Consider the following 72,089-nt stretch of genomic DNA (forward strand, 5'->3'; position numbering starts at 1 on the left):
AGCTTTGGGCTAATAGCTCCCAAGTCAGTTGACTTTAGGGTATTAGGTGTTAAAACACCCCTTCGGGCTTAATTGCTTAGGTTAGGGAGGCTACGAAATCAAACTTATCTACGTTTTTATTATCATCATTTTCTTCTTTTTTTTGTTTTGTTTTTCTTCTTTTTTTTTGTTTTGTTTTTTTTGTTTTTTGTTTTTTTTGCAAATTATAGACTATCCCTATCCCTTAGTTGTTTCCTTTAACAAAAGAACATAAATAATGTAATAATCCAATATGCAACCCACAATCATATGTTAAAGTGTGTGTGTGAAAATGAGGTTTAAGAATATTTGTTAAATGAGTATATAAGCAGAACCAAGTGATAACAATGCGAGAGTTTGTAAACCTGAATATTTCAAAAAGTATTCTAATAGGCCTTGTTATGAATATTGCAAATAACCATTAGAAAATGTTTACTAAGATGCGTCTTAAGAGTCATTCCCCCTTACTCTGCCATCCTAGTAATAACAGTTTTGCCAAATGGTTTTTAAAAACAAAAACAGTTAGTTGGTTAGTTTTTTTTTTTTTAATTACTACTACCCTCTCCCCCCAACCAAAACGAGACATTGTCCTCAATGTCCTAAGGTAGAAAGATAGAGTATAGAAGACATCACCTGAAACAACGAACACTGACAAACCTGAAACACACTTAAACAAATATAAGAAATAACATAACAAAATATTATGCTAGAAATAAAACCAAAAGACACAAGGATTCACAAACAAAGTCTCAAATCCAATCTAAGCTTTTTACGGCTTTCTGTAGTTGACCAATTTATGCGACTTATGGAAGGATCAATTACAGGGGTGAAAGATTGTAGTTTGTCGATCAACTGTTTAGCAGTAGCAGCAGAGATTATGATTTGTCATGTCGAAGATGTTAGAAATTCCTATTCCACAGCTTGATCAAGAAAAGACAACAAATTATCATAAAAACCATTAACATTGAGCAAACCGATAGGTTTATGGTGAATGTGAAGTTGGGCCCAAGAGGAAATATGAAAGATCTCTCCAATGTGCCCAGACCACCTGGTAAGGCAATGAAGGCATCAGCATGGTTAAACATTGTATTCATTCGATCAAACATTGTGGAGACCTGTAGTTCCTCTCTAATTGTTCTTCCAATGATGTCCCCTTTTGTTAAAGCTTCGGGGACGACCCCCAAAACTTGACTACCTCCTAAAAATGGAGCTATTGCCACACCCCCCATTAACCCAAGACTGCCTTCCCCATACACTAAATGAATCTTTTTCTCAGCTAGTACCTGACCAAGATGATTTGCTGCTTCTAAAAAAGCTATTTCCTTCCCAGGATTGGATCCACTGAAAACACAAATATTTTTTATGTGATAACTTGAGGAACCTGCCATTTCTACACGCTTCTATATCTGTCTAATGTAAGGGTTGAGTAGAAATGAGGGGAAGGAAGAGAAGATTTTATAGATGCGGAATTGAAAATGCAATCATATCACCTATATGTAGGCCAGCTGGAGTCACACACACTCTCTCTCTCTTTATTTATTTATTTATTTATTTGAAAAAGCATGTGTATGTACAGGTAGTTGTGATTGTGGCTCACATCTTCCCTTGGTTTTATGTCCAAGAACGGCTTAAACGCCCTCTATGGGTCGGGGATAGGTTTCCCATCCAGTTTTCTTAAAAACTGGCAAACAGGGTCTTTTTTAGTCAGATTCTCAAGACTAAGTCTATCATGTTCTTTATGAAATTGGGGCCATAAATCATGAATTGCACGATGCACATCTCCACTAGGATGCGTCTCAAGGGTCAACAAAAGATTATCTAAAGACCCCTTACTCACGCCATCCTTAATGAATTGTATTTTATCTTCACGGTTTATAGATACCATTCCTAAAGAACGACACGTGGCATTACAAGTCCATCTGGCACATCGATGACAGACTTTCAGTAGTTTTGCACGACGTTTCTTTGCAAAAGTGCTTTTACCTGTTCCAGGCATGTGTGAAATGAAAGAATTGGAGGACTCAACTGATAATCGGACCTTTGCTTCAATCAGCCAGCGAATATCTTCAGGAATTCCATGATTCATTAACAACTTCAATCTTGCACACCTAGCACGGTAAATTTGTGTAATCGTATTCTGAGGCAGAGCGGGAAAGTACTTTTTCAAATTTTCAAGAATGGTGTCCATTTTGAAATGAGAATTGGAGAAGAGATTCAAATAAGAGAGAAAGAGCAAAGAATTGCATAAATATATACAGATATCAGTTATTATGGGAAACTGAAAGAACCGACTTAAGTCACGGAGTACCGTTATCCGCCTTTTGACTGGGGTGAGAGAAACTAGCAAAACGAAACACAAAACAATGTGAGAAAACGAATCAATCTTTATATACAGGATCACTCAGTTTAATAGAGTCATTTTCAACTGAAAAATTATCAAAGTAGACTTTCAAACGATGTCCATTTACCTTGAAAACATTGCCATTCTTTGGATTCTCGATATCACAGGCCCCATATGGATACACATGTTTCACAATGAAAGGACCACTCCATCTTGATCTTAGTTTTCCAGGAAATAAATGGAGTCGAGAATTATAAAGCAAGACTTTTTGACAAACATTGAATGTTTTTCTCAATATTTTCTTGTCATGAAACTCTTTGATTCTTGCTTTATGAATTCTTGAATTTTCATATGCATCATTTCTTATTTCCTCAAGCTCATTTATTTGTAACTTACGCAGTTGACTAGCATCATCAAGGTTTGAATTGAAAGCTTTAATAGCCCAATAAGCTTTATGTTCAAGTTCCACAGGCAAGTGACAAGGTTTTCTATAGACTAGTCTATAAAGTGACATACCTAATGATGTTTTATAAGCAGTTCGATAAGCCCAAAGTGCATCATTAAGTCTTAAAGACCAGTCTTTCCTATTAGGGTTCACTGTTTTCTCCAAGATTTGTTTGATCTCCCTATTAGCAAGCTCTACCTGTCCACTAGTCTGAGGGTGATAAGGGGTGGCAACTTTGTGAGTGATTCCATATTTCTTCATTAAAGACTCAAATGGCTTGTTGCAGAAATGTGTTCCACCATCACTTATCATGGCTCGAGGGATTCCAAATCGACTCAAAATATTTTCTTTCAAGAATTTTATCATTGTTTTGTGATCATTGTTTCGACTTGGAATTGCCTCTATCCATTTTGAAACATAATCTACTACGACTAATATGTACACGAAACCAAATGATGAAGGAAATGGACCCATGAAATCTATACCCCAACAGTCAAAGATCTCAATGACAAGAATAGGATTTAAAGGCATCATGTGACGTTTTGAAATAGATCCCAACTTTTGACAATTTTCACAAATCTTACAGAATGCATGTGAGTCCTTGAACATGGTGGGCCAGTAAAATCCGCATTGTAAGATTTTTGCAGTTGTCTTTCTTGATGAGAAATGGCCCCCACATGCCTCAGAATGACAAAATTTAATGACACTACTTACCTCATTGTCAAGAATGCATCTTCGAAATATTTGATCAGGACAATATTTGAATAAATAAGGGTCATCCCAATAAAAGTTCTTTACTTCGTTCAAGAACTTTCTTTTGTCTTGGGTACTCCAATGAGCGGGCAATTGTCCTGAAACAATAAAATTAACAATATTAGCAAATCAAGGAATCATAGAGACCGAAAATAAAGATTCATCAGGAAAGTAGTCATCGATTGGTGTGATGTCAGATTTTGAATCTGTTGTCAATCTTGACAAATGATCGGCGACAACATTTTCGGTGCCTTTCTTGTCTTTGATTGTGATATCAAATTCTTGAAGTAACAAAATCCACCGAACCAATCTAGCCTTATAATCTTTCTTAGAAAGAAGATATTTCAATGCTGCATGATCACTAAAAACAACAACAGGTGAGCCAACAAGATAAGACCTGAATTTTTCACATGCAAATACTACTGCAAGTAATTCTTTTTCAGTGGTGGTGTAATTCATTTGAGCACTATTCAAAGTTTTACTTGCATAGTAAATCACATAGGGTTTCTTATCTTTTCTTTGTCCCAAGACAGCACCCACGGCATAATCACTAGCGTCACACATTATTTCAAAAGGTAAAGACCAATCAGGAGGTTGAATGACTGGAGTAGAAGTAAGCAGGTTTTTAAGTTTAACAAAGGCTTCTTCACAATGTTCAGTCCATTCAAAGATATTATCCTTTGTTAGAAGGTTACTCAAGGGCTTAGATATTACGCTAAAATCTTTGATGAACCTTCTATAAAAACCAACATGTCCTAAGAATGATCTAACATCTTTAATAGATTTTGGTGTTGGCAAGTTAGCAATTAACTCGATTTTAGATTTGTCAACCTCAATTCCTTTTGATGAAACAATGTGACCAAGTACAATGCCGTCTGTTACCATAAAGTGACATTTTCCCCAATTCAATACAAGATTCTTCTCTTCACACCTGCTCAAAACCTTTTCTAAGTTAGTCAAACAATCATCAAATGAATCACCAAAAACAGAAAAGTCATCCATAAAAATCTCAAGAAAACGTTCAACCATATCACTGAATATACTAAGCATGCATCTTTGAAACGTGGCTGGTGCATTACATAATCCGAAAGGCATCCTTCGATATGCAAAAGTACCAAATGGACATGTGAAAGTAGTTTTCTCTTGATCTTCCAATGCAATTTCAATTTGGTTGTAGCCTGAATAGCCATCTAGGAAACAATAAAATTCATGACCTGCAACTCTTTCTAGAATTTGATCCATGAAAGGTAAAGGAAAATGATCTTTTCTAGTCATTGAATTAAGTTTCCTATAATCAATGCACATGCGCCAACCAGTAATAGTCCTAGTTGGAATTAACTCATTTTTTTCATTTGTTATCACAGTGACTCCAGACTTCTTAGGTACCACTTGAGTAGGACTTACCCATTTGCTGTCAGAAATAGGATAAATGATTCCATTATCTAGAAGCTTAATGACTTAATTTTTCACTACTTCTTTCATATTAGGATTAAGCCTTCGTTGCATTTCTCTAGAGGGTTTAGCATTTTCCTCCAAATAAATCCTGTGAGTGTAAATCAAAGGACTAATTCCTTTTATGTCAGCTATGGTCCATCCTAATGCATTTTTGTGCATTTTCAGAGTTTGTAATAACTTACCTTCTTGCTGTGCATTAAGTTTGGAAGAGATTATTACCGGAAAAGTTTCATTTTCTCCCAAAAATGAGTATTTGAGATTGAGGGGTAACGGCTTCAAATCAGGTTTTGGTGGTTGAACACTTGAAGGTATTGGCTCAATTGATCATGGCGGCAATTCCTCAATTTGTGGTCTCCAATTACTTGCCTTTGATTCTTCATGAAAATAGACCATTTGCAAATCATCAGATTCATCAATCTCAATTTCATTGGAAGTGGTTTGAAATTGATCATGAACTAATTTTTCAGTAAAGTCCACTTCCTGTAAATCATTATCATCTCCAGGTTGCTTGTAAATGTTGAAAATATTCATCTCTAATGTCATGTTTCCAAAAGATAGCTTCATCAGTCCATTCCTATAATTAATCAATGCATTAGAAGTTGCAAGAAATGGACGCCCTAAAATAACAGGAAATGAATTGCATGCTTCAACAGGTTGTGTGTCCAAGACAATAAAATCCACAGGATAAATGAACTTATCGACTTGTACTAACACATCTTCAACTATTCCTCTAGGCACTTTTACAGATCTATCGGCAAGTAAAAGAGTTACAGAAGTTGGTTTTAACTCACCTAGATTGAGACTTTGAAAAACTGAATATGGAAGTAAATTCACACTAGCTCCAAGATCAAGTAAGGCTCTTTCAATTTTATGTTCTCCAATAAAGCAAGAAATTGTAGGACAACCAGGGTCTTTATATTTCAAAGCATTATTGTTCTGAAGAATGGCACTTACTTGTTCGGCTAAAAAGGCTTTCTTTTTCACATTCAGTTTTCTCTTCACAGTGCACAAATCTTTCAAAAATTTAGCATAAGAAGGAACCTGTTTAATAGCATCCAGCAAAGGTATATTGATCCTTACCTGTTTAAAAGTTTCAAAGATTTCAGAGTTGTGATTGACTTTCCTTTGTTTGGTCATGGCATGAGGAAATGGAAGTGCTGGCGGAGAATCAGTCTTTTCTTTGTAATGATCAGATTCAACCTCTTCCTTACCCTCAGAGATTGACTCATCATCATTCTCACAAGGTTCAAGAATGGGTTTTTCAATAACCTTACCACTACGAAGAGTGATGACTGATTTGACCTAATCCATGTGTTGGCTTCCAGAACTACTTGCATTTACATTGTATTGCCCCTTTGGATTTTGTTGTGGTTGAGATGGAAACTTACCTTTCTCTTGGAAACTGAGAGCAGATGTGAACTTTGCAAGAGTATCTTTAAAATCTGTCATGCTTTGAGCAAGTTGAGTGTTAATTGCCTCTTGCTTTTCAATAAATGCATGCAATGTTTCCTCAAGATTTCTTTTAGGAGGGGGAGCATAAGGAGGTGCATATCCATGAGAATTTTGGAAATTATGGTGTGCTTGAAACGGTGGCTGTGAAGTTTGAGCATTATTGTTCTCACTCTTCCAACTGAAATTTGGATGATTTCTCCAACCAGGGTTATATGTTTGCGAATATGGGTTATGATTGGGCCTTTAAAAACTGTTTAATGCATGGGCTTGTTCATGGAGACATTCTTTAAAAGAAGGCAAGGTTGGACAGTCGTTGGTTGAATATTTGTTGGTTTCACATATTTGACATGCAATGTCTTGAACATATTTTAATTGACCACTCTTTTTCAATTCTAGTGCTTCGACTTTTTTAGCTAAAGATGCAAACTTGGCTTGGAGGTCATGATCTTCCCTAAGGTTGTACATACCCCTACTAGATGTATGAGGTTGGGTTTTACTTGGTGCCTCATAAGTACCTGTGGTGTCCCAATTTTGTGCATTTTCAGCTAGCAAATCTAAGTACTCCATTGCTTCATTAGGGTCTTTATCCTCAAAAGTTCTATTGCACATCAATTCAACCATTTGCCTATCTCTAGGAGTTAACCCTTCATAAAAATGTGAAACTAATCTCCATGTTTCAAAACCATGATGGGGGCAAGTATTAAGTAAGTCTCGATACCTATCCCAACATTGATAAAATGTTTCTCCTGGTTTTTGAGAGAAAGTAATGATTTGTCTTTTGAAAGAGTTTGTTCTGTGGGATGGAAAAAACTTCTTTAAAAATTGTTGTTGCATTTCATCCCAAGCACGAATGGATCCAGGTCTCAAATTTTGTAGCCATGTTTTAGCTTTATCTTTTAATGAAAGAGGAAAAAGCTTCAATCTAATGGTGTTCATGCTACAATTTGAGTTATTATACATGTTGCAAACCTCCTCAAATTCCCTTAAATGCAAGTATGGATTTTCTAAATCTAGGCCATTAAAAGATGGTAAAAGTTGAATAATGCCTGTCTTAAAATTAAAATGAGATGCATCAGGAGGAAAAACTATGCATGAGGGTGCACTTGTTCTTGTGGGATTCATGTGGGATCTAAGAGTTCTAACCCGAATATTCTCATTATTCTCATTATGAAGCGATTGGTTATCTTCTTCAGCTATATTTTCTGAAAATGATGAGGATACCCTACAAAGTCTACCACTTAATGTACGTGACCACACTCTCATGCACGTGTAAGAAGAGAATAAAAGGAAGAAGAAAATAAAAGAAAGAGAAACAAAACAAAAGAAACAAAGTTAGATACAAGAAAAGAGAAAAGAGAAAAGAGAAAATAAAATAAATACTATTATTGTACAAGAATTTACCTCCTCGGCAGCGGCGCCAAAAACTTGACACGACCAAAAGATTGATGTTTTTTCCCAAGTGCAGGAGTGTCGAAGTAATAAATAACCCGGCAAGACCGGGGTCGAACCACAGGGAGGTTACTTGTATAAATTATAAGCAACAATAATACTACAACAATAGTACTAATAATAATAATAATAATAATAATAGTGATAATAATAATAGTGAAGAAGAAGAGGAAGAAGTTGATGAGAACTTTGAGATGAAAGATTAACGTAAGGATTAAACAATGATAACAACAAATGTCAAGGTTAAAGGATCCACTAATGGTACTTCAAACAAGTATAGTATAAACTCTTATTATTCAATTGGAAACCACACACAAAGGAGGTTCCAATCAGATTATAAATTGTTAACATGATTACATTAGTTATCTTATTCGAATAATGCTAATACTTGTAAATGTTGTCAGGCATTCATGATTATAACTTATGCTAACAACAAATCAAGTTCCTTTCATAGCTCAGGTGTCGGTTATACCATACAGTATGGGCTATGAAAGTGCCAAGTATTTGTTGTACCAAATGTTATACAACATAAATCTAGATTAACCATTTAACAAGCAAAGTATTATAAGTGAACAAGATAGCAAATATAAAGCATGTTAGTATCCAACATTAAGGTCCATGTTAAGTTTATATTATACTTATTCTTACACCATTAGTGTACCCTTTTCACCTTGACATAATAAACTTAGTTAAACATAATGAAAGAAAGAAACATAAATAAACAAGGAAAGGAAATGAAAAGCATAAGCAAGAGATTAATTATAAGCAAAACTTAAGCATTACAAAATATAAAGAGAGAGCAAGAGCATGATCTTGATCTGAAAACCAAGATGCCTAAATACATGGCAAATGCCTCCTTTTATAGGCCAAAATTCAGAACTATTGATTTGTTGACTAATTGATGATATTGATTTGTTGACTAATTGATGAGTGGGTGGCCACATCTTGACTTGGTGACAATTCTTATCTTCTTGTTTGCCAAAAACGTCATTGATGACATCATAATTTGAACAAACTTAAATCATGAAAGTTCTAGGAAATTGTCTCATCTTTCCAGGGTAAAAATTTGAGATCATTTAAACTTCCAGAACTCGAGATATGGGTTGAACACTGAACAATGTCTGGGCTGCAGGACAGATTCGGACTTATTCATTGTTGCTATAATTTGGACTTGAAAATGGCCTTTTTAAATCTTGGGCTCCACATAAAAGTTGTAGGCCTTTGTCTTATCTTTCCATCCATATAAACTGGACCTAAATCCAAGATCTACAGCTCCAGATATGACCCAATTACCAAACAGTGTTCCAGTTTGGACTGCACCAGCATCTCTTTTCTAAGTTTGGCCATCTTTTTGTCCTTTCAATTTCAGTACTTCAACTCATCAATCAATTCTTTCATTTATGTGATAGGCCTGCATTTAAGATGAACATTAACCATAAATTAAAGGTATCTTATATAATTAGATATGTTATTATAAAACATGCTTTAGTTAAGGAGTTATTGATACTCTAAGTGCAAAATGATGACATAAAATCTTGATAAAAATGCACTTTTAAGTACTAATCACTGACGGATTGAATCGACAACGAAAATTAATTCACGATTCACAAATGAAATCAATAGATAAAATAGAGCCATCGTTGACGTATGGAATCGTTAGTGAAAACTGCGTCACTACTGACCAGAAATCGTCAGCGAAAACATAATCACTGGAGAGCTTGAAATCACAACTAAAATCTGAGTGACAGCTCACCTGAGGAATCGACAGCACGACCTACACATCAAATCGATAGCAAATATAGATTCATAGCTAACGCATGGAGTTGTCAAAAACACTAAGTCAATGCTGATCTAGAAATCGTCAGCGATAACTTAGTCACCGTAGAACGAGAAATAAACTTTTAAAATTGAGTCACGACTGACGGATTGAATCAACAAGAAATACTAATCCACGATTCACAGTTGAAATCAATAAGGAAAACAGAGGCATCGTTGACGCATGGAATCGTCAGTGAAAACTGCGTCCCTACTGACCAGAAATCGTCAGCGAAAACATAATCGCTGGAGAGCTTGAAATCACAACTGAAATATGAGTGATAGCTCACTTGTGGAATCGACAGCAGGACTTACGCATCAAATTGATAGCAAAAATAGATTCATGGCTAACGCATGTAATTGTCAAAAACACAAAGCCAATGCTTATCCAGAAATCGCCAACGAAAATTGAGTCACTATAGAACCAGAAATGATCTTTGAAAATTGAGTCACGGCTGACGGATTGAATCGACAACGAAAATTAATTCACAATTCACAAATGAAATCAATAGATAAAAAAGAGCCATCGTTGACGTATGGAATCGTCAATGAAAACTGCATCACTACTGACCAGAAATCATCAGCGAAAACATAATCACTGCAGAGCTTGAAATCACAACTAAAATCTGAGTGACTGCTCACCTGAGGAATCGACAGCACGACCTACACATCAAATCGATAGCAAATATAGATTCATAGCTAACACATAGAGTTGTCAAAAACATTAAGCCAATGCTGATCTAGAAATCGTCAGCGAAAACTTAGTCACTGTAGAACGAGAAATAAACTTTTAAAATTGAGTCACGGCTGACAAATTGAATAGACAAGAAATACTAATCCACGATTCACATTTGAAATCAATAAGGAAAACAGAGGCATCGTTGACGCATGGAATCGTCAGTGAAAACTGTGTCCCTATTGACCATCAATCGTTAGTGAAAACATAATCGCTGGAGAGCTTGAAATCACAACTGAAATATGAGTGACACCTGACGTGTGGAATCGACAGTAGAACCTACGCATGAAATCGATAGGAAAAATAGATTCATGGCTAATGCATGGAATTATCAAAAACACTATGTAAGTGCTTATCCAAAAATCATCAGCGAAAACTGAGTCACCGTAGAACTAGAAATCAACTTTGAAAATTGAGTCACGGCTGACGGATGGAATCGACAACGAATACTAATCCACGATTCACTAATGAAATCAATAGGGAAAACAGAGTCATCGTTGACGCATGGAATTGTTAGTGAAAACTGCATCACTACGGATCCAGAAATCGTCAGCGAAAACTGAGTCACCGTAGAACGAGAAATCAACTTTGAAAATTGAGTCACGGCTGACGGATGGAATCGACAACGAATACTATTTCACGTTTCACAAATGAAATCAATAGATAAAACAGAGGCATCAGTGACGCATGGAATCGTTAGTGAAAACTGCGTCACTACTGAACAGAAATCGTCAGCGAAAACATAATCGCTGGAGAGCTTGAAATCATAACTCTAATATGAGTGACACCTCACGTGTGGAATCAACAGCATGACCTACGAATTAAATTGATAGCAAAAATAGATTCATGGCTAATGCATGGAATTGTCAAAAACAGTAAGCCAATGCTGATCCAGAAATCGTCAGCGAAAATTGAGTAACCGTAGAACGAGAAATAAACTTTTAAAATTGAGTCATGGCTGACAAATTGAATAGACAAGAAATACTAATCCATGATTCACATTTGAAATCAATAAGGAAAACAGAGGCATTGTTGACGCATGGAATCGTCAGTGAAAATTGCGTCCCTATTGACCATCAATCGTCAGTGAAAACATAATCGCTGGAGAGCTTGAAATCACAACTGAAATATGAGTGACACCTGACGTGTGGAATCGACAGCAAGACCTACGCATGAAATCGATAGAAAAAATAGATTCATGGCTAATGCATGGAATTATCAAAAACACTATGTAAGTGCTGATCCAAAAATCATCAGTGAAAATTGAGTCACTGTAGAACGAGAAATCAACTTTGAAAATTGAGTCACGGCTGACAGATGGAATCGATAACGAATACTAATCCATGATTCACTAATGAAATCAATAGGGAAAACAGAGTCATCGTTGACGCATGGAATTGTTAGTGAAAACTGTGTCACTACGGATCCAGAAATCGTCAGCGAAAACTGAGTCACCGTAGAACGAGAAATCAACTTTGAAAATTGAGTCACGGCTAACGGATGGAATCGACAACGAATACTATTTCACGTTTCACAAATGAAATCAATAGATAAAACAGAGGCATCAGTGACGCATGGAATCGTCAATGAAAACTACGTCACTACTGAACAGAAATCGTCAGCGAAAACATAATCGCTGGAGAGCTTGAAATCATAACTCTAATATGAGTGACACCTCACGTGTGGAATCGACAGCACGACCTAAGAATCAAATTGATAGCAAAAATAGATTCATAGCTAATGCATGGAATTGTCAAAAACAGTAAGCCAATGCTGATCCAGAAATCGTCAGCGAAAATTGAGTCACCGTAGAACGAGAAATCAACTTTGAAAATTGAGTCATGGCTGACAAATTGAATAGACAAGAAATACTAATCCACGATTCACATTTGAAATCAATAAGGAAAACAGAGGCATTGTTGACGCATGGAATCGTCAGTGAAAACATAATCGCTGGAGAGCTTGAAATCACAACTGAAATATGAGTGACACCTGATGTGTGGAATCGACAGCAGGACCTACACATGAAATCGATAGGAAAAATAGATTCATGGCAAATGCATGGAATTATCAAAAACACTATGTAAGTGCTGATCCAAAAATCATCAGTGAAAATTGAGTCACTGTAGAACGAGAAATCAACTTTGAAAATTGAGTAACAGCTGACAGATGGAATCGACAACGAATACTAATTCACGATTCACAATTGAAATCAATAGGGAAAACAGAGGCATCGTTGACGCATGGAATGGTCAGTGAAAACTGCGTCACTACTGACCAGAAATCGTCAGCGAAAACATAATCACTAGAGAGCTTGAAATCACAACTAAAATCTGAGTGACTGCTCACTTGTGGAATCGACAGCACGACCTACGCATGAAATCGATAGGAAAAATAGATTCATGGCTAACACATGGAATTGTCAAAAACACTAAGCCAATGCTGATCCCGAAATCGTCAGCGAAAACTCAGTCGCTGTAGAACAAGAAATCATCTTTGAAAATTGAGTCACGGTTGAAAGATGGAATCGACAACGAATACTAATCCACGATTCACAAATGAAATCAATAAAGAAAAAAGAGTCATCGTTGACGTATGGAATCGTCAGTGAAAACTGTGTCACTACTGAGCAGAAATCGTCAGCGAAAACATAATCGCTGGAGAGCTTCAAATCACAACTGAATTATGAGTGACACCTCACGTGTGGAATCGACAACACGACCTATGCATCAAATCGATAGAAAAAATAGATTCATGGCTAACACATGGAATTGTCAAAAACACAGCCAATGCTGATCCAGAAATCGTCAGCAAAAACTGAGTCACTGTAGAACGAGAAATCAACTTTGAAAATTGAGTCACGGCTGACGGATTGAATCGACAACGAATACTAATCTACGATTCACAATTGAAATCAATAGGGAAAACAGAGGCATCGTTGACGCATAGAATCGTCAGTGAAAACTGCGTCACTACTAACCAGAAATCATCAACAAAAACATAATTGCTGGAGAGCTTGAAATCACAACTGAAATATGAGTGACACCTGACGTGTGGAATCGACAGCAGGACCTACGCATGAAATCGATAGCAAAAATAGATTCATGGCTAACGCATGGAATTGTTAAAAACACAAAGCCAATGCTGGTCCAGAAATCGTCAGCTAAAACTGAGTCACTGTAGAACGAGAAATCAACTTTGAAAATTGAGTCACGGCTGACGGATGGAATCGACAACGAATACTAATCCACGATTCACAAATGAAATCAATAGAGAAAAAAGAGTCATCGTTGATGCATGGAATCGTCAGTGAAAACTGCGTCACTACTGTAACACCCTGTAATTTCGTACATTCATAAAAGAACTTTGAGCCTTAACTTTTAAAAAAATGGGTATTTTTTTTTCATCCACCGAACTTATCCGAGAGTTGCCGAAATTTCCACTGAAATTTCGGCAGAGTTTCCTTTATACCTGGAGGTCCCAAGTTATCGACAATCATCCTGTATAGTTATACTCATTTCTCAATCATATCATAATCATGTACAACCTTAACAACACATCATTCATGGTACATGCCTCACATTTCGCATGCTCATTTCTTTCCCATTAACACACATAATTCATAACAATTGCAAGTAAACAAACTAAGATTACAAATACAGAATAATACATTTTTATGTCCGACACTTAATGTAAAAGGAGTACTATTACATATTAAGTCATTTAGTTCCTTAAAGACAAAATACATTAATGTTCATCTTCTTATTCAATCATACAAAAGGAGACTAGAGGACCTAAAACGCTACTCCTGGCGTGAATCTGAAGGACCTGCAATTTCATAATGTATATAATAAATATAGCATAAAAGGAAAATCACACAATACATGCACAAGTAATTAAACATATATTCAACGATATACAATCATAGCTCCTTGAAATTCTCATTTATCCTTCCATTATTACGTCTCTATTCATCCTTCCTAGAATCATTCAACATTTTCATTTTGTGTCTTGTTTCACCTCACGAGCGCATTTAATCCATTATAATATCTACCATGTGATTTCTCTCCCTCTTACTCTATCTCTTTATATCAATTTCAATCCCAACATCTATTATACCCATTATGGCTTTTCCATATAAGTTGTCAAACTTGTCATGATTTCGGTCCAATTTTAGTTTATAAATATATTCAACTTACAAATTTCTTGTGCCTATTTCGACACATTCCAATGTTTCTTTAGATTTTCAGTAAAATCTCTCATTATCATGGAACCTGCCATCATTTTCACAATATTCACATCCGATCCATCTTCAAATAATATGAATACCATACATACATCATTCTATTTAATTCATCAACCTAATCTCATTTGACCACTATAATTAAGGCCAAATTTCATTATCTATCACTATTATTGACATTTTATTACACTAGTATAATTATCACCAAATTCTTATAATGCCAGCAACAACACGAAACCTTACTACAACATATTTACATTATTAGTCATAATTTCTTTGACATCCTCCATGTGCGCAGGACATGATTCTCAAATTATATCAATTAGAATTCATTAATTAATTCAAAATACATCATATATATATATATATATATATATATATATATATATATATGCATTCCTTAAGTGTATAACACCTACCATGGTTAATGAACTTCTATTCTCACGTCCCAAGCGATACGATATTTGCCTGCATCCTTCACAAGAATTAGATCTTCATCAGTTTCTCTCTCTTTTTTTTTCTTCAATAATCCATAACATAAACATAAATTACCATTTTTGTTTAACAATTAGGTATCGTCCAACATTCCATTTATAATCCGACAAGTCAGTCATCCTGACAATATTAACACCACATAAGTAAGTTTAACTCAAGTTGTATATTCCGGTCATTAGAAAACAAAACTAATGCCACTAGCCCATCACCGGGTAACTAGTTCCTCCGCCCATCTTATTCCATAATTTCCAATCAATATCCACCTCTTCAAGGCCGAATGAATAATCCTATCAAGATGTCAATCCCCATTTCATTAATATTTTTAATTATTCCCTATCGGAAATATCATTATAATACCTCTCCCCTAAAACTTGGAAGGGAATGCTGACACTAATAAATTTTCATTAATGTTATTAGTCTCCCATATCAGGATCGGCTAATCAAGTTCATTGTAAACATCAAAATTAATACCACTGATTGATGTTGTCGACTATTTCTAACATGAAATAGCCAATCAGATTTTTCTTTCCATAATATCTAGGAATATTTCCGGAAATATTGATGTCAAGATTCTTGACACCATTAGCTTTCACTTTAGGAATAGCTAGTCAGGTTTCATGTGATTGCCGATATCGACAACACCGGTCGATATCATTAACTATTCTCACCCAAATAGTTAATCAAATTCAGTATCCCTCATTTTTAGGGATGATTATGCTGATGGATGATTATGCCGATGTTAGTAAACCTTACTAACATCATTAGCCTCAGCATTCGGGACCGGCTAATCAAGTTTCGTGTGATTGCCGATATTGACAGCACCGGTCAATATCATTAACTATTCTCATTTGAATAGTTAATCAAGTTCAGTATCCCTCGTTTTCAGGGATGATTATGCCGATGTTAGTAAACCTTACTAACATCATTAGCCTCCGCATTCGGGACCGGCTAATCAAGTTTCGTGTGATTGCCGATATTGACAGTACCGGTCAATATCATTAACTATTCTCACCTGAATAGTTAATCAAGTTCAGTATCCCTCATTTTCAGGGATGATTATGCCGATGTTAGTAAACCTTACTAACATTATTAGCCTCCGCATTCGGGACCGGCTAATCAAGTTTCGTGTGATTGCCGATATTGATAGCACCGGTCAATATCATTAACTATTCTCACCTGAATAGTTAATCAAGTTCAGTATCCCTCGTTTTCAGGGATGATTATGCCGATGTTAGCAAACCTTACTAACATCATTAGCCTCTACATTCGGGACCGGCTAATCAAGTTCGAGGAATGATCATCAACGAAGTCTATTAGTGTAATCCATATTCTTAACCCAGTCAAGTACTCAAATCCATTTTTAATTTGTCGTTTATTTCACTTTATCCTCTCTCTTTGTGGTTTCACCCATAGACGCAAAGACCAAGAATTTAATAAGTTAGTAAATTAACGCTACGTAAAAAGTGTAGGTATAGAACACCTACCAGCTGCAGAAGCTCAACTCGCTCTTCCTTGTTGTTGTTGTGCCCCTCTTGCAGTCCCTCCTTAAGCTCCTACTATACGAGCTCCTGAGAAGTCGAGTGAATGCTTCTCCTACATTTTTAATATAACATCCTGAATCATTATTGAATCTTCCCGATTTATTCATAATATTCATAAATTCACAAAATCGAATACTTCCGTAAACAATTTCCATGAATGTATTTTATTTTCTTATTTGTCATTTAAATTCATTTACATTAGAATTTATTTACACTAACATTAAACGCCCATTTAATTCAATTTTTCATCGATGATCTTCAATGTCCAAAGGGCATGACTTTTCGTCACCGATTTTCTTTTGTCCCAAGACATTTAATCTATCACCAAACAATGTAATTTAACTTAAATTTCATCAATGACTACACATGCCAAATTTTTCCAAAAGCACACTCAAAATGATTCCTTATATCATAATTCAACTTACAACATGATTTCCCATTCTAACACAACCAAAGTATTAGTCAATCACTATTCTTTATAGAATTTAACTATATCATCACTTATCAACACATCAAACATGACTCAAACATAACACAAACACAACCATCATCATTAAACCCATTGCCATTATCCTTAGTCCCAAAACATACTTTTTATGCTAAACCTCATATTCTCATTCAATTTTTCTCAAACCAAACTTAAAACATCATTCTGTAAATTTAGAATTCAATAAATCCAAATGGTGGAATTATACATCATCATCATTAGAATAACATATCCAAAATTAACATACATCCAACAGTTAAACCTCCCGATATCAGAACAATAGTGGACTGACCTGAAATTTGGAGACCTGCTATTCGGGAAGTTTAATTTCTGTTAGGAGTGTTCTTTTCCGATTCAAACCGTTCAGAATTTATATAACATCTGGATGAATAACATATCCAAAATCCAGACCAATCCAACGGTGAAACGATGATATAACGGCCGACGAACAAAGCTGTCTTGAAGGGTGATTTTCCAGAAATGTTCCTCCGGTGACAGCCCTCAAACGAAGTCTGATATTTGCAATCCCTCCGGTCCGAATGTAGGTGACATTGAGTATAATAACATATCCACAAATCAATCTAATCCAACGGTGCAAAGTAAAAATATGGCTGCCGAAGTTCCTGCCCTGTTGCAATCCCAAAACCCATAGTTTCAAATCAATTTATTCCTTCTATTTTTCAGCAAATCAAGCCATTATCATGCAATTAGATTCTTTTGTTTAAATTTGTAATGGCTATTAGTAGGATAGGAATGCAAACTCATGTCTATGTATGTATATTTTTAATATGAACTTCTAATCATGCAACCATAATATTATGTGTTTATGTAAGATTCACTTTTAAATGAAATGTTGATTGTATGGATTGTATTTTGATGATGTGAGGGATTAGGTTCGCTGATTACCGGCACCATGTGTGTCAAGTATATATATATAAAAGAGTTACTGTTGTTTTGGGCTTGAAAAGCCGGGTTGTTACAGTTGGTATCAGAGCACCTGGTCTGGATCCTGAGGATCATTGATAATTGTGTTGCTGTGGTGAATTTCAGGATGGTACCCACCTGACAAGGGACACGAACTGAGCCGCCCTCCTTAGAAAGGAGGGGCAGGAACCAAGGTGCCCAAGGTTGGCAAGATGAAGATCCCTTGGATGATACGGCATCTCATGCTCCGATAATACCACCCGAAATCTTACAGAGGGAAGCTGCGGTAGTGGGGGAAGGGCGGAGGCCTAACCAGACAGAGGGAGTAGCCCTAGTTGCAACAGAGCAGCAAGAAAGATCAGAAGCACAACCATCAACTATTCCAACTGGTATGCCCCCACAATATATAGACACGGGACTCCTTGTACAAATAGTTAAAGCAATGATGGAGGGCATGGCTGGTTTGGCGACACAAACAACTCCCACCACGCAGATTCCACAGGCAGCCCCTATGACTAGCATGACCATGGATAACGTGGTGCCACTGGTGTGACTAGTCAAGAGTATGAGGGAAATGGGCTATGAATCGTATATGGGGGAACAAGATGCAGAGATAGCTGGAAGATGGATTAGGAAGGTAGAAAAGACCATGATTCAAATAAGCATACCCGAGGGTTTGAGGGTAAATTGTGCAACCCAGTTACTGTCTGGTAGGGCCATGACATGGTAGGAAACAGTTCAGCTGAGGCGTGTAACCGAGACACTAACTTGGAGTGATTTCAAGACAGAGTTTGAGAATCAGTTTTATTCCAGGTACCATCGCAAGGTGAAAGAACAAGAGTTCTTGGCATTAAGACAGGGTGATATGTCGGTATTGGAGTATGAAAGGAGGTTCCATGATCTCTCATTGTTCGCCCCACACTATATGCTGACAGAGGAACATATGATTGAGAAGTTGAGAGATGGTTTGCGACAGGATTTGAGCCAAGGATTGATCGCCTTACGGTTTAAATCTGTGAGAGAGTTGATTGAGGCTACCCAAGCTCTATAGGCTTGTATTGGAGAAAGCCAAGGGGGACATCAGGGTATAGGCAAAAAGAGAGATGGGGACTATTTCAGCGGCAGACCACCGCTCCCGAAGAAAGGAAAAAGTGGAGTGTTTGAGCAGTACAGGAAAAAAGGGAGTTTGATGTTACCGCCCCACTAACAGTTAAGTGGGAGAGTGATGGTTGGACATTCGCACTCGAGGGAAAACTCTTCAATTGGGACCGGTGACCACAAGGGTGTTGACTATCCTTTTTGTATAAAATGTGGACAAAAAACACCCTGGGGACTACTCAGTTTCCCCCGGGCGATGCTTTGTGTGCAGAGGAGAAGGTCATAGGTGGAGGAACTGCTAGTATTTGAGTCAAGGGTGTCATTACTGTGGTGGAAGAGGTCATTTCAAGAGGGACTACCCTAAAAGGAACACTGGACAGGTACAAAGCTATTGGCAGCCCAGTTAGAGCCACCAACAGTCAGTCACCGTGAATAGGCCAGTGAGATCTTCTCAATCAGGAGCAAACTCTAGTCGAGGGAGACCAAGGGCACAAAATGATCGGACCCCGGGGAGGGTCTTCCACCTGACATAGGAGGAGGTCAGGGTTGCATCAGATGTGGTGGCAGGTACACTACTATTGAATGATTTTAATGTGCATGTGTTGTTTGATCCGGGTGCCACCCACTCATTCATTGCTAAAAGAATTGTCACTAAAATGTAGAAATAGTAGAGAAGGGATTTGTAATTGGAACTCTAATGGGAAACATGGTTGAAACAAATATTGTGTATGTGGATGTGGGGGTTAGTTTATCTGGTTATGAAACAGAAGTATACTTGATTCCCTTAAAGCTGTATGATTTTGACATAATCCTATGCATGAATTGGTTGAGTAAATACAAGGCTCTAATAGATTGTTATGCTAAAACTGTTACTTTCCAAACCCCTAAGGGCGAGAGAATGATTTTTTAAGGAGAGAGAATTCTCAAACCGATTGCCTTAATATCGGTGGTAATAGCCCAAAAACTTTTAAGAAAGGAATGTATGGGATAACTTGCATACATCTTAAACTCTGATGATGAAGGTCCACGACTGAAGGATATTCCTGTGGTGAAGGAATTCCTAGATGTGTTTCCCAAAGAACTACCAGGACTACCCCCAGAGCGAGAGGTAGAGGTGTCCATAGACACTTTTTCTAGAGCCCCACCCATAGCCCAACAACCGTACCGGATGGCTCCGGCAGAACTAAACGAGTTAAAGACTCAACTACAGGAATTGTTAGACAAAGGGTTCATACGACCCAGTAATTCTCCTTGGGGAGCACCGGTCCTATTTGTAAGAAAGAAAGATGGAACCCATAAACTTTATATTGACTATCGACAGTTGAACAAAATAACAATGAAAAACAAGTATCTATTACCTCGGATAGATGATTTGTTTGATCAATTAAAGGGAGTGAGGGCATTTTCAAAGATAGATCTGACATCAGGGTACTATCAGATGAAGATTAAAGTAGCGGATGTAGCAAAGACCGCATTTAAAACTCGTTACGGACATTATGAATTTTTAGTGCTACCATTCGGGTTGACGAACGCCCCAGCCCTCTTTATGGACTTGATGAATCGGGTTTTACAACCATACCCTGATAAGTTTATGGTGGTATTCATTGATGATATATACTGGTGTACTCGAATTCTTTCGAGGAGCACGAAGAACACTTGAGGCAAACCTTACAAACCTTGAGAGATCACCAGTTATATGCAAAACTGAGTAAATGTGAATTTTGGCTGAAGAGAGTGACGTTTCTGGGACATGTCATTTCAGCCGAAGGTGTTTTTGTAGACCTCTAAAAAGTCGAAGCAGTCTTGAAATGGGAAAGACCGACTTCAGTCACCGAAATACATAGCTTCTTGGGACTTATAGGATACTATCGGAGGTTTATTGAACGTTTTTCCCTGATTGCAACCCCTTTGACCCAGCTAACTAGGAAGAATAAGAAATGGGTGTGGTCGGAAGAATGTGAGAAAAGCTTCCAAGAATTGAAGAGGAGGCTCACCACTACTCTAGTGTTAACCCTTCCCTCAGGGATCGAGGGTTTTGTGGTATATAGTGATGCCTAGGGGAAGGGATTGGGGTGTGTTTTGATGCAACATGGGAAGGTGATCGCCTATGCATCGAGACAGTTAAAGACTTATGAGGTGAACTACTCGGTGCACGACCTGGAGTTGGCTGCTGTAGTATTTGCCTTGAGGATATGGAGACACTATTTGTATGGGTCTCGAACCCAAATTTTTATTGATCATAAGAGCCTGAAGTATCTGATGTCGTAAAAGGAGTTGAACATGCGACAAAGAAGGTGGATAAAGCACCATAGAATACCACCCGGGGAAAGCAAACGTGGTGGCCGATGCCCTCAGTCGACAACAAAAAGCCACCCTGGGAAGGTTAACAGTGGGAAGGGAGCAGCAATTGGCGGAATTGAAAGAGATGGGTGCAGATTTGGACATTAATGCCAAAGGTGGGTTAGTAGCCCAACTATTGGTGTGACCAACGTATCGGGAACAAATACTACATGCCCAATTCCATGACAAGAAGGGGTCCAAGATTAGGAAGAATATGGAGGCCGGGGTAGAAATGAAATTCCGGGTAGCGGATGATGGCTCCTTGATGATGGGACAATGGTTGTACGTGCCTAATGATGAAACAGTCAAACGAATGGTTCTACAAGAAGCACATGAGTCCAAGTTCTCCATATATCCTGGCAGCACTAAGATGTATAGAGACCTGAGACACCTCAATTGGTGGCCTAATATGAAAAAGGAAATAGCTGAGTATGTGTCTAAGTGTGGCATATATCAATAAGTCAAGGTTGAACACCAAAGGCCTGTGGGACCATTACAACCATTAGAAATTCCAGAATGGAAGTGGGAGATGATCACCATGGATTTCGTGTCAGGATTTCCCAAAGGGAGGAAAGGAAATGACGCGATATGGGTCATTGTAGATCGGTTGATGAAATCCGCACTATTCTTGCCTATAAAAATGACCGACTCGGTGGACAAGCTTGCCAAGATCTACATAAATGAGGTGGTACGGCTTCATGGGATTCTGGTGTCCATTGTATCGGATCAAGATCCCAGGTTCACCTCTTGACTTTGGCCAAGCATACAACATGCCTTGGGGTCAAGATTGGACATGAGCACTACGTTTCACCCTCAAACAGATGGCCAATCAGAAAGAGTCATCCAAGTCTTGGAAGACCTATTACAGGCATGTGTGCTAGAATTTGGAGGAAACTAAGAGGAACACATGGCATTGGTGGAGTTCACGTATAACAATAGTCACCAAGCCACAATAAGGATGGCCCCATATGAAGCCTTGTATGGTAGGAGGTGCAAAACTCCTTTATGTTGGGAGGAAATTGGGGACCGGAAGTTATATGGCGTGGAGTTGGTCCAAGTCACCACGAAGAAAGTGAGAACTATCAGGGATCGCATCAAAGCCGTACAGGATAGACAGAAGAAGTATGTTGATGTGAGGAGAAGACCTCTCGAGTTCAGTACGGGGGACTAGGTGTTCCTGAAGGTAGCCCCATGGAAGAACATGTTACAGTTTGGATTGAAAGGGAAGTTAACTCCCCGTTTCATCGGACCCTTCAAAATCTTACAGCGAGTAGGACCAGTAGCCTACAAAGTGGACTTGCCCCCACAGTTAGCCAAGGTCCATGATGTGTTCCATGTTTCCTTGTTAAGGAAGGCTGATGTGGACCCCGCCCGAGTTCTACCCCAGGTTCTAGTAGAAGTCAAGGAAGACGTAACACTAGAATTGAGGCCCATAAGGATACTAGATCAAGAAGTGAAGGAGCTACGGAGCAAAAAGATCCCCATCATCAGAATCTTATGGCAAAATGCTCAAATAGAAGAGGAAACTTGGGAGAGGGAGGCTGAGATGAGGAAAAAGTACCCCAATTTATTTGAACTACCAGGTATGGAGTATGAAACCTCTTAAATTTCAAGGATGAAATTCATATTAAGGGGGGGGGGAATGTAAACACCTAAAAGAAAAATATACATACATACATATATATATAGAGAGAGAGAATTGATGACTCAGCTTTCGCTGCCGATTTCTTGATCGACAGTGACACAGTTTTTATTTTTAAAATAATAATAATAATAATAATAATTAACTTAAGGAGCTGGGAGGGAGGGGTAAAACCGGTTTTAGATAGACCAAAACAAGGATAAGAACACATCTAAACCAACCCCTAAACAACCCATCTCATTTAATGGGGAGTATAAATACAAGGAGGAGAGAGAGGATGATCATCCTCTTCCCAAAGTTGTCTCCAGCAGCTGCATGTAACTCTTCCCTTCCTCTTTCCCAACAGAAACCTAAATCAAACCAGTAGAGAGTGCTTTGTGAACGTGTAAGGGAAAGATGAGACCTTGAGAGAAGATTGGACAGCTGCCTAGAGGGAAAGGAAAAAGAGGGCTGGACAACGTGAGAGGAAGAAGAAGGAGGAGAACCAGCAGGAGAAGAGAAAGAATAGTGTCAAACCTTCCGAAAGGTATGGGTCATGAAACTCCCTTCCTCTTCTCCTTAAGACCAGAAACAAAAATGAAGAAGAAAACCCTAAGAAAATTGACCTAAGACCTAAGCTAGCTGTGAAGGAAACTAAAATTAACTAGGAGGACAAGGAAACATAAATGAAATGAAGCCAATTTCAGAACATCTAACAAAGAAAAATGAATAAAATGGAAATAACAAATCATGGTAGAGGGTTGGCTTTAACTATGGGGTTGACCAGCAAGCATGTGTGTGTTCTGTTAGGATTTGTTAAAGGATTATGTGCTGAAATTGATGGTTTTAGTGTGTGTGTTCTGCTAGAATTTATTGAAAGATTATATATTGTAATTGATGGTTTTCAATATGTGTGTTCTGCTGGGATTTGTTGAAGGATTATGTGCTAAAATTGATGGTTTCAATGTGTGTGTTCTGCTGGAACTTAGTGATAGTGTATATGTTGGGGTTGTTACAACATATGTGGTGTGTGTTCATGCCAAAATACATGTTGTGCAGCGAAATTGTGATCCGCTGCCGAAACTGTGTCGGCTGCAGCGAATTAGCATTCGCTGCCGAAACTGAGTTGGCTGCAGTGAATTTGTGATTCGCTGCCGAAATTGAGTCTTCTGCAGCGAATTAGCATTCCCTGCCGAATTTTGTGTTGTGTAATGAAATTGTGATTCACTGCCGAAACTATGTCGGCTGCAGCGAATTAGCATTCGCTGCCGAAACTGAGTTGTTTGCAGCGAATTTGTGATTCGCTACAGAAACTGAGTCTTCTGCAGCGAATTAGCATTCGCTGCCGAATTGTGTGTTATGCAATGAAATTGTGATTCGCTGCCGAAATTGTGTCGGCTGTAGTGAATTAGTATTTGCTGTCGAAACTGAGTTGTCTGCAATGAATTTGTAATTTGCTGCCGAAGTGTGTGTTCTGCAGCGAATTTGTGATTCGCTGCTGAAACTGTGTCGTCTGCAGCGAATTAACAATTTGCTGCCGAGTGGCGTGTTCTGCAGCGAACTTGCGATTCGCTGCCAAAGTGGAGTTGTCTGCAGAAAATCGCTGTCGAAGTTGAGTTGGCTACTGCGAAATTGTTATTCGCTGCCGAAACTGAGTTGTCTACTACGAGTTAGCATTTCTTGCCGAAACTGTGGCGCCATCAGCGAAACAGTTTTCATTGCCGAATTGGCTGCCTGCAGCGAAACAATTCTTGCTGTCGAATTGGGCTGCCTGCAGCGAACCAGTTCTCGCTGCCTATTTCTACAATAAGCCTCCTAGGCAGAAATGACTTAAATGCTAGTAACAATTTCATGGTATGATGGTGTAAAATGTGGAACACTTGAATGTGAACATATGAACTCTTGAAATAAGTGTGCTGATGAATGTGATTCAAAAATACAAATGTACTAATTTGTGACCATTGATGTCTTAGGTGGTGCGGTCGGGATTGGACCATCGTCAAGACAAGAACAACCCACAAGTGGAGTAGGTAGGTGACTTGCACCTTCCTTTTTCATACTTTGAATAATAAAATACTTTATCATGAATATTACCATATTGCATTAGAACAGATATTAGATTGTCGAATGCTTAAATGTTGACAAATGGTTAATTAGCTTTGGCTAATGGCATTCGAATGGATGACCGAGACGAATGATTGATTAGCTTCGGCTAATGGCATCCGAACGGATGCTCGGGACGAATGAGTGATTAGCTTCGGCTAATGGCATCCGAATGGATGACGGGGATGAATGAGTGATTAGCTTCGGCTAATGGCATCCGAATAGATGGCCGGGATGAATGACTGATTAGCTTCGGCATAAAGATATTGAATAGAATGCGCTGTTTTTTTTACCACTATAATTTTGAAAATAAATATTTAAATGCCCTTCAAAAGTAAGTAAATAAACCCGAAACATATAAAATGCAGTTAATCCTGCTATGGAAAAAGCTATTATTGCGAAAATAGGTGAATACAACCAACTATCATTAAGAATTTCATCTTTGGACCAAAAACAGGCGAGAGGTGGAATACCACAAAGAGAAAAGGTTCCTAATAAAAAAGCAATTTTTGTAATTGGAACATGTTTTGTTAAACCACCCATAAGAACCATATTTTGACTCTTATCCGGAGAATAGCCAGCTAATGGCATCCGAATGGATGGCCGGGACAAATGAATGATTAACTTCGACTAATGGCATCCGAATGGATGACCGGGACGAACGATTGATTAGCTTTGGCTAATGACATTCGAAGTGGATGACGGGGGTAAGTGAACGGTTAACCTCAGCAAATGATGCCTTAAGAGGATAACCGAGTTTAAGATTATGGTTGATTGCAAGAATTGGTGCATCTATATGTACTACAAGTTGTTTATACCAAGTACAGGAAGAAATTATAAATGTTAATGCTTCATTTAACTGTCAGACCGTTTAGTTATCATCATCATCATTATTATTAAGTAATTGCATTCTCTTAACTGTTTTGTATTGCAGCAGGGACGTCACACCAACAAGATGTCTAGGAAACCCAATACATGGGAACCTACTTTTGCAAGGAATCATGTAGATGCATTCTAAATCACAATGTATTTTGTATGAATCAATGTACTGAACGTATAACTTTTATTATATCCTTTTGTTTAAATTCGTAATGGCTATTAGTAGGATAGGAATGCAAACTCATGTCTATGTATGTATATTTTTAATATGAACTTCTAATCATGCAACCATAATATTATGTGTTTATGTAAGATTCACTTTTAAATGAAATGTTGATTGTATGGATTGTATTTTGATGATGTGAGGGATTAGGTTCGCTGAGTACCGGCACCATGTGTGTCAAGTATATATATATATAAAAAAGAATTACTATTGTTTTGGGCTTGAAAAGCCGGGTTGTTACAAAGGTTATAAAAAAAACTCACAAGAAAATGATTGTATTATTACAGGATGGTACAAACCAGAAAGGGTGTAACTACCGACCCCTCCCCTTCGAAGAGGCAAGCTCAAGATAACGGATCTATGGATAAACGTCAAGAGGATCCTTTAGAGGATACTGCTTCACATGTACATCCAGTGTCACTACAGCAGAGTATTGGGGGATCAGTCAGACTACAAGCTGAAGAGGGGCCTAATCAAGTTAATGCACTACCTCCCGAGGGACTGGGACATTAGGGGCATGGAGGGGTGCCCCCGCAAGCACCACCAGTAGCTGCACCAGCACCATAAACAGACCCTGTTTTCCAGGCATAGGTTGTTATAGCAGTTATAGAAAGCATGTTAGGAACGACTGTTCTAGTGGATCCAGCACCATCGACAGCTCCAGTTACTCTTGTGTCTTCCGATAATATAACTATGTTGGTAAGGACAGTGAAGAATATGAGGGAGTTGGGGTGTGAAGCTTTTCTAGGTGAGCAGGATGCAGAAATTGCAGGTAGGTGGCTACGGAAGGTAGAAAGCGTTATAACTTAGATGAGGGTACCTGAGGACTGGCAAGTGAGTTGTGCTACCCAATTACTTTCAGATAGAGCTCAAACATGGTGGGAAGTCATTCAATATCAAAGGACTACTGGAATTTGCACTTGGGGCGAGTTTAGGAAACAGTTTGAGACCCGATTTTTCTCTCCTTTCTAGTGTAGAATAAAAGAATAGGAATTTCTGGCATTGAAATAGGGAAATATGACAGTACTAGATTATAAGAGAAGATTTCATGACCTCTCTTTATTTGCCCCATAGTTTGTTACCACGGAGCAGCAGATTATTGACAGATTACAGGATGGATTATGCCAGGAACTTAGACAAGGATTGGTTGCTATGTGGTTTGAATCCTCTAGAGGACTTATTGAAGCAGCCCAAGCATTAGAGTATGTATGAGTGAGGGTTAGCAGGGTTAGGTTGGTTTTGGCAAGAGGAAGGACACTGATCTTACTCAAAGTAAACCTCCATTTCCTAAGAAAGGGAAATCTCAGTTTAGTCAGTTTAGAAGGAAGTAGGAGATAACTTCGGGAATGGAGCAGAGTTCGGGTATTGGGCCTATTGGAAGCTAGTCAAGAGGACAGAGTGGATCATTTGGTTGGAATTTTGATCAGAAATCAATTTCATACCCTCAGTGTGTCCGATGTGGCCAGAAACATCCTAGGGACTGTTTGACTATGCCTAGACGATGTTATGTTTGTTGGGGTGAGCATAGGTGGAGGGAGTGCCCACACTTGAGCAAGGGTTGTTATTACTGTCATGGACAGGGACATATCAGAAAGGACTGTCCTAGAAGGTCAGAATTCATCCAGACCCAACAACAGTCTTAGAGTCAACAACAATCAGTTACAGTAGAACGACTTGCTAGACAATCACAGTCAAGGGCTAGTGGTAGCCGGGGTCGATTTAGAGCCCAGGGTGACCAAACTCAAGGCCGGGTGTTCGCCACTACATGAGAGGAGGCTCAGACTGCCCCAAATGTTGTTGCAGGTACCTTATTGTTAAATCACCAACCTGTGTTTTTACCTTTTGATTCGAGAGCTACTCATTCTTTTATTGCTTATAAAACAATAGAAAAACTGGATATGAGTCCACATAGAGTTTTGATGGGGTTTGCTATAAGTACTCCTCTAGGGGAAAGGGTAGATGTTGATATAGTGTATAAGGATGTCAAACTTGTCATTATAGGGTGTGAGTTAAGTGCAGATTTAATACCCTTACCATTGCATGATTTTGATATCATATTGGGAATGGATTGGTTGCGTAGGCATAGAGCCCAAATGGACTGTTTTGCAAAAACAATTACCTTCTGTGGACTTATGGGTAGAGGGGTGGTTTTTAGAGGAGAGAAAAATGTCATGCCAAATTGTTTTATTTCGGCTATGACAACACAAAAAATGGTGAATAAAGGATGCGAGGTATATCTCGCTATGGTGATGGACTTGAATAGTGGGAATAATGAGTTAGCAAATCTTCCCATAGTGAGACATTTCCCAGACATGTTTCCAGAAGAATTACCAGGTTTGCCCCCAGAGAGAGAGGTAAAGGTTTCAATTGATGTACTGCCAGGCACAACACCCATAGCTCAAGCACCATATAGAATGGCACCGATAGAACTAGCTGAGCTAAAATTTCAGTTACAAGAACTGTTAGATAAAGGGTTTATACGCCCCAGCAACTCACCCTGGGGAGCTCCGGTGTTATTTGTAAAGAAAAAGGATGGAACTCTTCGGCTTTGCAATGATTACAAGTAGTTGAATAAGGTGACAATAAAGATCAAATATCTATTTCCACGAATCGATGATTTATTTGATCAACTCAAAGGAGCTAGGGTATTTTTGAAGATAGATATGAGATCCGGGTACTACCAATTGAGGATTAAAGATCTAGATGTATCAAAAACTGCTTTAGAACTCGGTATGGACATTTCGAGTTATTGGTAATGCCATTTGGATTAACAAATGCTCCTGCGGTATTTATGGATTTAATGAATAGGGTCTTTCGACTCTATTTAGATAAGTCAGTTGTGGTGTTCATTGATGATATCTTGGTGTATTCCAATTCATATATAGAACATGAAGAACATTTGAGAGATGTACTACAGACTCTAAGAGAACATCGACTATATGCCAAGTTGAATAAATGTGAATTCTGGTTAAAAGAGGTGACTTTCTTGGGGCATGTTATCTCAACTGAAGGAATCTTGGTGGATCCAAGGAAAGTGGAAGCTGTGTTAAAATGGGAGAGGCCCACAAATGTGACAAAGATACGTAGTTTACTCGGGCTAGCAGGATATTATCGGAGGTTTATCGAGGGGTTCTCTACAATAGCAGCTCCAATGACCTGTTTGACCCGGAAGGAAACAAAATGGGAATGGACATTAGAATGTGAAAGTAGTTTTCAAGAGCTAAAAAGAAGACTCACCACAGCTCTAGTGTTAACTTTACCCTTTGGAATGGAAGGGTATGTCATATATAGTGATACATCCAAGAAGGGTTTGGGATGTGTGTTGATGCAACATGGGAGGGTAATTGTTTATGCCTCAAGACAGTTAAAAACCCATGAAACAAATTATCCAATACATGACTTAGAATTGGCTGCAGTAATTTTTGCCTTACGGGTTTGGAGATATTGTTTGTATGGGTCACGGGTACAAATTTTTACTGATCAAAAAAGTAAGTTATTAGTTATGGAACCGAATGATTGTGATGAAAAAGAACTAATAGAATTAAGAAAAATTGATGCCAAGGTGGAGGTTGGACCTGAAGGTTCCTTATTTGCTCAATTAAGGGTAAAATTGATATTTCAAGAGAAAGTGTTAGAGGCACAACAAAAGGATATTGAAGTTGATAAAGTAAAGGAGAAGATTAAACTGGGTATTAAGACTCCTTTCCGGATCTTGGATGATGGGATGGCATTAATGGGAAAACGGATGTATTTACAGGGAGACCAAGTTTTGAAAGGGGAATTATTAAAAGAGGCTCATGAAACAAGACTCAATATACACCCTGGGAGTACAGAAATGTACAATGACCTAAAGGAATTCTATTGGTGTCCAAATATGAAGAAACAGATAGCAGATTTTGTAGCCAGCTGTCCTATATGCCAGCAAGTGAAAGTGGAACATCAGAAGCCAGCGGGGCCCTTACAGTCGTTGTTAATACCACAGTGGAAATAGGAAGACATTACAATGGACTTTGTATCTGGGTTACCTAGAGGGAAGAAGGGTAATGACGCTATCTAGGTGATAGTAGACCGACTGACCAAGTCTGCTCTTTTCTTACCAATAAAAATGACTGACGCAGTTGATAAATTGGCTAGATTATATGTCGATGAAGTAGTGAGATTATATGGGGTGCCTTTGTCAATAGTATCGAATCGAGATCCTCGATTTACTTCTCGGTTATGGCCTGGCATACAGTGTGCATTAGGGTCGAAACTGAATATGAGTACAACTTTTCATCCTCAGACTGACGGACAATCTAAAAGGACAATTCAGACCCTAGAAGATTTATTGAGGGCATGTGCTATGGAGTTTGGTGGAAATTGGGAGGATCACTTACCTCTCATGGAGTTCACATATAATAACAGCTATCAGGCTACTATAAGGATGGCTCCATATAAATCCTTGTATGGCAGAAAATGTCGGACTCCAGTATGTTGGGAAGAAGTAGGGGATTGGAATTTAATAGGGCCCGAGTTTATTCAGGATACATCAAAGAAGATTAGAATTATAAGAGATCGAATGAAAGCAGCTCAAGACAGACAAAAAAGTTATGCCGATAGACGAAGGAGACCTCTTGAGTTTAATATAGGGGATAGGGTGTACTTAAAGGTTGCTCCTTGGAAACACTTGTTAAGATTTGGTATGAAAGGAAAGTTAGCGCCAAGATACATCGGGCCCTATGAAATCATGAAAAGAATCAGCCCAGTAGCTTATCAACTAGCCTTGCCCCAACATCTGGTCAAAATACATGATGTGTTTCATGTATCAATGCTAAGAAAAGCTGAAATAGATCCAACCCGGGTGCTACCACAAATTCCAATAGAAGTTAATGAAGAATTAGCTATGGAAGTCAAACCAGTAAGAATTCTTGATCAAATAAAAAAAGTGCTCAGAAATAAAAAGATTTCCCTGGTCAAGGCGTTGTGGAGGGGTTCACAAATGGAAGAAGAATCCTGGGAGTGGGAAGATGAAATGAGGAGCAAATACCCAGGATTGTTCTTAAAATTTGGTAAGAAATTTAATTTCGGGGACAAAATTTTCTTTTTAGAAGGCAAGAAATGTAACTCCCGGGTAAATTCCTGTATTTTTTACTTAGAAAAAAAACAAGGGGGGGCATATATATATATATATATATAGAAGTTAATGGAGTGGAAATTATTATCTAATAATGTGAATGTGGGACAAGGATTAAATTGAATAAGTCAAACTTTTGGGCCACATGGTTTTAAAACAAAACAAGCAAGGACTTAAATGAAAAAGGAGGGAAAACTTGTAAATATATAAACAATTGGGGAGTGGAATTTAAGGGGGGAGTGGCTGGCCATATTAGGGCTAGAGAGGGAGAAGAATTGAGTGAAATTTATTATGGTTCATCCAAAATAAATTCACAAAAATAAAAAAGGAAGGAGATATAATTAGTGATTAAAGTTTATTAGGAAGGGTTTGAACAAGAAAATCTCAAAAGGGGAACACAAGATTTTTTATTAAAGAGGAGAGGCATTGAGAGGAAAATATTGGGGAAAGGAGGAAAGAAATTTGTGTGGTGATTTCAAGCTTTCCATCTCTTATTTCTTTGAATTAAAAGGTAACAAATCTTTTCCTCTCAATTAAATTGATATATTTAGTATGTTAAGATTTTATTCAATTGTATTAGTGTACAATTATGGTATGAGTTGTGAGGTTGAATGGGTTAATTTATGAAATTATGATGAATTAATGTTTTAATAAATGAAATAATAGTGGGTAATGTTTCAATTTGTGAAATTGAAGAAAAAAATAATAATTATGGGTTCTTTGGAGGAGAGGTTTCGGCCTAGAGAAAGAAAATGAATGAAAATGTTGGATCAATAATTAATTGTTGAGTTATGTGATAATATTGATGATGAAGGAGTTATATTAGTGATGAGTTAATATTGTTGAGTGATAATTAAATGAGTTATGTAGTAATATTGATGATGAAGGAGTTATATTAGTGATGAGTTAATATTGTTGTTTGATAGTTAAATGAGTAATGTGCTAATATTGATGATGAAGGAATTATGTTAGTGATGAGTTAATATTATTGAGTGATAATTAAATGAGTTAACGGGTAATATTGATGATGAAGGAAATTATATTAGTTATGAGTTAATATTGTTGAGTGACAATTAAATGAGTTATGTGGTAATATTGATGATGAAGGAATTATATTAGTGATGAGTTAATATTGTTGATTGATAGTTAAATGAGTGATATGGTAATATTGATGATGAAGAGATTATATCAGTGATGAGTTAATATTGTTGAGTGATAATTAAATGAGTCATGTGGTAATATTGATGATGAAGTTATTAAATTAACAATGAATTGTTTTGCTGGTTTGATAAGTAAAGTGGTGTTGTGGTGATGTTGTTGATGAAATAATTAAATTCATGACAAGTTGATTTTGTTGAAGTAAAATTTAATTGGTAATGAAATGAACTTGCAGGAGTGGACGAGGCTACAGGAGCCACTCAGCAAACAGGTTCAGCTAGCAGGACGCAAACACCAGGTAGGTGTTTAATATCTTGAATATTCTTTTCTTTCTTTGAACTTTAGATATTTAATTTTTCTCTCGATCAATGAAATGTTATGTGGAATGCTGGTAGATTTTCCCATGATAATTTATTTTGAAAATGGAAGACTTGAGAGTCAGTTATCCTAGAATAGAACTGGTGCCCTGTGAATGGGCAGCTTGTGGACCAGCTATCCTGGTATGGTACTGGTGCCCTGTGAATGGGCAGCTTGTGGACCAGTTATCCTGGTATGGAACTGGTGCCCTATAAATGGACAGCTAGTGGGCCAGCTGTGCTGGTATGGAACAAGTGCTAGTAGTCCAGCTGCGCAGGTATGGATATAGTGTTGGTAGTCCACCTGTGCTGGTATAGAATTGGTGCTGGTAGTACAGCTGTACTGGTTTGTGACACGATCAAAGAGTTGATGTCTTATCCCAAGTGCAGGAGTGTCAAAGTAATAAATAACCCGGCAAGACCGAGGTCGAACCACAGGGAGGTGAGCTATATAAATTATAAATAATAATAATAATAATAATAATAATAATAATAATAATAAGAACAACAACAACAATGATGATGATGGTGATGATGATGAGTTAAAGAGAACTTTGAAATGTAAGATAAATGTGAAGATTAAACAATGATAAAAACAAATGTCAAGGTTAGAGGATCCATTAATAGTATTAGAGATAAGTAAAGTATACACTCTTTATAAATTATCAACATGATCATATTAATCATCTTATTTACGTAACACCATACTTATAAATTTTATCAGGTATTCATGATGCTAACTTATGTTGACAACAAATCAAGTTCCTCTCATAACAAAGATGTTGGCTGAAGACTATGAAAGATCAAGTATTTGATGTACCAAGTGTTATACAAAACAAATCTAGATTAACCATTTAACAAGTAAGGTATTAATAGTTAATAAGATAAAAATGATAAGACATGTTAATAGCAAACTTTCTTAGATATAAATATTAAAGTCCATGTTGAGTTTATATTATACATATTCTAACACCATTAGTGAAACCTTTTCACCTTGATATAATTAACTTAGCTAGACATTATAAAGAAGAAAAACATAAATAAACAATATAAGAACATAAACATGATATAAGTTAACTAAGTATAGTAAAGGAAATGAAAAGCATAAAATAGAGATTAATGAAAGCAAAACTTAAGCATTACAAAAATATAAAGAGAGAGAGCAAGAACATGATCTTGACCTGAAGAACCAATATTCCTAAATGGATGGCAAATGCCTCCTTTTATAGGCTAAAATTTAGAACTATTTATTTGGTAATTGATTATTGATGTAGTGGCCAATTATTGATTTAGTGGACTTGGTGGACAACAACACTCAAGCATCTTGGCTAGATGAAATGCCATTGATGCAATCAGAATTTGGCAAAGTGTTCTTCATGATAGTTGTTGGCAATCCTCTTATCTTTCCACCCATAAAATTTCAGAGCATTGGGATCACTAGAGCTTGAGATATGGATAAACTATTGAGTAGTGCTGCTGGTGGACATGGTGGATAGCCCTCAAGCTCTTGTCTTGATGAAATGTCATTGTTACCATTAGCATTTGAGCAAGGCTTCTTCATGAAAGTTGTTGGAAATTGTCTTTTCCTTCCACCCACCAAATTTCACGTTATTTTGCCTTCTAGAACTCTAGATATGGGTAAAATGCTAAGCAGTGTTTGGGCTGGATTTAATCGCATGACAGATTCTGACTTCTCTTTTGTGGCCAAACTTTGAACTTGAAAACGAAAGATTTGGGTCTTACACTATTCATGAACATTGTAGGCTTATTTCTTAGCTTTCTATCCATATAAATCAAACTAAAATCCAAGATCTACAGCTCCAGATATGACCCGATAACTGAACAGTGTTCCAATTTGAATTGAATCGGCATCTCCTTTCTAAGCTTAGCCTTTTCTTTGTCCTTTCACTTTCAACAGTTAATCACATCAATCAATCGTTTGAATTGTGAGATATGCTTGCATTTAAAATGAGCATTTACCATAAATTAAAGCTATCTTATATTATCAGACTTGTTATTATGAAACATGCTCTAGTTAAGGAGTTATTGATACTTCAAGTGCAAAATGATGATATAAAACCTTGATAAAAATGCACTTTTAAGTACTAATCACACCCCCCCCCCCCGACCAAATTATTACTAGTCCCTAGTAATCAAAGTGTTAAAATAGAAAAACAATTTGTAAGTTCCACAAAGCAAGGCATTCATCATTTAACTTCCATTAATCTATCCAAGTAAACAAACTCTCATTAAATTTATATATATCTGCTCAATACCTCTTAAACAAAATATTAATAAACCTTTTTTTTATGTGCTCAAATGTATGAAAACGTAGATGATGGGACTTTTATTGGAAGAAAACAATATTTTGTTCTAATGTTTAAGGTTAACTTCCTCGGGTTGGGACTATTATTTTTTTTTCTTTTTTTTATATATATAAATATAACTTAAAACACAATGCATCTTTAACCCATGTAATGAGCTTTCAGCTAATGACTCCTAGACTAGTTGGTCTTAGGGCATTAGGTGTTGAAACACTCCTTCGAGCTTAGTAACTCGGGTTGCAAATATTGATATGTAGATAGTGCAATGTTTGATTCCCTTAAGCTTTTCTCTTCAACCCATGTAACAAGCGTTGGGCCAATATCTCCCAAGTCAGTTGACTTTAGGGTATTAGGTTAAAACACCCCTTCGGGCTTAATTGCTTAGATTAGGGAGGCTACGAAACCAAACTTATCTATGTTTTTATTATATATATTTTTTGTTTTTTGTTTTGTTTTTGTTTTTTTTGCAAATTATAGACTATCCCTGTCCCTTAATTGTTACCTTTAACAAAAGAACATAAATAATGTAATAATCCAATGTGCAACCCACAATCATATGTTAAAGTGTGTGTGTGAAAATGAAGGTTTAAGAATACTTGTTAAATGAGTATATGAGTAGAATCAAGTGATAATAATGTGAGAGTTTGTAAACCTGAATATTTCAAGAAGTATTCTAATAGGCCTTGTTATGAATATTGCAAATAACCATTAGAAAATATTTACTAAGATGCGTCTCAAGAGTCAATAAAATTGCCCCTTACTCTGCCATCCTAGTAATAACAGTTTTGCCAAATGGTTTTTAAAACAAAAACAGTTAGTTGGTTAGTTTTTTTTTTTAATGTCAACTACTACCCTCTCCCCCCAACCAGAACGAGATATTGTCCTCAATGTCATAAGACAGAAAGATAGAGTATAGAAGACATCACCTGAAACAACGAAAACTGATAAACCTGAAACACACTTAAACAAATATAAGAAATAACAAAACAAAATAATATGCTATTAATAAAATCAAAAGACACAAGGTTTCACAAACGAAGGCTCAAATCCAATCTAACCTTTTTACGGCTTTCCTTAGTTGACCAATGTATGCGACTCATTGAGGGATCAATGATAGGGATGAAAGATTGTAGTTGGTCAATTAATTGTTCAGTAGCAGCAGCAGAGATTATGATTTGTCATGCCGAAGATAGAAATTCCTGTTCCACAGCTTGATCAAGAAAAGACAACAATTTATCATAAAAACTTATGGTGAATGTGCAGTTGGGCCCAAGAGGAAATATGAAAGATCTCTTCTAATGTGCCCAGAACACCTAGTAAGGCAATGAAGGCATCAGCATGTTTAAACATTGTATTCAGTCGATCAAACATTGTGGAGACCTGTAGTTCCTCTCCAATTGTTTTTCCAAGGAGGTCATCTTATGCTAAAGCTTTGGAGAAGACCCCCTAAACCTGACTGCCTCCTAAAAATGCAGCTATTGACACACCCCCATTAACCCAAGGCTGCTTCCGCCATACACTAAATGAATCTTTCTCTCAGCTAATACCTGACCAAGATGATTTGCTGATTCTGAAAACTCTTTTTCTTTCCTAGGACTGGATCCACCGAAAACACAAATATTTTTTTAAAAAAAACATGTGTATGTACGAGCAGTTGTGATTGTGGCTCACATCTTCACTTGGTTTTACGTCCAAGAACGGCTTAAATGCCCTCTATGGGTCGGGGATAGGCTTCCCATCCAGTTTTCTTAAAAACTAGCAAACAAGGTCTTTTTTAGTTAGATTCCCAAGACTATGTCAAGCATGTTCTTTATGAAATTGTGGTCATAAATCATGAATTACACGATGCACATCTCCACTAGGGTGCTTCTCAAGAGTCAATAGAAGATTATCTAAAGACCCCTTACTCAAGCCATCCTTAATGAACTGTATTTTATCTTCACGGTTTACAGATACCATTCCTAAAGATGACATTTTGCATTAGAAGTCTATGTAGCACATCTGTGACAGACTTTCAGTCGTTTTGCACGATGTTTTTTTGCAAAAGTGCTTTTACCTGTTCCAGGCATGTATGAAATGAAAGAATTGAATGACTCACTTGATAATCGGACCTTTGCTTCAATTAGCCAGTGAATATCTTTAGGAATTCCATGGTTCATTAACAATCTCAATCTTTCACACCTAGCACAATAAATTTTTGTAATTGCATTTTGAGGTAGAGCGGGAAAATACTTTTTCAAGAGTGGTGTCCATTTTTTTTTAGATGAGAAGTGGAAAAGAGATGCAAAAAAGGGAGGAAGAGAAAAGAATTGCATAAATATATACATAGATATCAGTTATCATGAGAAACTGAAAGAACCGATTTAAGAGTCACGAAGTACCATTATCCGCCATTTGACTAGGGCGAGGGAAACTAGCAAAACAAAGGTCACACCAAAAAGAAACACAAAAACAATGTGAGAAAAAGAATCAATCTTTATATACAGGAGTACCCAATTCAATAGAGTCATTTTCAATTGAAAAATTGTCAAAGTAAACTTTCAAACGATGTCCATTTACCTTGAAAACATTACCATTCTTTGGATTCTCGATATCATAGGCCCTATATGGATACACATTTTTCACAATAAAAGGACTACTCCATCTTGATCTTAGTTTTCCAGGCAATAAATGGAGTCAAGAATTATAAAGTAAGACTTTTTAACCAACATTGAATGTGTTTTCTCAGTATTTTCTTGTCATGAAACTCTTTGATTCTTGCTTTATGAATGCTTGAATTTTCATATGCATCATTTCTTATTTCCTCAAACTCATTTATTTGTAATTTTTGTAGCTGACTATCATCATCAAGGTTTGAATTGAAAGCTTTAATAGCCCAATAAGCTTTATGTTCAAGTTCCATAGGTAAGTGACAAGGTTTTCCATAGACTAGTCTATAAGGTGACATACCTAATGATGTTTTATAAGCAGTTCGATAAGTCCAAAGTGCATCATTAAGTCTTAAAGACCAGTCTTTCCTATTAGGGTTCACTGTTTTCTCTAAGATCTGTTTGATCTCCCTATTAGCAAGTTCTATTTGTCCACTTGTCTAAGGGTGATAAGGGGTGGCAACTTTATGTGTGATTCCATATTTCTTCATTAAAGACTCAAATGACTTGTTGCAGAAATGTGTTCCACCATCACTTATCATGGCTCGAGGAATTCCAAATCGACTCAAGATATTTTCTTTCAAAAACTTTATCACTGTTTTGTGATCATTGTTTCGACTTGGAATTGCCTCTATCCATTTTGAAACATAAAAGATCTATATGTACATATTACTATGACTAATATGTACAAGAAACCAAATGATGGAGGAAATGGACCCATGAAATCTATACCCCAACAGTAAAAGATCTCAATGACAAGAATATGATTTAAAGGCATCATGTGACGTTTTGAAATAGATCCCAACTTTTGACAATTTTCACAAATCTTGCAGAATGCATGCGTGTCCTTGAACATGGTGGGCCAGTAAAATCCACTTTGTAAGATTTTTGTAGTTGTCTTTTTTGATGAGAAATGACCCCCACATGCCTCAGAATGACAAAATTTAATGACACTACTTACCTCATTGTCAGGAATGTATCTTCGAAATATTTGATCAGGAAAATATTTGAATAAATAAGGGTTATCCCAATAAATATTCTTCACTTCGTTCAAGAACCTTCTTTTGTCTTGGGTGCTCCAATGAGCTGGAAAATGTCCTAAAACAAGAAAATTAACAATATTAGCAAACCAAGGCATTGTAGCAACAGAAAGTAAATATTCATCAGGAAAGTAATCATTGATTTGTGTAATGTCAGATGTGGAATCTATTGTCAATCTTGACAAATGATCCGCAACAACAATTTCGGTGCCTTTCTTATCTTTGATTGTGATATCAAATTCTTGAAGTAACAAAATCCATCGTACCAATCTAGCCTTAGAATCCTTTTTTGAAAGAAGATATTTCAAAGCTGCATGATCACTAAAAACAAAAACAGGTGAGCCAACAAAATAAGATCTGAACTTGTTACATGCAAATACTACCGGAAGTAATTCCTTTTCAGTGGTAGTGTAATTCATTTGAGCACTATTTAAAGTTTTACTTTCATAGTAAATCACATAGGGTTTCTTATCTTTTCTTTGTCCTAAGACAACACCTACGACATAATCACTAGCATCACACATTATTTCAAAAGGTAATGACCAATCAGGAGGTTGAATGACAGGAGTAGAAGTAACCATGTTTTTAAGTTTAACAAAGGCTTCTTCACATTGTTCAGTCCATTCAAAAACATTCTCCTTTGTTAGAAGGTTACACAATGGCTTAGATATGACACTAAAATCTTTGATGAACCTTCTATAAAAACCAGCATGTCTTAAGAATGATCTAACATCTTTAACAGATTTTGGTGTTGGCAAGTTGGCAACTAACTCGATTTTAGATTTGTCAACCTCAATTCCTTTCGATGAAACAATGTGACCAAGTACAATGCCGTTTGTTACCATAAAATGACATTTTTCCCAATTCAGCACAAGATTCTTCTCTTCACACTTGCTCAAAACCTTTTCTAAGTTAGTCAAACAATCATCAAATGAATCGCCAAAAACAGAAAAATCATCCATAAAAATTTAAAGAAAACGTTCAACCATATCACTGAATATGCTAAGCATGCATCTTTAAAACGTGGTTGGTGCATTACATAATCCAAAATACGTCCTTCGATATGCAAAAGTACCAAATGGACATGTAAAAGTAGTCTTCTCTTGATCTTTCAATGTAATTTTAATTTGGTTGTAACCTGAATAGCCATTTAGGAAACAATAAAATTCATGACCTGCAACTCTCTCTAGGATGTGATCCATGAAAGGTAAAGGGAAATGATCTTTTCTAGTCATTGAATTAAGATTCTTATAGTCAATGCACATGCGCCAACCAGTAATAGTCCTAGTTGGAATTAACTCATTTTTCTCATTTGTTATCACAGTGACTCCAGACTTCTTGAGTACAACTTGGGTAGGACTTACCCATTTGCTGTCAGAAATAGGATAAATGATTCCATTATCTAGAAGCTTAATGGCTTCATTCCTCACTACTTCTTTCATATTAGGATTAAGCCTTCGTTGCGTTTCTTTAGAGGGTTTAGCATTTTCCTCCAAATAAATCCTGTGTGTGCAAATCAAAATACTAATTCCTTTTATGTCAGCTATGGTCAATCCTATTGCATTTTTGTGCATTTTCAGAGTTTATAAGAACTTACCTTCTTGATGTGCATTAAGTTTGGAAGAGATTATTACCGAAAAAGTTTCACTTTCTTCCAAAAATGAGTATTTGAGATTGAATGGTAACGACTTCAAATCAGGTTTTGGTGGTTGAATACTTGAAGGTGTAGACTCAATTGATCGTGGTGGCAATTCTTCAATTTGTGGTCTCCAATTACTTGCCTTTGATTCTTCCTGAAAATAAACCATTTGTAAATTCTCAGATTCATTAAACTCAATTTTACTGGAAATAGTTTCAAATTGATCATGAACTAATTTTTCAATAAAGTCTACTTCCTATAAATCATTATTATCTCCAAGTTGCTTGCAAATGTTAAAAACATTCATCTCCAATGTCATGTTTCCAAATGATAACTTCATCAGTCCATTCCTACAATTAATCAATGCATTAGAAGTTGCAAGAAATGGACGTCCTAAAATAACAGGAATTGAATTACATGCTTCAACAGGTTGTGTATCCAAGACAACAAAATCCACAGGATAAATGAATTTATCAACTTGTACTAACACATCTTCAACTATTCCTCTAGGCACTTTTACAGATCTATCAGCAAGTAAAAGAGTTACAGAAGTTGGTTTTAACTCACCTAGATTGAGACTCTGAAAGACTGAATATGGAAGTAAATTCACACTAGCTCCAAGATCAAGTAAAGCTCTCTCAATTTTATGTTCTCTAATAAAGCAAGAAATTGTAGGACAACTAGGGTCTTTATATTTCAAAGCATTATTGTTCTGAAGAATGACACTTGTTCGGCTAAAAAGGCTTTCTTTTTCACATTCAGTTTTCTTTTCACAGTGCATAAATCTTTTAAAAATTTAGCATAAAAAGGTACCTGTTTAATAGCATCTAATAAAGGTATATTGATCCTTACCTGTTTAAGTTTCAAAGATTTCAGAGTTGTAATTGACTTTCCTTTGTTTGGTCATGGCATGAGGAAATGGAAGTGTTGGCGGGGAATCAGTATTTTCTTTGCAATGTTCAGATTCAACCCCTTCCTTACCCTCGGAGATTAACTCATCATCTTTCTCACAAGGTTCAAGAATGAGTTTTTCAATAACCTTACCGCTGCGAAGAGTGATGACTGATTTGACTTGATCCATGTGTTGGCTTCCAGAACTACTTGCATTTGCATTGTATTGCCCCTTGGGATTTTGTAACATCCCCCATTTCTGGGATGAAACAACAATCTCATGTCAATAGAAAAACAGAGTAGTTAATTTTTTTTTTGTATATATATTCATGGTCTTCGTATTAACATCTACCAGAATTTCGATGGGGTCCCCCCTATACCGGAAGGTCCCAAGTTACTGACATGTAACCTGTTCACACTTCTAATAGTTCACATCTCATAACTTAATTCCCGACCCAATCATCCTGGGTTTCAATTCCACAATTACACTCACACCTATCAATCATAATATTTATGATATGCATTATATAACAAAATATCATTATGGATGGATAATTAAATAAATATAAATACATAGCCATGAAATATGGTTATGTGAACTACCATGTTAAATTCATCCAATCAAGTTTAAACATTTATTACACAAATGAAGTTATACAAACATTTTCATGTTTATAAAATACAAGGGTATACTCTCTAGAACCTAGATTTCAAGAAGGGAACATAAGCTAGGATCTACTCCTGTCGTGCATGCGATGATCCTGAAACAAAATATATATTATTGCAAGGTAAATATCACAATAAATATAACAATATGAATATCTAATAATTTCAACAGGGTAACATGCATTCATATTTCATTTATTTCTCCCTTCTAGTTTTTTTTTTTAAATTTAAAATCTCTTCCTTATTCAAACTATTAATAACCATTCCCTCAGCCACTATCAACCTTCATTCCAGACCTTATAAGATCAACGTGATTATTTTTGCTTATCACATTACCGATACCAATTTCATTGGTATCGTCTTCACCACCCCATAGGAGTCGATGTAAGGCGATCCCTTTACCCGGGATCTTAACATACACTAAATGTATGCTGACAAATACATGGTGATCCCCTTACCCGGGATCCTAACATACACTGAATGTATACTAGCCAATACGTGGAGAACCCCGTTACCCGGGATCCTAACATACACTCAATATATGCTAGTCCATTCGTGGCGATCCCCTTACCCGGAATCCTAACATACACTAAATGTATGCTAGTCCATTCGTGGCGATCCCCTTACCCGGGATCCTAACATACACTAAATGTATGCTAGACAATACATGGTGATCCCTTTACCCTGGATCCTAACATACACTCAATGTATGCTAGTTTATGCCTCAAATCACACTTCCAATATTTCCTTTATTAGTGATAATTTCATCACTTGGCAATTCACATAACAACTTTTCACCTTGAATACACATACATTCAGTAATTCACATTTCACATCAATAATATATTAAATCATGGAATTTAACTAGAAAGCATAGGTGTGAATCACCTACCTGCAATAGAAGCTCTACTCATGCTCCCCTGTTGCTTCTGTTGCACCACGTCTGTGGTCCCTCCTGCAAATCACAGGTTTATCTCATAAATTTTCCTCACTCAAGGATATGTTTTATAATAACCACATCAACAACCACTAAGTCTTTCTTTCAGTTATTTCTTAGTACTTTATGTTTTTCCCATTTCACTCATTATTACTGTCGTTCTTTGTCCAATCCTAGTTATCATTCCTTTCTTTATATTTGGACTATCACTGTCCAACTGTTACTGCCTCGTTTTTGAACTGTTACTGTCTAACCTCTACTCATATTTTTAACTATATCTGGAGTTATAGAACCCCGATTCAAGCGAAATTTATGGCATTGGAAAGGTAAGACATGAGGCTACAAGTTCTTTGTTTTGGGAAGAACCCAGTTCTGCCTCTAAGATAGTCAAAATCGCTCATCAACAAACACTTGGATTGTTACTGTCCAACTGTTACTGTTCATTTTTGAAGTGTTACTGTCTGACCTCTCCTCAGATTTTTAACTATATCTGGAGTTATAGAACTCCGATTTAAGAGAAATTTATAGTGTTGGAAAGGTAAGACATGAGGCTACAAGTTATATGTTTTGATAAGAACCCAGTTCTACCTCTAAAATAGTCAAAATCGCTCATCAACAAACACTTGGATTGTTACTGTCCTACTGTTTCTGTACATTTTTAAACTGTTACTGTCTGACCTCTCCTCAGATTTTTAACTATATCTGGAGTTATAAAACTTTGATTCAAGAAAACTTTATGACGTTAGAAAGGTAAGACATGAGGCTACAAGTTCTATGTTTTAGGAAGAACCCATTTCTGCCTCTAAGATAGGCAAAATCGCTCATCAACAAACACTTGGACTGTTACTGTCCAACTGTTACTGTCCATTTTTGAATTGTTACTGTCTGACCTCTCCTTAGATTTTTAACTATATCTGGAGTTATAGAACTCCGATTCAAGCGAAATTTATGGCATTGGAAAGGTAAGACATGAGGCAACAAGTTCTATGTTTTGGGAAGAACCCATTTCTACTTCTAAGATAATCAAAATCGCTTATCAACAAACACTTGGACCGTTACTGTCCAACTGTTACTGTTCATTTTTGAACTGTTACTGTCTGACCTCTCCTCAGAGTTTTAACTATATCTGGAGTTATAGAACTCCGATTCAAGCGAAATTTATGGTGTTGGAAAGGTAAGACATGAGGCTACAAGTTCTACATTTGGGAAGAACCCAGTTCTACCTCTAAGATAGTCAAAATAGCTCATCAACAAACACTTGGATTCTTACTGTCCAACTGTTTCTGTCCAATTTTAAACTGTTACTGTCTGACCTCTCCTTAGATTTTTAACTATATCTGGAGTTATAGAGCTTTGATTCAAGAGACATTTATGGCGTTGGAAAGGTAAGACGTGAGGCTACAAGTTATATGTTTTGATAAGAACCCAGTTCTACCTCTAAAATAGTCAAAATCGCTCATCAACAAACACTTGGATTGTTACTGTCCTACTGTTTCTCTCCATTTTTAAACTGTTACTGTCTGACCTCTCCTCAGATTTTTAACTATATCTGGAGTTATAGAACTTTGATTCAAGAAAAATTTATGGTGTTAGAAAGGTAAGAAATGAGGCTACAAGTTCTATGTTTTGGGAATAACCCATTTCTACATCTAAGATAGGCAAAATCACTCATCAACAAACACTTGGACCGTTACTGTCCAACTGTTACTGTCCATTTTTGAAATGTTACTCTCTGACCTCTCCTTAGATTTTTAACTATATCTGGAGTTATAGAACTCTGATTCAAGCGAAATTTATGGCATTGGAAAGGTAAGATATGAGGCAACAAGTTCTATGTTTTGGGAAGAACCCATTTCTACTTCTAAGATAATCAAAATCGCTGATCAACAAACACTTGGACCGTTACTGTCCAACTGTTACTGTTCATTTTTGAACTGTTACTGTCTGACCTCTCCTCAGAGTTTTAACTATATCTGGAGTTATAGAACTCCGATTCAAGCGAAATTTATGGTGTTGGAAAGGTAAGACATGAGGCTACAAGTTCTATGTTTGGGAAGAACCCAGTTCTACCTCTAAGATAGTCAAAATCGCTCATCAACAAACACTTGGATTCTTACTGTCCAACTGTTACTGTCCATTTTTGAACTGTTACTGTCTGACCTCTCCTCATTTTTAACTATATCTGGAGTTATAGAACTCCGATTCAAGCAAAATTTCTAATGTTAGAAAGGTAAGACATGAGGCTACAAGTTCTATGTTTTGGGAAGAACCCAGTTCTGCCTCTAAGATAGTCAAAATCGCTCCTCAACAAACACTTGGACCGTTACTCTCCAACTGTTACTGTCCATTTTTGAATTGTTACTGTCTGACCTCTCCTTAGAGTTTTTACTATATCTGGAGTTATATAACTCCGATTCAAGCGAAATTTATGGTGTTGGAAAGGTAAGACATGAGGATACAAGTTCTATGTTTGGGAAGAACCTAGTTCTACCTCTAAGATAGTCAAAATCGCTCATCAACAAACACTTGGATTCTTACTGTCCTACTGTTACTATCCATTTTTGAACTGTTACTGTCTGACCTCTCCTCATATTTTTAACTATATCTGGAGTTATAGAACTCCGATTCAAGCCAAATTTCTAATGTTAGAAAGGTAAGACATGAGGCTACAAGTTCTATGTTTTGGGAAGAACCCAGTTCTGCCTCTAAGATAGTCAAAATCGCTCCTCAACAAACACTTGGACCGTTACTCTCCAACTGTTACTGTCCATTTTTGAACTGTTACTTTCTGACCTCTCCTCAGATTTTAACTATATCTGGAGTTATAGAACCCCCATTCAAGCGAAATTTGTGGCGTTGGAAAGGTAAGACATGAGGCTACAAGTTCTATGTTAGGGAAGAACCCAGTTCTGCCTCTAAGATAGTCAAAATCGCTCATCAACAAACACTTGGACCGTTACTCTGCAACTGTTACTGTCCATTTTTGAACTGTTACTGTCTGGCCTCTCCTTAGATTTTTAACTATATCTGGAGTTATAGAGCTTTGATTCAAGAAACATTTATGGCGTTGGAAAGGAAAGACATGAGGCTATAAGTTCTATGTTTTGGGAAGAACCCAGTTCTACCTCTAAGATAGTCAAAATCGCTCATCAACAAACACTTGGATAGTTACTGTCCAACTGTTATTGTGCATTTTTGAACTGTTACTGTCTGACCTCTCCTCAGATTTTAACTATATCTGGAGTTAAAGAACCCCCATTCAAGCGAAATTTGTGGCGCTGGAAAGGTAAGACATGAGGCTACAAGTTCTATGTTTGTGAAGAACCCAGTTCTACCTCTAAGATAGTCAAAATCGCTCATCAACAAACACTTGAATTCTTACTGTCCAACTGTTACTGTCCATTTTTGAACTGTTACTGTCTGACCTCTCCTCATATTTTTAACTATATCTGGAGTTATAGAACTCCGATTCAAGCCAAATTTCTAATGTTAGAAAGGTAAGACATGAGGCTACAAGTTCTATGTTTTGGGAAGAACCCAGTTCTGCCTCTAAGATAGTCAAAATCGCTCCTCAACAAACACTTGGACCGTTACTCTCCAACTGTTACTGTCCATTTTTGAACTGTTACTGTCTGACCTCTCCTCAGATTTTAACTATATCTGGAGTTATAGAACCCCAATTCAAGCGAAATTTATGGCATTGGAAAGGTAAGACATGAGGCTACAAGTTCTATATTGGGAAGAACCCATTTCTGCTTCTAAGATAATCAAAATCGCTCATCAACATACACTTGGACCGTTACTCTCCAACTGTTACTGTTCATTTTTGAACTGTTACTGTCTGACCTCTACTCAGAGTTTTAACTATATCTGGAGTTATAGAACTCCGATTCAAGCGAAATTTATGGCGTTGGAAAGGTAAGACATGAGGCTACAAGTTCTATGTTTTGGGAAGAACCCAGTTCGACCTCTAATATAGTCAAAATCGCTCATCTACAAACACTTGAATTGTTACTGTCCTACTATTTCTGTCCAATTTTAAACTATTACTGTCTGACCTCTCCTTAGATTTTTAACTATATCTGGAGTTATAGAGCTTTGATTCAAGAAAAATTTATGGCGTTGGAAAGGTAAGACATGAGGCTACAAGTTCTATGTTTTGGGAAGAACCCATTTCTGCCTCTAAGATAGGCAAAATCGCTCATCAACAAACACTTGGACCGTTACTGTCCAACTGTTACTGTCCATTTTTGAACTGTTACTGTCTGACCTGTCCTTAGATTTTTAACTATATCTGGAGTTATAGAACTCCGATTCAAGCGAAATTTATGGCATTAGAAAGGTAAGACATGAGGCAACAAATTCCATGTTTTGGGAAGAACCCATTTCTGCTTCTAAGATAATCAAAATCGCTTATCAATAAACACTTGGACCGTTACTGTCCAACTGTTACTGTTCATTTTTGAACTGTTACTGTCTGACCTCTCCTCAGAGTTTTAACTATATCTGGAGTTATAGAACTCCGATTCAAGCGAAATTTATGGTGTTAGAAAGGTAAGACATGAGGCTACAAGTTCTATGTTTGGGAAGAACCCAGTTCTACCTCTAAGATAGTCAAAATCGCTCATCAACAAACACTTGGACCGTTACTCTGCAACTGTTACTGTCCATTTTTGAACTGTTACTGTCTGGCCTCTCCTCAGATTTTTAACTATATCTGGAGTTATAGAGCTTTGATTCAAGAAACATTTATGGCGTTGGAAAGGAAAGACATGAGGCTACAAGTTCTATGTTTTGGGAAGAACCCAGTTCTACCTCTAAGATAGTCAAAATCGCTCATCAACAAACACTTGGACAGTTACTGTCCAACTGTTACTGTTCATTTTTGAACCGTTACTATCTGACCTCTCCTTAGATTTTTAACTATATCTGGAGTTATAGAACTCCAATTGAAGCGAAATTTATGGCGCTGGAAAGGTAAGACATGACGCTACAAGTTCTATGTTTTGGGAAGAACCCATTTCTGCTTCTAAGATAATTAAAATCGCTCATCAACAAACACTTGGACCGTTACTGTCCAACTGTTACTGTTCATTTTTGAACTCTTACTGTCTGACCTGTCCTCAGAGTTTTAACTATATCTGGAGTTATAGAACTCCGATTCAAGCGAAATTCATGGTGTTGGAAAGGTAAGACATGAGGCTACAAGTTCTATGTTTGGGAAGAACCCAGTTCTACCTCTAAGATAGTCAAAATCGCTCATCAACAAACACTTGGATTCTTACTGTCCAACTGTTACTGTCCATTTTTGAACTGTTACTGTCTGACCTCTCCTCATATTTTTAACTATATCTGGAGTTATAGAACTCCGATTCAAGCCAAATTTCTAATGTTAGAAAGGTAAGACATGAGGCTACAAGTTCTATGTTTTGGGAAGAACCCAGTTCTGCCTCTAAGATAGTCAAAATCGCTCATCAATAAACACTTGGATTTTTATTGTCCTACTGTTTCTGTCCAATTTTAAACTGTTACTGTCTGACCTCTCCTCAGATTTTAACTATATCTGGAGTTATAGAGCTTTGATTCAAGAAAAATTTATGGCGTTGGAGAGGTAAGACATGAGGCTACAAGTTCTATGTTTTGGGAAGAACCTAGTTCTACCTCTAAGATAGTCAAAATCGCTCATCAACAAACACTTGGATGGTTATTGTCCTACTGTTTCTGTCCAATTTTAAACTGTTACTGTCTGACCTCTCCTCAGATTTTTAACTATATCTGGAGTTATAGAGCTTTGATTCAAGAACCATTTATGGCGTTGGAAAGGTAAGACATGAGGTTACAAGTTCTATGTTTTGGGAAGAACCCAGTTCTACCTCTAAGATAGTCAAAATCGCTCATCAACAAACACTTGGACAGTTGCTGTCCAACTGTTACTGTTCATTTTTGAACTGTTACTGTCTGACCTCTCCTTAGATTTTTAACTATATCTGGAGTTGCAGAACTCCGATTCAAGCAAAATTTATGGCGTTGGAAAGGTAAGACTTGAGGCTACAAGTTCTATGTTTTGGGAAGAACCCAGTTCTACATCTAATATAGCCAAATCGCTCATCAACAAACACTTGGATTGTTACTGTCCTACTGTTTCTGTCCAATTTTAAACTGTTAGTGTGTGATCTCTCCTTAGATTTTTAACTATATCTGGAGTTATAGAACCCCGATTCAAGCGAAATTTATGGCGTTGGAAAGGTAAGACATGAGGCTACAAGTTCTATGTTTTGGGAAGAACCCATTTCTACTTCTAAGATAATCAAAATCGCTCATCAACAAACACTTGGACCGTTACTGTCCAACTATTACTGTTCATTTTTGAACTGTTACTGTCTGACCTCTCCTTAGAGTTTTAACTATATCTGGAGTTATAGAACTCCGATTCAAGCGAAATTTATGGCGTTGGAAAGGTAAGACATTAGGCTATAAGTTATATGTTTTGGGAAGAACCCAGTTCTACATCTAATATAGCCAAATCGCTCATCAACAAAACACTTGGATTCTTACTGTCCAACTGTTACTATCCATTTTTGAAATGTTACTGTCTGACCTCTACTCATATTTTTAACTATATCTGGAGTTATAGAACTCCGATTCAAGCAAAATTTCTAATGTTAGAAAGGTAAGACATGAGGCTACAAGTTCTTTGTTTTGGGAAGAACCCAGTTCTGCCTCTAAGATAGTCAAAATCGCTCATCAACAAACACTTGGATTGTTACTGTCCAACTGTTACTGTTCATTTTTGAACTGTTACTGTCTGCCCTCTCCTTAGATTTTTAACTATATCTGGAGTTATAGAACTCCAACTCAAGCGAAATTTCTGGCGTTGGAAAGGTAAGACATGAGGCTACAAGATCTATGTTTTGGGAAGAACCCAATTCTACCTCTAATATAGTCAAAATTGCTCATCAACAAACACTTGGATTGTTACTATTATACTGTTTCTGTCCAATTTTAAACTGTTACTGTCTGACCTCTCCTCAGATTTTTAACTATATCCGGAGTTATAGAACTCCGATTCAGGCGAAATTTATGGCGTTGGAAAGGTAAGACATGAGGCTACAAGTTCTATGTTTGTGAAGAACCCAGTTCTACCTCTAAGATAGTCAAAATCGCTCATCAACAAACACTTGAATTCTTATTGTCCAACTGTTTCTGTCCAATTTTAAATTGTTACTGTCTGACCTCTCCTCAGATTTTTAACTATATCCGGAGTTATAGAGCATTGATTCAAGAAGAATTTATGGCGTTGGAAAGGTAAAACATGAGGCTACAAGTTCTATGTTTTGGGAAGAACCTAGTTCTACCTCTAAGATAGTCAAAATCGCTCATCAACAAACACTTGGATTGTTATTGTCCTACTGTTTCTGTCCAATTTTAAACTGTTACTGTCTGACCTCTCCTCAGATTTTTAACTATATCTGGAGTTATAGAGCTTTGATTCAAGAACCATTTATGGCGTTGGAAAGGTAAGACATGAGGTTACAAGTTCTATGTTTTGGGAAGAACCCAGTTCTACCTCTAAGATAGTCAAAATCGCTCATCAACAAACACTTGGACAGTTGTTGTCCAACTGTTACTGTTCATTTTTGAACTGTTACTGTCTGACCTCTCCTTAGATTTTTAACTATATCTGGAGTTGTAGAACTTCGATTCAAGCGAAATTTGTGGCGTTGGAAAGGTAAGACTTGAGGCTACAAGTTCTATGTTTTGGGAAGAACCCACTTCTACATCTAATATAGCCAAATCCCTCATCAACAAACACTTGGATTGTTACTGTCCTACTATTTCTGTCTAATTTTAAACTGTTACTGTCTGATCTCTCCTTAGATTTTTAACTATATCTGGAGTTATAGAACCCCGATTCAATCGAAATTTATGGCATTGGAAAGGTAAGACATGAGGCTACAAGTTCTATGTTTTGGGAAGAACCCATTTCTACTTCTAAGATAATCAAAATCGCTCATCAACAAACACTTGGACCGTTACTGTCCAACTGTTACTGTTCATTTTTGAAATGTTACTGTCTGACCTCTCCTTAGAGTTTTAACTATATCTGGAGTTATAGAACTCCGATTCAAGCGAAATTTATGGCGTTGGAAAGGTAAGACATTAGGCTATAAGTTATATAGAACTCAGATTTAAGAGAAATTTATGGCGTTGGAAAGGTAAGACATTAGGCTATAAGTTATATGTTTTGGGAAGAACCCAGTTCTACATCTAATATAGCCAAATCGCTCATCAACAAACACTTGGATTGTTACTGTCCTACTGTTTCTGTCCAATTTTAAATTGTTACTGTCTGATCTCTCCTTAGATTTTTAACTATATCTGGAGTTATAGAACCCCGATTCAATCGAAATTTATGGCGTTGGAAAGGTAAGACATAAGGCTACAAGTTCTATGTTTTGGGAAGAACCCATTTCTAATTCTAAGATAATCAAAATCGCTCATCAACAAACACTTGGACCGTTACTGTCCAACTGTTACTGTTCATTTTTGAACTGTTACTGTCTGACCTCTCCTTAGAGTTTTAACTATATCTGGAGTTATAGAACTCCGATTCAAGCGAAATTTATGGTGTTGGAAAGGTAAGACATAAGGATACAAGTTCTATGTTTGGGAAGAACCTAGTTCTACCTCTAAGATAGTCAAAATCGCTCATCAACAAAACACTTGGATTCTTACTGTCCAACTGTTACTATCCATTTTTGAAATGTTACTGTCTGACCTCTCCTCATATTTTTAACTTTATCTAGAGTTATAGAACTCCGATTCAAGCAAAATTTCTAATGTTAGAAAGGTAAGACATGAGGCTACAAGTTCTCTGTTTTGGGAAGAACCCAGTTCTGCCTCTAAGATAGTCAAAATCGCTCATCAACAAACACTTGGATTGTTACTGTCCAACTGTTACTGTTCATTTTTGAACTGTTACTGTCTGACCTCTCCTTAGATTTTTAACTATATCTGGAGTTATAGAACTCCAACTCAAGTGAAATTTCTGGCGTTGGAAAGGTAAGACATGATGCTACAAGATCTATGTTTTGGGAAGAACCCAGTTCTACCTCTAATATAGCCAAAATTGCTCATCAACAAACACTTGGATTGTTACTATTATACTGTTTCTGTCCAATTTTAAACTGTTACTGTCTGACCTCTCTTCAGATTTTTAACTATATTTGGAGTTATAGAACTCCGATTCAGGCGAAATTTATGGCGTTGGAAAGGTAAGACATGAGGCTACAAGTTCTATGTTTTAGGAAGAACCCAGTTCTACCTCTAATATAGTCAAAATTGCTCATCAACAAACACTTGGATTGTTACTATTATACTGTTTCTGTCCAATTTTAAACTGTTACTGTCTGACCTCTCCTCAGATTTTTAACTATATCCAGAGTTATAGAGCATTGATTCAAGAAAAATTTATGGCGTTGGAAAGGTAAGACATGAGGCTACAAGTTCTATGTTTTGGGAAGAACCCAGTTCTACCTCTAAGATAGTCAAAATCGCTCATCAACAAACACTTGGATTGTTACTGTCCAACTGTTACTGTTCATTTTTGAACTGTTACTGTCTGACCTCTCCTTACAGTTTTAACTATATCTGGAGTTATAGAACTCCGATTCAAGCGAAATTTATGGCGTTGGAAAGGTAAGACATTAGGCTATAAGTTCTATATTTTGGGAAGAACCCAGTTCTACCTCTAACATAGTCAAAATCCCTCATCAACAAACACTTGGACCGTTACTGTCCAACTGTTACTGTCCATTTTTGAACTGTTACTGTCTGACCTCTCCTTAGATTTTTAACTATATCTGGAGTTATAGAACTCCGATTCAAGCGAAATTTATGGCATTGGAAAGACATGAGGCAACAAGTTCAATGTTTTGGGAAGAACCCATTTCTACTTCTAAGATAGTCAAAATCGCTCATCAACAAACACTTGGATTGTTATTGTCCTACTGTTTCTGTCCAATTTTAAACTGTTACTGTCTGACCTCTCCTTAAATTTTTAACTATATCTAGAGTTATAGAGCTTTGATTCAAGAAAAATTTATAGCGTTGGAAAGGTAAGACATGAGGCTACAAGTTCTATGTTTTGGGAAGAACCCAGTTCTGCCTCTAAGATAGTCAAAATCGCTCATCAACAAACACTTGGATTGTTACTGTCCAAGTGTTACTGTTCATTTTTGAACTGTTACTGTCTGACCTCTCCTTAGATTTTTAACTATATCTGGAGTTATAGAACTCCAACTCAAGCGAAATTTCTGGCGTTGGAAAGATAAGACATGAGGCTACAAGATCTATGTTTTGGGAAGAACCCAGTTCTATCTCTAATATAGCCAAAATTGCTCATCAACAAACACTTGGATTGTTACTATTATACTGTTTCTGTCCAATTTTAAACCGTTACTGTCTGACCTCTCTTCAGATTTTTAACTATATTTGGAGTTATAGAACTCCGATTCAGGCGAAATTTATGGCGTTGGAAAGGTAAGACATGAGGCTACAAGTTCTATCTTTTAGGAAGAACCCAGTTCTACCTCTAATATAGTCAAAATTGCTCATCAACAAACACTTGGATTGTTACTATTATACTGTTTCTGTCCAATTTTAAACTGTTACTGTCTGACCTCTACTCAGATTTTTAACTATATCCAGAGTTATAGAGCATTGATTCAAGAAAAATTTATGGCGTTGGAAAGGTAAGACATGAGGCTACAAGTTCTATGTTTTGGGAAGAACCCAGTTCTACTTCTAAGATAGTCAAAATCGCTCATCAACAAACACTTGGATTGTTACTGTTCAACTATTACTGTTCATTTTTGAACTGTTACTGTCTGACCTCTTCTTAGATTTTTAACTATATCTAGAGTTCTAGAACTCCAACTCAAGCGAAATTTCTGGCGTTGGAAAGGTAAGACATGAGGCTACAAGTTCTATATTTTAGGAAGAACCCAGTTCTACCTCTAAGATAGTCAAAATCGCTCATCAACAAACACTTGGATTGTTACTGTCCAACTGTTACTGTTCATTTTTGAACTGTTACTGTTTGACCTTTACTCAGATTTTTAACTATATCTAGAGTTATAGAACTCCGACTCAAGCGAAATTTCTGGCGTTGGAAAGGTAAGACATGAGGCTACAAGTTCTATATTTTAGGAAGAACCCAGTTCTACCTCTAAAATAGTCAAAATCGCTCATCAACAAACCCTTGGACCGTTACTGTCCAACTGTTACTGTCCATTTTTGAACTGTTACTGTCTGACCTTTACTCAGATTTTTAACTATATCTAGAGTTATAGAACTCCGATTCAAGCGAAATTTGTGGCGTTGGAAAGGTAAGACATGAGGCTACAAGTTCTATGTTTAGGGAAGAACCCAGTTTCGCATTTAAGATAGTTAAAATCGCTCATCAACAAACACTTGGATCGTTACTCTCCAACTATTACTGTCCATTTTTGAACTGTTACTGTCTGGCCTCTCCTCATATTTTTAACTATATCTGGAGTTATAGAGCTTTGATTCAAGAAAACTTTATGGCGTTGGAAAGGTAAGACATGAGGCTACAAGTTCTATGTTTTGGGAAGAACCCAGTTCTACCTCTAAGATAGTCAAAATCGCTCATCAACAAACACTTGGATTGTTACTGTCCAACTGTTACTGTTCATTTTTGAACTGTTACTGTCTGACCTCTCCTTACAGTTTTAACTATATCTGGAGTTATAGAACTCCGATTCAAGCGAAATTTATGGCGTTGGAAAGGTAAGACATTAGGCTATAAGTTCTATATTTTGGGAAGAACCCAGTTCTACCTCTAACATAGTCAAAATCCCTCATCAACAAACACTTGGACCGTTACTGTCCAACTGTTACTGTCCATTTTTGAACTGTTACTGTCTGACCTCTCCTTAGATTTTTAACTATATCTGGAGTTATAGAACTCCGATTCAAGCGAAATTTATGGCATTGGAAAGACATGAGGCAACAAGTTCAATGTTTTGGGAAGAACCCATTTCTACTTCTAAGATAGTCAAAATCGCTCATCAACAAACACTTGGATTGTTACTGTCCTACTGTTTCTGTCCAATTTTAAACTGTTACTGTCTGACCTCTCCTTAAATTTTTAACTATATCTGGAGTTATAGAGCTTTGATTCAAGAAAAATTTATGGCGTTGGAAAGGTAAGACATGAGGCTACAAGTTCTATGTTTTGGGAAGAACCCAGTTCTGCCTCTAAGATAGTCAAAATCGCTCATCAACAAACACTTGGATTGTTACTGTCCAACTGTTACTGTTCATTTTTGAACTGTTACTGTCTGACCTCTCCTTAGATTTTTAACTATATCTGGAGTTATAGAACTCCAACTCAAGCGAAATTTCTGGCGTTGGAAAGATAAGACATGAGGCTACAAGATCTATGTTTTGGGAAGAACCCAGTTCTATCTCTAATATAGCCAAAATTGCTCATCAACAAACACTTGGATTGTTACTATTATACTGTTTCTGTCCAATTTTAAACTGTTACTGTCTGACATCTCTTCAGATTTTTAACTATATTTGGAGTTATAGAACTCCGATTCAGGCGAAATTTATGGCGTTGGAAAGGTAAGACATGAGGCTACAAGTTCTATGTTTTAGGAAGAACCCAGTTCTACCTCTAATATAGTCAAAATTGCTCATCAACAAACACTTGGATTGTTACTATTATACTGTTTCTGTCCAATTTTAAACTGTTACTGTCTGACCTCTCCTCAGATTTTTAACTATATCCAGAGTTATAGAGCATTGATTCAAGAAAAATTTATGGCGTTGGAAAGGTAAGACATGAGGCTACAAGTTCTATGTTTTGGGAAGAACCCAGTTCTACTTCTAAGATAGTCAAAATCGCTCATCAACAAACACTTGGATTGTTACTGTTCAACTATTAGTGTTCATTTTTGAACTGTTACTGTCTGACCTCTTCTTAGATTTTTAACTATATCTAGAGTTCTAAAACTCCAACTCAAGCGAAATTTCTGGCTTTGGAAAGGTAAGACATGAGGCTACAAGTTCTATATTTTAGGAAGAACCCAGTTCTACCTCTAAGATAGTCAAAATCGCTCATCAACAAACACTTGGATTGTTACTGTCCAACTGTTACTGTTCATTTTTGAACTGTTACTGTCTGACCTTTACTCAGATTTTTAACTATATCTAGAGTTATAGAACTCCGACTCAAGCGAAATTTCTGGCGTTGGAAAGGTAAGACATGAGGCTACAAGTTCTATATTTTAGGAAGAACCCAGTTCTACCTCTAAAATAGTCAAAATCGCTCATCAACAAACACTTGGACCGTTACTGTCCAACTGTTACTGTCCATTTTTGAACTGTTACTGTCTGACCTTTACTCAGATTTTTAACTATATCTAGAGTTATAGAACTCCGATTCAAGCAAAATTTATGGCGTTGGAAAGGTAAGACATGAGGCTACAAGTTCTATGTTTAGGGAAGAACCCAGTTTTGCATTTAAGATAGTTAAAATTGCTCATCAACAAACACTTGGACCGTTACTCTCCAACTGTTACTGTCCATTTTTGAACTGTTACTGTCTGGCCTCTCCTCAGATTTTTAACTATATCTGGAGTTATAGAGCTTTGATTCAAGAAAAATTTATGGCGTTGGAAAGGTAAGACATGAGGCTACAAGTTCTATGTTTTGGGAAGAACCCAGTTCTACCTCTAAGATAGTCAAAATCGCTCATCAACAAACACTTGGATTGTTACTGTCCAACTGTTACTGTTCATTTTTGAACTGTTACTGTCTGACCTCTCCTTACAGTTTTAACTATATCTGGAGTTATAGAACTCCGATTCAAGCGAAATTTATGGCGTTGGAAAGGTAAGACATTAGGCTATAAGTTCTATATTTTAGGAAGAACCCAGTTCTACCTCTAACATAGTCAAAATCACTCATCAACAAACACTTGGACCGTTACTGTCCAACTGTTACTGTCCATTTTTGAACTGTTACTGTCTGACCTCTCCTTAGATTTTCAACTATATCTGGAGTTATAGAACTCCGATTCAAGCGAAATTTATGGCATTGGAAAGGTAAGACATGAGGCAACAAGTTCAATGTTTTGGGAAGAACCCATTTCTACTTCTAAGATAGTCAAAATCGCTCATCAACAAACACTTGGATTGTTACTGTCCTACTGTTTCTGTCCAATTTTAAACTGTTACTGTCTGACCTCTCCTTAAATTTTTAACTATATCTGGAGTTATAGAGCTTTGATTCAAGAAAAATTTATGGCGTTGGAAAGGTAAGACATGAGGCTACAAGTTCTATGTTTTGGGAAGAACCCAGTTCTGCCTCTAAGATAGTCAAAATCGCTCATCAACAAATACTTGGACCGTTACTCTCCAACTGTTACTGTCCATTTTTGAACTGTTACTGTCTGACCTCTCCTCAGATTTTTAACTATATCTGGAGTTATAGAACTTTGATTCAAGAAAAATTTATGGCGTTGGAAAGGTAAGACATGAGGCTACAAGTTCTATGTTTTGGGAAGAACCTAGTTCTACCTCTAAAATAGTCAAAATCGCTCATCAACAAACACTTGGACAGTTACTGTCCAACTGTTACTGTTCATTTTTGAACTGTTACTGTCTGACCTCTCCTTAGATTTTTAACTATATCTGGAGTTGTAGAACTCCGATTCAAGCGACATTTGTGGCGTTGGAAAGGTAAGACATGAGGCTACAAGTTCTATGTTTTGGGAAGAACCTAGTTCTACATCTAATATAGCCAAATCGCTCATCAACAAACACTTGGATTGTTACTGTCCTACTGTTTCTGTCCAATTTTAAACTGTTATTGTCTGACCTCTCCTCAGATTTTTAACTATATCTGGAGTTATAGAGCTTTGATTCAAGAAACATTTATGGCGTTGGAAAGGTAAGACATGAGGCTATAAGTTCTATGTTTTGGGAAGAACCTATTTCTACCTCTAAGATAGTCAAAATCACTTATCAACAAACACTTGGACAGTTATTGTCCAACTGTTATTGTTCACTTTTGAACTTTTACTCTCTGACCTCTTCTTAGATTTTTAACTATATCTGGAGTTATAGAACTCCCACTCAAGCGAAATTTGTGGTGTTGGAAAGGTAAGACATGAGGCTACAAGTTCTATATTTTGGGAAGAACCCAGTTCTACATCTAACATAGTCAAAATCACTCATCAACAAACACTTGGACCATTACTGTCCATTTTTGAACTGTTACTGTTTGACCTCTTCTTAGATTTTTAACTATATCTGGAGTTATAGAACTCCACCTCAAGCGAAATTTCTGGCGTTGGAAAGGTAAGACATGAGGCTACAAGTTCTATGTCTGGGAAGAACCCAGTTCTGCCTCTAAAATAGTCAAAATCGCTCATCAACAAACACTTGGACTGTTACTGTCCAACTGTTACTGTCCATTTTTGAACTGTTACTGTCCGACCTCTCCTCAGATTTTAACTATATCTGGAGTTATAGAACTCCGATTCAAGCGAAATTTATGGCATTGGAAAGGTAAGACATGAGGCAACAAGTTCAATGTTTTGGGAAGAACCCATTTCTAATTCTAAGATAGTCAAAATCGCTCATCAACAAACACTTGGATTGTTACTGTCCTACTGTTTCTGTCCAATTTTAAACTGTTACTGTCTGACCTCTCCTTAAATTTTTAACTATATCTGGAGTTATAGAGCTTTGATTCAAGAAAAATTTATGGCGTTGGAAAGGTAAGACATGAGGCTACAAGTTCTATGTTTTGGGAAGAACCTAGTTCTACCTTTAAAATAGTCAAAATCGCTCATCAACAAACACTTGGACAGTTACTGTCCAACTGTTACTGTTCATTTTTGAACTGTTACTGTCTGACCTCTCCTTAGATTTTTAACTATATCTGGAGTTGTAGAACTCCGATTCAAGCGACATTTGTGGCGTTGGAAAGGTAAGACATGAGGCTACAAGTTCTATGTTTTGGGAAGAACCCAGTTCTACATCTAATATAGCCAAATCGCTCATCAACAAACACTTGGATTGTTACTGTCCTACTGTTTCTGTCCAATTTTAAACTGTTACTGTCTGACCTCTCCTCAGAGTTTTAACTATATCTGGAGTTATAGAACTCCGATTCAAGCGAAATTTTTGGTGGTGGAAAGGTAAGACATGAGGATACAAGTTCTATGTTTGGAAAGAACCTAGTTTTGCCTCTAAGATAGTCAAAATCGCTCATCAACAAACACTTGGATTCTTACTGTCCAACTGTTACTGTCCATTTTTGAACTGTTACTGTCTGACCTCTCCTCAGAGTTTTAACTATATCTAGAGTTATAGAACTCCGATTCAAGCGAAATTTTTGGTGGTGGAAAGGTAAGACATGAGGATACAAGTTCTATGTTTGGAAAGAACCTAGTTTTGCCTCTAAGATAGGCAAAATCGCTCATCAACAAACACTTGGATTCTTACTGTCCAATTGTTACTGTCCATTTTTGAACTGTTACTGTCTGACCTCTCCTCATATTTTTAACTATATCTGGAGTTATAGAACTCCGATTCAAGCAAAATTTCTAATGTTAGAAAGGTAAGACATGAGGCTACAAGTTCTATGTTTTGGGAAGAACCCAGTTCTGCCTCTAAGATAGTCAAAATCGCTCCTCAACAAACACTTAGACCGTTACTCTCCAACTGTTATTGTCCATTTTTGAACTGTTACTATCTGACCTCTCCTCAGATTTTTAATTATATCTGGAGTTATAGAACTCCGATTGAAGAGAAATTTATAGTGTTGGAAAGGTTAGACATGAGGCTACAAGTTATATGTTTTGATAAGAACCTAGTTCTAACTCTAAAATAGTCAAAATCGCTCATCAACAAACACTTGGATTGTTACTGTCCTACTGTTTCTGTCCAATTTTAAACTGTTACTGTCTGACCTCTCCTCAGATTTTTAACTATATCTGGAGTTATAGAACTTTAATTCAAGAAAAATTTATGGCGTTGGAAAGGTAAGACATGAGGCTACAAGTTCTATGTTTTGGGAAGAACCCAGTTCTACCTCTAAGATAGTCAAAATCGCTCATCAATAAACACTTGGACAGTTACTGTCCGACTGTTACTGTTCATTTTTGAACTGTTACTGTCTGACCTCTCCTTAGATTTTTATCTATATTTAGAGTTATAGAACTCCAACTCAAGCGAAATTTCTGGCATTGGAAAGGTAAGACATGAGGCTACAAGATCTATATTTTGGGAAGAACCCAGTTCTACTTCTAAAATAGTCAAAATCGCTCATCAACAAACACTTGGACAGTGTTACTATCCAACTGTTACTGTCCATTTTTGAACTGTTACTGTCTGACCTCTTCTTATATTTTTAACTATATCTGGAGTTATAGAACTCCAAGTCAAGCGAAATTTCTAACATTGGAAAGGTAAGACATGAGGCTACAAGTTCTATATTTTGGGAAGAATCCAGTTCTACATCTAAAATACTCAAAATCGCTCATCAACAAACACTTGGACCGTTACTGTCCAACTGTTACTGTCCATTTTTGAACTGTTACTGTCTGACCTCTCCTCAGATTTTTAACTATATCTGGAGTTATAGAACCCCGATTCAAGCAAAATTTATGGTGTTGGAAAGGTAAGACATGAGGCTACAAGTTCTATGTTTTGGGAAGAACCCAGTTCTACCTCTAATATAGTCAAAATCGCTCATCAACAAACACTTGGATTGTTACTGTCCAACTGTTATTGTTCATTTTTGAACTTTTACTCTCTGACCCCTTCTTAGATTTTTAACTATATCTGGAGTTATAGAACTCCCACTCAAGCGAAATTTGTGGTGTTGGAAAGGTAAGACATGAGGCTACAAGTTCTATATTTTGAGAAGAACCCAGTTCTCCCTCTAAAATAGTCAAAATCGCTCATCAACAAACACTTGGACTGTTACTGTCCAACTGTTACTGTCCATTTTTGAACTGTTACTGTCTGACCTCTCCTCAGATTTTAACTATATCTGGAGTTATAGAACCCCAATTCAAGCAAAATTTATGGCGTTGGAAAGGTAAGACATGAGGCTACAAGTTGTATTTTTTGGGAAGAACCCAGTTCTACCTCTAATATAGTCAAAATCGCTCATCAACAAACACTTAGATTGTTACTGTCCAACTGTTACTGTTCATTTTTGAACTGTTACTGTCTGACCTCTTCTTAGATTTTTAACTATATCTGGAGTTATAGAACTTTGATTCAAGAAAAATTTATGGCGTTAGAAAAGTAGGACATGAGGCTACAAGTTCTATGTTTTGGGAAGAACCCAGTTCTACCTCTAAGATAGTCAAAATCGCTCAACAACAAACACTTGGATTGTTACTGTCCAACTGTTACTGTTCATTTTTGAACTGTTACTGTCTGACCTCTCCTCAGATTTTTAACTATATCTAGAGTCATAGAACTCCGATTGAAGTGAAATTTATAGTGTTGGAAAGATAAGACATGAGGCTACAAGTTATATGTTTTGATAAGAACCCAGTTCTACCTCTAAAATAGTCAAAATCGCTCATCAACAAACACTTGGATTGTTACTGTCCTATTGTTTCTGTCCATTTTTAAACTGTTACTGTCTGACCTCTCCTCAGATTTTTAACTATATCTGAAGTTATAGAACTTTGATTCAAGAAAAATTTATGGCGTTAGAAAAGTTGGACATGAGGCTACAAGTTCTATGTTTTGGGAAGAACCCAGTTCTACCTCTAAGATAGTCAAAATCGCTCATCAACAAACACTTGGATTATTACTGTCCAACTGTTACTGTTCATTTTTGAACTGTTACTGTTTGACCTCTTCTTAGATTTTTAACTATATCTGGAGTAATAGAACTCTACCTCAAGCGAAATTTCTGGCGTTGGAAAGGTAAGACATGAGGCTACAAGTTCTATGTTTTGGGAAGAACCCAGTTCTACCTCTAAAATAGTCAAAATCGCTCATCAACAAACACTTGGACCGTTACTGTCCAACTGTTACTGTCCATTTTTGAACTGTTACTGTCTGACCTCTACTTAGATTTTTAACTATATCTAGAGTTATAGAACTCCGATTCAATCGAAATTTGTGGCGTTGGAAAGGTAAGACATGAGGCTACAAGTTCTATGTTTTGGGAAGAACCCAGTTCTCCCTCTAATATAGTCAAAATCGCTCATCAACAAACACTTGGATTGTTACAGTCCAACTATTACTGTTCATTTTTGAACTATTACTGTTTGACCTCTTCTTAGATTTTTAACTATATCTGGAGTTGTAGAACTCCACCTCAAGCGAAATTTCTACCATTGGAAAGGTAAGACATGAGGCTACAAGTTCCATATTTTGGGAAGAACCCAGTTCTACCTCTTAAATAGTCAAAATCGCTCATCAACAAACACTTGGACCGTTACTGTCCAACTGTTACTGTCCATTTTTGAACTGTTACTGTCTGACCTCTCCTCATATTTTAACTATATCTGGAGTTATAGAACTCCGATTGAAGTGAAATTTATAGTGTACATGAGGCTACAAGTTATATGTTTTGATAAGAACCCAGTTCTACCTCTAAAATAGTCAAAATCGCTCATCAACAAACACTTGGATTGTTACTGTCCTATTGTTTCTGTCCATTTTTAAACTGTTACTGTCTGACCTCTCCTCAGATTTTTAACTATATCTGGAGTTATAGAACTTTGATTCAAGAAAAATTTATGGCGTTGGAAAGGTAGGACATGAGGCTACAAGTTTTATGTTTTGGGAAGAACCCAGTTCTACCTCTAAGATAGTCAAAATCGCTCATCAACAAACACTTGGACCGTTACTGTCCAACTGTTACTGTCCATTTTTGAACTGTTACTGTCTGACCTCTACTCAGATTTTTAACTATATCTAGAGTTATAAAGCTCTGATTCAAGCAAAATTTATGGCGTTCGAAAGGTAAGACATGAGGCTACAAGTTCTATGTTTTGGGAAGAACCCAGTTCTCCCTCTAATATAGTCAAAATCGCTCATCAACAAACACTTGGATTGTTACTGTCCAACTGTTACTGTTCATTTTTGAACTGTTACTGTCTGACCTCTCCTCAGATTTTTAACTATATCTGGAGTTATAGAACTCCGATTTAAGAAAAATTTATATTGTTGGAAAGGTAAGACATGAGGCTACAAGTTATATGTTTTGATAAGAACCCATTTCTACCTCTAAAATAGTCAAAATCGCTCATCAACAAACACTTGGATTGTTACTGTCCTATTGTTTCTGTCCATTTTTAAACTGTTACTGTCTGACCTCTCCACAGATTTTTAACTATATCTGGAGTTATAGAACTTTGATTCAAGAAAAATTTATGGCGATGGAAAGGTAGGACATGAGGCTACAAGTTCTATGTTTTGGGAAGAACCCAGTTCTACCTCTAAGATAGTCAAAATCGCTCATCAACAAACACTTGGATTGTTACTGTCCAACTGTTATTGTCCATTTTTGAACTGTTACTGTCTGACCTCCCCTCAGATTTTAACTATATCTGGAGTTATAGAACCCCAATTCAAGCGAAATTTATGGCGTTGGAAAGGTAAGATATGAGGCTACAAGTTCTATGTTTTGGGAAGAACCCAGTTCTACCTCTAATATAGTGAAAATCGCTCATCAATAAACACTTGGATTGTTACTGTCCAACTGTTACTGTTCATTTTTGGACTGTTACTGTCCGACCTCTCCTCAGATTTTTAACTATATCTAGCGTCATAGAACTCCGATTGAAGTGAAATTTATAGTGTTGGAAAGACAAGACATGAGGTTACAAGTTATATGTTTTGATAAGAACCCAGTTCTACCTCTAAAATAGTCAAAATCGCTCATCAACAAACACTTGGATTGTTATTGTCCTATTGTTTCTGTCCATTTTTAAACTGTTACTGTCTGACCTCTCCTCATATTTTTAACTATATCTGGAGTTATAGAACTTTGATTCAAGAAAACTTTATGGCGTTAGAAAGGTAGGACATGAGGCTACAAGTTCTATGTTTTGGGAAGAACCCAGTTCTACCTCTAACATAGTCAAAATCACTCATCAACAAACACTTGGACCGTTACTGTCCAACTGTTACTGTCCATTTTTGAACTGTTACTGTCTGACCTCTCCTTAGATTTTTAACTATATCTGGAGTTATAGAACTCCAATTCAAGAAAAATTTCCAGCGTTGGAAAGGTAAGACATGAGGCTACAAGTCTTTAGGGAAGAACCCAGTTCTGCCTCTAAGATAGTCAAAATCGCTCATCAACAAATACTTGGACCGTTACTCTCCAACTGTTACTGTCCATTTTTGAACTGTTACTGTCTTACCTCTCCTCAGATTTTTAACTATATCTGGAGTTATAGAACTCCGATTCAAGCGAAATTTATGGCGTTGGAAAGGTAAGACATGAGGCTACAAGTTCTATGTTTTGGGAAGAACCCATTTCTGCTTCTAAGATAGTCAAAATCGCTCATCAACAAACACTTGGACCGTTAATGTCCAACTGTTACTGTTTATTTTTGAACTGTTACTGTCTGACCTCTCCTCATATTTTTAACTATATCTGGAGTTATAGAACCCCAATTCAAGCGAAATTTGTGGCTTTGGAAAGGTAAGACATGAGGCTCCAAGTTCTAAGTTTGGGAAGAACCTAGTTCTGCCTCTAAGATAGTTAAAATCGCTCATCAACAAACACTTGGACCGTTACTGTCCAACTGTTACTGTCCATTTTTGAACTGTTACTTTCTGACCTCTCCTCATATTTTTAACTATATCTGGAGTTATAGAACTCCAACTCAAGCGGAATTTATGGCGTTGGAAAGGTAAGACATGAGGCTACGAGTTATATGTTTGATAAGAACCCAGTTCTACCTCTAAAATAGTAAAAATCGCTCATCAACAAACACTTGGATTTTTACTGTCCAACAGTTACTGTCCATTTTTGAACTGTTAATGTCTGACGTCTCCTCAGATTATTAACTATATCTGGAGTTATAGAACTCCAATTCAAGCGCAATTTATAGTGTTGGAAAGGTAAGATTTGAGGCTACAAGTTATATGTTTTGATAAGAACCCAGTTGTACCTCTAAAATAGTCAAAATCGCTCATCAACAAACACTTGGATTGTTACTGTCCATCTGTTTCTGTCCATTTTTAAACTGTTACTGTCTGACATCTCCTCAGATTTTTAACTATATCTGGAGTTATAGAGCTTTGATTCAAGAAAACATTATGGCGTTGGAAAGGTAAGACATGAGGCTACAAGTTCTATGTTTTAGGAAGAACCAAGTTCTACCTCTAAGATAGTCAAAATCGCTCATCAACAAACACTTGGATTGTTACTGTCCAACTGTTACTGTTCATTTTTGAACTGTTACTGTCCGACCTCTCCTCAGATTTTTAACTATATCTAGCGTCATAGAACTCCGATTGAAGTGAAATTTATAGTGTTGGAAAGACAAGACATGAGGATACAAGTTATATGTTTTGATAAGAACCCAGTTCTACCTTTAAAATAGTCAAAATCGCTCATCAACAAACACTTGGATTGTTACTGTCCAACTGTTACTGTTCATTTTTGAACTGTTACTGTCTGATCTCTCCTCAGATTTTTAACTATATCTGAAGTTATAGAACTTTGATTCAAGAAAAATTTATGGCGTTAGAAAAGTTGGACATGAGGCTACAAGTTCTATATTTTGGGAAGAACCCAGTTCTACCTCTAAGATAGTCAAAATCGCTCATCAACAAACACTTGGATTATTACTGTCCAACTGTTACTGTTCATTTTTGAACTGTTACTGTTTGACCTCTTCTTAGATTTTTAACTATATCTGGAGTTATAGAACTCCACCTCAAGCGAAATTTCTGGCGTTGGAAAGGTAAGACATGAGGCTACAAGTTCTATGTTTTGGGAAGAACCCAGTTCTACCTCTAAAATAGTCAAAATCGCTCATCAACAAACACTTGGACCGTTACTGTCCATTTTTGAACTGTTACTGTCTGACCTCTCCTCAAATTTTAACTATATCTGGAGTTATAGAACCCCAATTCAAGCGAAATTTATGGCGTTGGAAAGGTAAGACATGAGGCTACAAGTTCTATGTTTTGGGAAGAACCCAGTTCTACCTCTAATATAGTCAAAATCGCTCATCAACAAACACTTGGATTGTTACAGTCCAACTGTTACTGTTCATTTTTGAACTGTTACTGTCTGACCTCTTCATAGATTTTTAACTATATCTGGAGTTATAGAACTCCAACTCAAGCGAAATTTCTGACGTTGGAAAGGTAAGATATGAGGCTACAAGTTCTATGTTTTGGGAAGAACCTAGTTCTACCTCTAATATAGTCAAAATCGCTCATCAACAAACACTTGGATTGTTACTGTCCAACTGTTACTGTTCATTTTTGAACTGTTACTGTCTGACCTCTCCTCAGATTTTTAACTATATCTAGAGTCATAGAACTCCGATTGAAGTGAAATTTATAGTGTTGGAAAGACAAGACATGAGGCTACAAGTTATATGTTTTGATAAGAACCCAGTTCTACCTCTAAAATAGTCAAAATCGCTCATCAACAAACACTTGGATTGTTACTGCCTATTGTTTCTATCTATTTTTAAACTGTTACTGTCTGACCTCTCCTCAGATTTTTAACTATATCTGGAGTTATAGAACTTTGATTCAAGAAAAATTTATGGCGTTAGAAAGGTAGGACATGAGGCTACAAGTTCTATGTTTTGGGAAGAACCCAGTTCTACTTCTAACATAGTCAAAATCACTCATCAACAAACACTTGGACCGTTACTGTCCAACTATTACTGTCCATTTTTGAACTGTTACTGTCTGACCTCTCCTTAGATTTTTAACTATATCTGGAGTTATAGAACTCCGATTCAAGAAAAATTTCCAGCGTTGGAAAGGTAAGACATGAGGCTACAAGTCTTTAGGGAAGAACCCAGTTCTGCCTCTAAGATAGTCAAAATCGCTCATCAACAAATACTTGGACCGTTACTCTCCAACTGTTACTGTCCATTTTTGAACTGTTACTGTCTTACCTCTCCTCAGATTTTTAACTATATCTGGAGTTATAGAACTCCGATTCAAGCGAAATTTGTGGCGTTGGAAAGGTAATACATGAGGCTACAAGTTCTATGTTTTTGGAAGAACCCATTTCTGCCTCTAAGATAGTCAAAATCGCTCATCAACAAATACTTGGACCGTTACTGTCCAACTGTTACTGTCCATTTTTGAACTGTTGCTGTCTGACCTCTCCTCATATTTTTAACTATATCTGAAGTTATAGAACTCCGATTCAAGCAAAATTTATGGCGTTGGAAAGGTAAGACATGAGGCTACAAGTTCTATGTTTTGGGAAGAACCCATTTTTGCTTCTAAGATAGTCAAAATCGCTCATCAACAAACACTTGGATTGTTACTGTCCAACTGTTTCTGTCCATTTTTAAACTGTTACTGTCTGACATCTCCTCAGATTTTTAACTATATCTGGAGTTATAGAGCTTTAATTCAAGAAAAAATTATGGCGTTGGAAAGGTAAGACATGAGGCTACAAGTTCTATGTTTTGGGAAGAACCCAGTTCTACCTGTAATATAGTCAAAATCGCTCATCAACAAACACTTGGATTGTTACTGTCCAACTGTTACTGTTCATTTTTGAACTGTTATTGTCTGACCTCTTCATAGATTTTTAACTATATCTGGAGTTATAGAACTCCAACTCAAGCGAAATTTCTGGCGTTGGAAAGGTAAGACATGAGGCTACAAGTTCTATGTTTTGGGAAGAACCCAATTCTACGTCTAAAATAGTAAAAATCGCTCATCAACAAACACTTGGACCGTTACTGTCCATTTTTGAACTGTTACTGTCTGACCTCTCCTCAGATTTTAACTATATCTGGAGTTATAGAACCCCAATTCAAGCGAAATTTATGGTGTTGGAAAGGTAAGACATGAGGCTACAAGTTCTATGTTTTGGGAAGAACCCAGTTCTACCTCTAATATAGTCAAAATCGCTCATCAACAAACACTTGGATTGTTACTGTCCAACTGTTACTGTCTGACCTCTACATAGATTTTTAACTATATCTCGAGTTATAGAACTCCAACTCAAGCGAACTTTCTGGCGTTGGAAAGGTAAGACATGAGGCTACAAGTTCTATGTTTTGGGAAGAACCCAGTTCTACCTCTAAAATAGTCAAAATCGCTCATCAACAAACACTTGGACCGTTACTGTCAAACTGTTACTGTCCATTTTTGAACTGTTACTGTCGGACCTCTCCTCAGATTTTAACTATATCTAGAGTTATAGAACCCCAATTCAAGCGAAATTTATGGTGTTGGAAAGGTAAGACATGAGGCTACAAGTTCTATGTTTTGGGAAGAACCCAGTTCTACCTCTAATATAGTGAAAATCGCTCATCAACAAACACTTGGATTGTTACTGTCCAACTGTTACTGTTCATTTTTGAACTGTTACTGTCTGACCTCTCCTCAGATTTTTAACTATATCTAGAGTCATAGAACTCCGATTGAAGTGAAATTTATAGTGTTGGAAAGAGAAGACATGAGGCTACAAGTTATATGTTTTGATAAGAACCCAGTTCTACCTCTAAAATAATCAAAATCGCTCATCAACAAACACTTGGATTGTTACTCTCCAACTGTTACTGTCCATTTTTAAACTGTTACTGTCTGACCTCTCCTCAGATTTTTAACTATATCTGGAGTTATAGAACTTTGATTCAAGAAAAATTTATGGCGTTGGAAAGGTAGGACATGAGGCTACAAGTTCTATGTTTTGGGAAGAACCCAGTTCCACTTCTAAGATAGTCAAAATCGCTCATCAACAAACACTTGGATTGTTACTGTCCAACAGTTACTGTTCATTTTTGAATTGTTACTGTCTGACCTCTTCTTACATTTTTAACTATATCTGGAGTTATAGAACACCACCTCAAGCGAAATTTCTTGCGTTGGAAAGGTAAGACATGATGCTACAAGTTCTATATTTTGGGAAGAACCCAGTTCTACCTCTAAAATAGTCAAAATCGCTCATCAACAAACACTTGGACCATTACTGTCCATTTTTGAACTGTTACTGTCTGACCTCTCCTCAGATTTTAACTGTATCTGGAGTTATAGAACCCCAATTCAAGCGAAATTTATGGCGTTGGAAAGGTAAGACATGAGGCTACAAGTTCTATGTTTTGGGAAGAACCCAGTTCTACCTCTAATATAGTTAAAATCGCTCATCAACAAACACTTGGATTGTTACTGTCCAACTGTTACTGTTCATTTTTGAACTGTTACTGTCTGACCTCTCCTCAGATTTTTAACTATATCTAGAGTCATAGAACTCCGATTGAAGTGAAATTTATAGTGTTGGAAAGGTAAGACATGAGGCTACAAGTTATATGTTTTGATAAGAACCAAGTTCTACCTCTAAAATAGTCAAAATCGCTCATCAACAAACACTTGGATTGTTACTGTCCAACTGTTACTGTTCATTTTTGAACTGTTACTATCTGACCTCTTCTTAGATTTTTAACTATATCTAGAGTTATAGAACTCCAACTCAATCGAAATTTCTGGCGTTGGAAAGGTAAGACATGAGGCTACAAGTTCTATATTTTGGGAAGAACCCAGTTCTACCTCTAAAATAGTCAAAATCGCTCATCAACAAACACTTGGACCATTACTGTCCATTTTTGAACTGTTACTGTCTGACCTCTCCTCAGATTTTAACTGTATCTGGAGTTATAGAACCCCAATTCAAGCGAAATTTATGGCGTTGGAAAGGTAAGACATGAGGCTACAAGTTCTATGTTTTGGGAAGAACCCAGTTCTACCTCTAATATAGTTAAAATCGCTCATCAACAAACACTTGGATTGTTACAGTCCAACTGTTACTGTTCATTTTTGAACTGTTACTGTCTGACCTCTTCTTAGATTTTTAACTACTTCTGGAGTTGTAGAACTCCACCTCAAGCAAAATTTCTACCATTGGAAAGGTAAGACATGAGGCTACAAGTTCCATATTTTAGGAAGAACCCAGTTCTACCTCTAAAATAGTCAAAATCGCTCATCAACAAACACTTGGACCGTTACTGTCCAACTGTTACTGTCCATTTTTGAACTTTTACTGTCTGACCTCTCCTCAGATTTTAACTATATCTGGAGTTATAGAACCCCAATTCAAGCGAAATTTATGGCGTTGGAAAGGTAAGACATGAGGCTACAAGTTCTATGTTTGGGAAGAACCCAGTTCTACCTCTAATATAGTCAAAATCGCTCATCAACAAACACTTGGATTGTTACAGTCCAACTGTTACTGTTCATTTTTGAACTGTTACTGTCTGACCTCTTCTTAGATTTTTAACTACTTCTGGAGTTGTAGAACTCCACCTCAAGCAAAATTTCTACCATTGGAAAGGTAAGACATGAGGCTACAAGTTCCATATTTTAGGAAGAACCCAGTTCTACCTCTAAAATAGTCAAAATCGCTCATCAACAAACACTTGGACCGTTACTGTCCAACTGTTACTGTCCATTTTTGAACTGTTACTGTCTGACCTCTACTCAGATTTTTAACTATATTTAGAGTTATAAAGCTCCGATTCAAGCAAAATTTATGGCGTTCGAAAGGTAAGACATGAGGCTACAAGTTCTATGTTTTGGGAAGAATCCAGTTCTACCTCTAAAATAGTCAAAATCGCTCATCAACAAACACTTGGACCATTACTGTCGAACTGTTATTGTCCATTTTTGAACTGTTACTGTCTGACCTCCCCTCAAATTTTAACTATATCTGGAGTTATAGAACCCCAATTCAAGCGAAATTTATGGCGTTGGAAAGGTAAGTTATGAGGCTACAAGTTCTATGTTTTGGGAAGAACCCAGTTCTACCTCTAATATAGTGAAAATCGCTCATCAACAAACACTTGGATTGTTACTGTCCAACTGTTACTGTTCATTTTTGAACTGTTACTGTCTGACCTCTCCTCAGATTTTTAACTATATCTAGAGTCATAGAACTCCGATTGAAGTGAAATTTATAGTGTTGGAAAGACAAGACATGAGGCTACAAGTTATATGTTTTGATAAGAACCCAGTTCTACCTCTAAAATAGTCAAAATCGCTCATCAACAAACACTTGGATTGTTACTGTCCTATTGTTTCTATCTATTTTTAAACTGTTACTGTCTGACCTCTCCTCAGATTTTTAACTATATCTGGAGTTATAGAACTTTGATTCAAGAAAAATTTATGGCGTTAGAAAGGTAGGACATGAGGCTACAAGTTCTATGTTTTGGGAAGAACCCAGTTCTACTTCTAACATAGTCAAAATCACTCATCAACAAACACTTGGACCGTTACTGTCCAACTGTTACTGTCCATTTTTGAACTGTTACTGTCTGACCTCTCCTTAGATTTTTAACTATATCTGGAGTTATAGAACTCCGATTCAAGAAAAATTTCCAACGTTGGAAAGGTAAGACATGAGGCTACAAGTCTTTAGGGAAGAACCCAGTTCTGCCTCTAAGATAGTCAAAATCGCTCATCAACAAATACTTGGACCGTTACTCTCCAACTGTTACTGTCCATTTTTGAACTGTTACTGTCTTACCTCTCCTCAGATTTTTAACTATATCTGGAGTTATAGAACTCCGATTCAAGCGAAATTTGTGGCGTTGGAAAGGTAATACATGAGGCTACAAGTTCTATGTTTTTGGAAGAACCCATTTCTGCCTCT

At 36.8% G+C, this 72,089-nt stretch overlaps 1 protein-coding gene and 1 long non-coding RNA gene across 2 annotated transcripts; one reads left to right on the forward strand and one right to left on the reverse strand.

Annotated features, from left to right (window-relative positions):
* Nucleotides 1–14,026: 14,026 nt before the first annotated feature.
* LOC133698052 (uncharacterized) lies at nt 14,027–17,854 on the reverse strand. The gene is made up of 4 exons (XR_009842989.1): nt 17,523–17,854; nt 16,687–16,795; nt 15,127–15,182; nt 14,027–14,292 (listed from the first exon to the last, which is right to left on the reverse strand). It is a non-coding gene; the product is annotated as an uncharacterized LOC133698052 (long non-coding RNA).
* A 3,952-nt stretch (nt 17,855–21,806) lies between these two features.
* Nucleotides 21,807–23,198, forward strand: LOC133697312 (uncharacterized). The gene is made up of 5 exons (XM_062119788.1): nt 21,807–22,038; nt 22,147–22,330; nt 22,414–22,519; nt 22,608–22,724; nt 22,860–23,198. The coding sequence occupies exons 1-5, from the start codon at nt 21,807–21,809 to the stop codon at nt 23,196–23,198; spliced, it is 978 nt and encodes a 325-aa protein (XP_061975772.1).
* Nucleotides 23,199–72,089: the final 48,891 nt, after the last annotated feature.

Source organism: Populus nigra, chromosome 6 (genome assembly GCF_951802175.1).
Source record: "Populus nigra chromosome 6, ddPopNigr1.1, whole genome shotgun sequence".
Taxonomy (NCBI): domain Eukaryota; kingdom Viridiplantae; phylum Streptophyta; class Magnoliopsida; order Malpighiales; family Salicaceae; genus Populus; species Populus nigra.

Coding starts and splice junctions, on each gene's coding strand:
- LOC133697312 (XM_062119788.1), top strand. CDS start 21,807: ATGGAGGCCGGGGTAGAAATGAAATTCCGGGTAGCGGATGATGGCTCC. Junction 22,039..22,146: donor TGAGTATGTGTCTAAGTGTG/GCATATATCAAT, acceptor ATTTCGTGTCAG/GATTTCCCAAAGGGAGGAAA. Junction 22,725..22,859: donor GACAGAAGAAGTATGTTGAT/GTGAGGAGAAGA, acceptor AAAATCTTACAG/CGAGTAGGACCAGTAGCCTA.